Source organism: Paramormyrops kingsleyae, chromosome 1, assembly GCF_048594095.1.
Source record: "Paramormyrops kingsleyae isolate MSU_618 chromosome 1, PKINGS_0.4, whole genome shotgun sequence".
NCBI lineage: Eukaryota > Metazoa > Chordata > Actinopteri > Osteoglossiformes > Mormyridae > Paramormyrops > Paramormyrops kingsleyae.
In genome coordinates this window covers 40,254,775-40,326,863 of record NC_132797.1, presented here as the reverse complement: position 1 = coordinate 40,326,863, position 72,089 = coordinate 40,254,775, and the positions used below count along the sequence as shown (strand labels likewise).

Sequence of the window (72,089 nt, the reverse complement as noted above, 5' to 3'; positions counted from 1 at the left end):
ACTTTCTGCAAATGCCTGGGGTATGATGGCATGATTATTTTAAGGCTTCTGAAAAGCAGCCACTAGCTGATGCTTTCAGCAAAAACTTACATATATGAAGAACCAAATGACCCACCTGATGTGGACAGTACATCTGAAACATGTTCCGGATAAATACCTTTATGATTTTTTATTTTTTTTAATCTATATGGTTAAAGGATGATGCAGAGTGTAGCCACTAATCTTGAAATTCTTCAAACGTTATTAAAAATCTAAAGCAGGAATTTGGCAGCATTTAAGTCATTAGTGGGGTCCCTGATCTGTCAATGTGCACAGTGTGTGCTGGTTTTCACTCTACTGGAATAGGATCTAAATTCACCTGGTCCTACATGTGTAGACCAGCTGAGATTACTGCTCTGTAAATCAGAAAGTGACCCTCTACAGAAGAGAGCTTCATTCCACTAATTTAAATTTTGTGCCCCAGTTTAAATGCCACATGTACCCTGCCTGCAGTGATACTGTCACACTACGGCGTGCAGGCGAACGGGGAAGCAGGCAAGCGGAGCCGTGAAGTCCAATAAACGTGGTTTTATTGGTCACAGACGGGCAGACAAGGACAAGACCAGGCACTACGCAGGACAACATCAATGATAGAACTGGGGAAACTAACCGAGACGTGGACTAAATACACAAGACAAGCTGAGGGTAACGAGCAACAGGTGAGAACAATCAGGCAGAAACAGGAGGTAACGAGGTGGGCGTGGCACACACGAGGATCGGACGGAGCTGGACGTGACAGAACCCCCCCCAAAGGCGCGCACTCTGGCCGCGCCCGAGGGGAGGTGATGGACGAGAGGAGGGAACCGGACCTGAAAGACAAAAGGCAAGACTCTAACGGGGAACCGAAACAGAACAGAAGCACTGAACAGGAACAGGGAACAGAAGAAAGACAAAACCTGACAAAGAACCGGAAACGCCGACAGACAGACCAGAAAGGGAGACACAGAAGGCACAAAGAATGGAGGAACCACAGGGGGAGGAGTGAACACAGGAGACACCAAGGAAGGAGGAACAAAGACAGGAGGGACAAAGGGAAAGGGAGGAGGAACAAGGGGAGCCCGAGGGAGCCCAGGTGGGCGACGGGCAGCGGCCGGAGGGGCCGCAGGTGGGAGGGAGGCCGGAGTCGGAGGGAACCCCTCAGGGGCCGAGGGGACGGGACGAGGGAGAGCCGGAGGGGACAAGGAGGGAGCAGGAGGGATCACTGGCGGAGGCAGGCAGGAGGGGGAAGCTGGATCAGGCGGAGGGGAAGCCGGAGCCGGCGAAGGCGCCGTCTGACGCCCCGCCGAAGTAGGGGGGCCCGGAGGCAGCTGACACGGAGCCGGAGCAGAGGCCGAGGACCGGCACCGAGGAACCGGGGGAGGGCCCGGAGGCGACCGTCCGAGCCGATGGAGCAGGCCCCGCAGGCAGCCACCGAGCCACAGCCAGGGGCCGAACGGGCGAGCCAGGGGGCAGGTCGGGCGGGATCCGGGCCCGACGCCTGTGTCCCCTTCCCTTACGGGACACTGAAAGGCGGGGTCCTGGGGGGTGTCGGCCTCGCCGGGGTAAGGGCGAGGGAGTCATCAGGGAGGCCCCAGAGGGGTCCCACTCAAGCTCCTCCTCCTCCTCCGAGGAGAAAGGAGTGGGGGTCCGATTGTCCGGGACCTCCTTGGGGACTTGGGCCAGTGCTGGGAGGACAGGAGTCAGGGCCTCTAGCGAGGCAGCCAGCGAGAACATAGGTGGGGTGGCGGCAGGTGGTGCCGCCCCAACCACGGATGAGCAGGGCTGGACAGGCAGGACAGACGAGCAGGGCTGAACGGGCAGGACAGAAGAGCCAGGCTGGACGGCCAGGACAGAAGAGCCGGGCTGGACGGCCAGGACAGAAGAGCCAGGCTGGACGGGCAGAGCGGCAGCCTCAGGCAGGGCCGTGGGCAGAGAGACTGCCTCAGGCAGGGCCACGAGCGTGTGGCCAGCAGGGGGTGCCTCGGCAGGTGCCTCGGGCGTGCGGCCAGCAGTGGGTGCCTTGGCAGGCACCTCCAATGGTGCTGCGGGCAATGCAATGGCAGTAGCAGCCGGTGCTGCTGGTGGGTCCGGAACAGGCGGGTCCAGAATAGGCAGGTCCGGAACAGGCGGGTCCGGAACAGGCACGTCCGGAACAGGCGTGTCCGGAACAGGCACGTCCGGAGCGGGTAAGCCTCGGACTGCCCCTTTAGGGACCCAGGGAATGGCGTCCCGGATGGCGCTGATCCCCTTGCTGTGCAGGCGCTCCGGCCGGTATTGATACGTCCTCCAATGGAGGCGGCTTCTCCGGGTGTAAGCTCACCAGGTGGGCAGCGGCGGTGTCGTCCCAGGCGGGTGGTGAGCTCTCGTGCCCACTGGTAAACTCCCAGGTGGGGAGCAGAGAGCAGGCTCCCAGGAAGAGAGTCGGGGTCTCTTCCTGCTGCACTTTGTTCTTCTTCATTTGCCACTTCTTCTTGCTGCCTTTTGCAGCGGGAGGCGGATCCGCCGCGAACACGTCGCCTAGGCTCTGGGCGACGCGTTCTTCTCTCCGCTCAGCCAGACGCTTACTCAAGCGGCGTAGGCATTTGCGTACCCGCTTGAGCGGGTACTGCTGTCCGGGCGGCCAGTTCCAGGGCGAGGGAATCCTCCTGCACCTCGGGTTGGGAACGCCAGTACATGGCTTCTTGCAGCAGACCGAGCCTCTGGTGCTCGGTCTGCCACGCTGTGCTTTCGTCGAGTTACCCCGGCAGGCAGGCAAGCGGAGCCGTGAAGTCCAATAAACGTGGTTTTATTGGTCACAGACGGGCAGACAAGGACAAGACCAGGCACTACGCAGGACAACATCAATGATAGAACTGGGGAAACTAATCGAGACGTGGACTAAATACACAAGACAAACAAGCAACAGGTGAGAACAATCAGGCAGAAACAGGAGGTAACGAGGTGGGCGTGGCACACACGAGGATCGGACGGAGCTGGATGTGACAGATATGTATCTCTCTGTAAATTACTACCACATTTATAAATACAAAAACAGTAAACCTATGCAGGCTTTCTTCAGAAGGATACACAGAAGGATGTACTTTCCTGCTCATTGTTTTGTCTCCCCTATGTCCTTCAAAGTAATCTTACCAGCCTGTCGTCTTTTTCACTCTAAGCTCCCAAGATGTGGAATAAGTTGCCAAAAATCATAAGCACTGCAACATCCTGTCTTTAGGTGCAAACTCAATGTCTCCCTCTGCATTGCATTACCTTAGTCTGAACAAGTCTGAACTGCCTCCCTGCCAAATACAATACAACATCTGTTGATGTGTCAAGGGCATTTAATGGTAATAGAGACTCACAATACTACTGTATTGAATGTTTATGAACTTAATATGATTAGTGTTATTTTGTTTCATGCATTTACTTAAGTTTTACTTTTTAGTAATGTGAAATTCTTGACACATATGAACTTGCCCTGGGAGAAGGAATCAGATAAGTAAAAAAAATAATACTTTGAGTTCACGGGGGCAGTTTTACGTGTGTGGAGCTTGCATGTTCTCCCTGTGTCATCATGGGGTTTCCTCTTGGGTTAGAACAATTACTTGAATAATTTGATTAATAAAAATCCTCACAGAAAACTCTGCCTCAATTATTCACTTTACAATCCACTGAAATATTATGCATAGACTGCAGCAGTGCAGGGATTATATTAACTGGAGAAGGGTGTTGATATGTGGAAAAAAGGAGGAAAACAATTGTAATGTTTGTTATTACCATATAATGTTCATTACTGATTAATTTTTAAGCTGTTAAGGTACACTATTTTCCAAAAGTATTGGGACACCTGCCTTTACACACGCATGAATTTTAATGACATCCCATTCTTAATACATAGTCTTTAATATCGAGTTGGCCCACCCTTTGCAGATATAACAGCTTCAACTCTTCTGGGAAGGCTGTCCACAGGTTTAGGAGTGTGTTTATGGGAATTTTTGACCATTCTTCCAGGAGAGCATTTGTGAGGTCAGGCACTGATGTTGGACAAGAAGACCTGACTTGCAATCTCCACTCTAATTCATCCCAAGGGTGTTCTATCGGGTTGAGATCATGGCTCCGTGAAGGCCAGTCAGGTTCCTCCACACCAGACTTGCTCATCCATGTCCTTTTGCACCTTACTTTGTGCACTGGTGTGTAGTCATTTTGGATCAAGAAGGGGCCATCCCCAAACTTTTCCCACAAAGTTGGAAGCATGAAATTGTCCAAAACGGCTTTGAATGCTGCAGCATTAAGAGTTCCTTTCACTGAAACTAAGGGGCCAAACCCTGAAAAACAACCCTATACCATAATCCCCCCTCCATCAAACTTGGCACAATGCAGTCAGGCAAGTACCTTTCTCCTGGCGACGGCCATACCCAAATCCAGACAGAGAAGCACGATTTTTCACTCCACAAAACACGTCTCCACTGCTCTAGAGTCCATAGCTCCAGTGGCGGTGTGCTTTATACCACTGCATTTGACGTTTTGCATTGCACTTAGTGATGTAAGGCTTGGTTGCAGCTGCTCGGTCATGGAAACCCATTCCATGAAGTTCCCTATGCTTTGTTCTTGAGCTAATCTGAAGGCCACACGAAGTTTGGAGGTTTGTAGCTATTGACTCTGCAGACAGTTGGCGACTTCTGCACACCTCAGCTTGCGTTGTCCCCCCGCTCTGTGATTTTACGTAATCTACCACTTTTTGTTCCCAATTTCTTCCACTTTGTTGTAATACTACTAACAGTTGACCATGGAATATTTAGTAATGAGGAAATTTCACGAATGGAGTTATTGCACAGGTGGCATCCTATCATGGTACCAATCTCGGAATTCACTGAGCTCCTGAGAGTGACCCATTCTTTTGCAAATGTTTGTAGAAGTAGTCTGCATGCCTTGGTGCTTGACTTTATACACTGTGATGGGTTGGAGGTGATTGGAACACCTGAATTCAATGATTTGGAGGGGTGTCCCAATACTTTTGGCATTATAGTGTATGTTACGATGCAAATACTTACATGCTGCTTATGAATGTTCTATGAATGCATGATGAATGCATTATGAAGATACACTGAATGTTCTATGTATACATTGTAAAGGTATTATTAAAATGCACTTAATATAAAGAGTTACTGAAAACAGCAAAAACCATTAACAGTTTGGAAGCATTTCAATTTCAAATATTGTAAAACTGAATATGCAATATGTGAGTTCTCAAGATGAAAAGTTCCCAAACTTTCAAAAGTTGCTGCCGTTTTCTACCACTCAGTTCTTCCTTTTGCTCCATTCGAGTGTTTTATCAACAATCAAGTTACTAACCTCTGTTTAAAAGGTGGCTGGGAGAAGCTGGTAGCACTAATTATACCCATGATAGAAAACTGAATTTTGTGTTGTCACAAAGCTGCTGTAAATTGCAGAGTATAATGACGTTACAATTTGAGTGTTCATTGAAAGGTTCAAAACTACTCATTCAGCAAAATTCTGATTCTGTCCACCAGGGGCGCCGCTAGAGATTTTGGGCCCCATGAAAGCATATCACAACAACAACAACAAATTTATTTTTGTATAGCGCATTATCACAACATTACATTGTCCCAAAGCGCTTTACAGCATCCCCACCCAAAGCCCCCAGTTCCTAATATCATATTAGGCCCCCCAGTCCAAACCAATCCAGTTATTTTCCTAATTTTTTAGGGCCCCTGTCACTCAGGGGCCCTTGGAATCGTCCTAGCTTTCCTCCCCCTTACGGCGCCCCTGCTGTCCACTAGCATTAGCATAAGAAAAATATTAATATCATAAAATACTGCTGAATACAGTCCTTCCATAAACTGGGGGACTTAACTGTTAGTAGCTAATCATGCTAGTGCCAACAGAATTTTGTGCTAACTACAAATGGGGACAATGTGTACTGCTATATTTTTAAATATATTTTGACTATGTGACTTGGTACCTTCTAGACTGCCGTGTGGGCAGCAAAGATCTATAATACATTTTGGATTTTTGTCTCAGTGATATTTTATGTGAAAGTTTTAATACTACTTTCGAAAGTAATTATATGGTTTAGCTGACCTGATTTTAACCTTACCGCAGTCAATTTCTCTGTTCAAAGAGACTAAATAAATAATAAAATGTATTCTCTTTTTCAGTAAACCAGTCTCTTATGGACAGCTTTATGAAGATGGCTCAGCTTTATGACACCAAAATATGTTTTTTTTTTTTTAGCATTTAAACACAAAATGAACCGGATAAAACAAGAAGAGCATATACAGTACTAAACACATCTAAGCACATTTCTCACAACAGTAATTTGTAAAGTAAGAAAATAAATGTATCCAAACAATGTGTCCTGCCCCGATCGTCCGCTCTTTCCGGTTGCCACGCCCCCTCGTTAACCCCGTGTGGAACCCCTGTGTGATCAGCTGTTTCTGGTTGTTGTCATTAGCCCTCTGTATTTAGTCCGCGTTTCAGTTTGTTTCCCCAGTCCGGTGATTGTATTGTCCGTCTGCGTTTTGCCTACCTTACCTGTAATTAAACCCTGTATTCCCCGATACCCTGACGTCTGCACCTTTGTCTCCGTTCCGTCCCCGCTGCAGGCACGACAATATTATTATAATTAAATGTATTAATGGTTTATTATTAATGATATTAAAATAATTTATAAGAAATCTTTATTTTTAAATGTATTTTATTATATAATAATTACTGTTACTGTCTATCATTGTCTAAATGTATTTTTACTGTCTAAATATATGTATTCAGCTAGTGTAAACATGCACGAAACATCACAGCGAATGTGAGGCTGAGACTGAAGCGTTACCCTTTGTTTCCGCTGAGAGACGTGCCGCCTGACTCATTTCCCCGCACGTACAAGTTATCTTAGGTCGGCGTTCACGGTTTGACTTCTGAGATTCAGATCGAGTTCTAGGTAATTTTTTTTTCGAACTGGTTGGTTCGACTTTTAAGAAATTCGAGTTCTAATGAGTTCGAGAACTGAGGTACCACTGTATATCCAATCAATATGGCAGTTGATGCACTGGGATGCACGATAACGATGACTGTTAGCGTCCTATGAAGACTCTAAAGATATATCTTATGAAAGGTATTTCTCTTCCTACGTCTGTTTCTCAAACAATCTCTTAAGAGATTGCTTAAGGGAGAGCTGCTTAAGTTTAGGTAGAACGTATGAACAGCCTAGCATTAAGGTTTTGGAAACACACCCCTGAACAGGAGTGGACTGCATTTAATTTTTTTTGATGGAATTTGTGGAATAAAATTTTGGTTTTCATAATATGAAAAAAGCTATTTTTTTTTATTCAAGCACCTGGTTGGCATAAGTCTTTTCATTAATACTCACACTTGAACAAAATACTCATTTTTTCTAATTACTTGATTAATTGTAAGAATAAATTGACAGAATGTTGGACTATAACAACAATCTATAGCTGCAGCTCTAGTTCCCTCTGGGTTTTTTGGTTTCCTCCCACAGTCCAAAAACATCCTAATTATAACCACATTTATAAATACGAAAACAAACAGCCTATCCAGGCTTTCTTCAGACGAAAGGAAGCCAAAAACTGTCTGTAGTTGTGAATGAGCAGTGTGCCCTGTGGTGGGTTGGCACCCCATCCTGGGTTATTCCCTGCCTTATGCCCGTTGTTTCTGCCCTACCTAGGGCAAGCGAGCATAGAAAATGGATTCGTAGATGGACCAGATAAGAGTTATATATATTGACAGCTTCTACGTTTAGCATATTTTGTGGACAATAAGCTTTGAAAAGGAGGGGCAGCATGCAGAAGTTCTTGACCGGAACTGAGTGTGTCCATTAACAAACTGCACGGCAATCAATAGAGTGGATAAAAAGCTATTATGCATCAGGATAATGTTGCATCATTGCAAGGTAGTGCAAGGGACTCCAGCGAGATTCCCTCTTGACATTAATGACTAGTTAATGCACAGTTTCTGGCATGTTCTCTCAGCCATGGCAATATTGTGACCTGTACAGCACAGCTGGCTTCAGCTGCTGATGTGATTATGACATGGGGTTCCTGAGGTGGGATTTCTGACACTATGCATGAGGCAGGCAGGCTCAGATAACACAGCTGGATCTCTGGTGATGGAAAAACGCACACACAGACACACTGACACACACACACACACACACACACTGACACACACACGCAGACACACAGAGACACTGACACACACACACACACACACTGACACACACACACACTGACACACACACACACTGACACACAGAGACACACACACACACTGACACACACACACACACACATTTACTAGTGTGCCTATCATTTCATGTCTGACTTACACTATAATATTGTACTATTTGTCAAATGGAAACTTTGTTAAGTGGAGTATAACTACTCGTTATTCTGTTTTGGGTTTGGTGTATTACTCGTAAAGACACAAAGCTTAGTGGGGGGGCGGGATAATACATTCCTATTTGCATTAAAGTGTAGTTCCAGGAAAGCATTAGCGTACAGTAAGGATTCTTCACCTTCATGCACCATATGCAGAAGTGCATTAAGGGTATGGATTCCCTGGCAGATTCAGGGGGCCCAGCACATTACAAGGCCTTTGAATGTGCATATCCCACGACAATATGGTATTTTGTACTTCAGGACTGCGAAGTAGACAGACATTTTTTTCATTTAATGACTTAAATCAACTGAGTGTCCTAGGAAAATACAAGATAAGTAAAAGAAGAGGAACCAAACCCTGGGGCAGAAACCTCAGACTATCTGCTAGAGGATGAACTATTTGAAATATGTCTTTGTTTTAGCACCAAACGAGTTACCATTTTAAGTAATTAGAAACAATCAGGTCACCTCTGTTGCGTAGCTCCTGTTTGATGATAGCCAGCCTGTAATAAAAGCTTTCTGATGCCACACTGACGCCCCCGGTGCTCTTGACTCTGTAATGCGGCCTCATTAAGATGCTTCAGCACCTTGCAGGTGCCGGTCCCACCCAGAAGAGTGTGATACCGGCAGGCACTGCAGCACATTAATTGGATGGAACTCTGGCATTCTGAAGAAGGCAAGTTGCCTGGGTGGGAGTCAATGGTGCTGAAGCTGCTTGCATGGTTTAATATTTGAGCATGTACGCAATGCTTAAATATAATGCAAGAAACACACAATGTGCAGACCTATTCTACAGTATGCATGTTTGTTTATATACACACGCACACACACACACACACACACACACATATAAGGGCTGTAAAAGCTTACGTGTGCAATAAAATTATAAAATAATATGTTATAATATTTAAATCGTGTTAACGCACACTCGCTCAGCCTATTGTACAGTATAGCCCCATTTGGGCTTAGGACCAGTGTGCAAAATACAGGGGGTCTGACACCCCCGATTAACCCATGAGACCCCCTGAAAGCTTCAAAAGCAAAATTTTAAGGGGGTCTCAAGATCGGTATTGTGCAACAATTGGGAGATGGGGACCCCCCCCCCAACCCCCCCCGAATAATGATGGGTATTTCACACACTGGTTAGGACAATGCATTTATTTATCTCCACATTGTTCACTTGCTCCTGTCATGTTTTTTTGTCATTTGTTTTTTTCTGCCGCTATTGCCGTAGCCACTTCCATGCGTGAGAGTTGTCGTTTTATTCCACTGATTTACGAAGCTTGATAAACTCAAAAAAAGAGGAAAAACAACGAATCCTTTAATGACTGAATGAAGGTTCTTTGCCTTTTATCATTCATTACATGACTAATTACAAATGCATCTTTTAAATGGTTGATTCCACTTTTGGGAACAGCAAGCACGTAAAACTCACATTGGAGTCTTTAAAATTTCATCTTTAAAGGTATTCATAAGTAGATTCAAATAACATGCATACAAACACAGAAACATTCTTAACTCTTTTACCTCTTCTTTACATCATTTTAAAAAATGTAAACAGAAAATCTAAAATCCATATATAGATTATGAAATGTCATTAAGAATGATTCTGCAGATGTGTCTTATCTACAAATGCAAACTTGTAGTATATAATGCTGCCTGACTGCATTTAAAAATTAACTGCAATTATTGTTCAACTTCTTGATCTTTAAGTAGTGAAGGAATGCATTAGTGACTCTATGCTATCAATGTAATGTAACCTCTATAGTTTATTTTCCCCATCTATATTTATTTTCCTGTTTTTCCCACCTATATATGCTATGATTGGTAAAGTAAAATTTGAGAGTGAAACTGTCAGTCAGCATTTTAGCTTCAAACAACAAACCAATGATGTAGCAAGTCATTGTGTTTACATGTGGGAGGTGCTCCAATTACAAAATGAGTGTGTTCTATTTCCACTGATTTGACAGAGCTCGACATCAAACATACATATACAAACTTTTGTGAATAAATATTATGAAAAAATCAAGTAACTATCTTCCTAATAAATAGAATTGTTTTGTTGTTAATTCTAGTAGAACACCAGCCAATTTTGGAGTGTTTGTCTATTCCTTTATTTATAGGCTTATAATAAATTAATTATAAGAGAAATATTTTCCCCCCAGAAGGGTAGTACGTGGATCATTGCGGAAACGAATATGCGCTAATGTGAATAATATTGATGTCTCATGGATTATTAGGCATGTGTTTTGGTGGAAAATGTTTAAAATATATGCGCACAGGATTACTCTGGAATAGTTTATTACTTTATCACACAACGTTGTAACTTAGACAACCCGGCTGGAGAAAGTTCTCTCGATTCCAATGATATGTGATTCATGTATGTACGTTATTCCTATCCTAAGTCACAAGCCTGAGATTAATGGGTGTGAAAATCAACACATTTTACGTTTGTCGGGTTCTAAGGCTTAAGGTATCTGACCAGCAATATTTATTTTTTAAATAGGTTAAAATCGCTATTTTCATCAAAGTATAACATGATTGAATATGCAATCAATCCCATGAGTAATTTTTCAGTTTATGCGATTAATCGCAATTAATAAGAATTAATTGGCTGACAGGCCATAATATATGTGTGTGTGTGTGTAAAGCAGTTGACATTACCTTAACTTTATAGGTATATTAAAATTGTCATTTGGTGCTCTGATTTGATTATTTTTACAGGATTTTCCCCAAGTAGGTCGTCAAAAATCATTAATACAAAATACAGTAGATAGCAGACAGTCTTAAATCTTTCAACTTTATTGCATGTAACCCACACTAAAGAATACACACACACACACATAAGCAACATAGGACTGGGAACCAATTCAAAAAAGTTATTAACTTAATTTCTGTTATTAATCACCCCTAATATTAAAACTTATGATCATAAATATTTATACGTTGAACCCGAAATTAACATAGGGTTAGCACAAAGGGAAGTACATGAGTCATGAGTCAAATTCATTACCATAACATATTAAATTTACTCTAATTTTTAATATTAGTTTGAAGACAGACTCAAATTATACAACTTCATTATCTAAACTCTAAATTTTGCCTCTGGTAGAATTAATAACTTTTGTTATGTTACCATTTATTTCTATAATAAACAAAAGTATTCCATCAAATAAACTAAGATGAGAAAAAACAGACAGAACAAAAAACTGAGCAAAAATATACATCTTGCTATACAATTTCATTGTTTAGTGCAGGTTACAAGTGAGGGTGAAATCTGCCAGCCCAGCATTGCGGGTTATGTACAGGTACATGATACAATATTTTTCATTGCAAAATACGTAAAAATATGTTTTTTCATTGTCCCATTGTTCTTTGAGAGGTATAATAAGTATGATTTTCATTGGTCCGTCATCCCTTCACGTATCAGATTTTTTTATTGTTCTATGGTTTCTTGAGAATTTGGCTAAAATGACTGAACAACTCCTCGTATGATCTCACAAAATCTCTCCGTAATACCTTTCATTCAAGAGTACTGTATAATGTACAATGTACTTTATTAATACTGTATGTAATGTTGGTAATGTCTCACTAATTCATCACTTAAACCTTACCATATGTATGTACATAAAAATCACAATATTTAGGGGGTCTGTGGATGGTTATACGAGTACTGTTTCTTGGCTATATACTGTATGCACAGCCTGGTGGCCAATCTTCACTGATTGCACATTCCATCAGTAAGAGCAGAGTCTAAAGGTTGCATTAGCAGAGTAGCAATTGTACATTAAATTGCAATCCACACTACATAAAGGAAGACATATAAAAGTTCCAAAGTGGACAAATTGTTATTGTGCGTCTCGCTGACACATCTGTAACCAGGACAGCAAGTCTTTATGGTATCCAGGGTAACATCAGCATACCACCATGAAGGATGGACCGCATTCAACAGGAGCAACTGTCTAAAAGGGGTGCCCAGGTACTAACCTGGATTGTATCCAAAAAACATAAAACCACAGCTGCCCAGCTCACTGCAGAATTAAATGCACACCTCAACTCTCCTGTTTTCACTCCTCAGAGTCAATATTCATGGTCTGGCTGCTATATCCAAACCTTTGGTGACTCGTGCCAAAGCCAAACATCGGTTTCAATGGTGCCAGCAGCACAAATCTTGGGCTTTGAACAATGTGAAACATGTATTGTTCTCTGATGAGTCCACCTTCACTGTCTTTCCCACATTTGGGACAGTTGCAGTGTGGAGAGGCCACAAAGAAACTTACCACCCAAATTGTTGCATACCCAGAGTGCAGCTAGATCAGTGATGGTTTCGGCTGCAGTATCATGGCATTCCCTAGGCCCACTACTTGCTCTAGATGGGCGTGTCACTGCCGAGGAATACCAAACCATTCTGGAGGACCATATTCAAATGTTCCATGCTTATGGTTCAAACATTGTACCCTGAAGGAGGTGCCGTGTATCTGCATAATAATGCACCAATACACACAGCAAGACTGGTGAAAAAGTGGTTTGATGAACATGAAAGAGAAGTTGAACATTTCACATGGCCTGCACAGTCACCGCTTCTGAATATTATTGAGCCACTTTGGGATGTTTTTGCGGAGCAGCATCAAATAGTGACCTGGCCATTGTTCAGCAACAGGAATAGCTGTATCTGTCATTCCCAAGGCAAATTTATGTTGTACTGGCTACAAAAGGAGGCCCTACACCATACAGATAAATTATCGTGGTCTAAAACCAGGTGTTACACTTTCATTGTCCAGCCTGTGTATATATCTAAAAAGGGTGCTAATGAAAAACCCATGTAACAGTTCTTAAAAACAGGATCTAATTTATCTTATCCCATGTACCAAATACTTGTGTATTTGGTTCCGTTGTCCAAGACAATTGTGGTGCCAATCGTCACTTCACTGTCTAAAGTCTAAGTGCCCCCCGAGTACTTCCGTAGATTATTTTCTTGGCAAATGTAGGTCTCAGTGTAAATAAGGTTGGACACCCCAGTTCTAAATTATAAATTCAGAACAGGACTGAGTGACCTTTGTCTTGTGTTCAGCAAGCAGCCTTCAAAGCTGAAGACTGTCTCTTTATCTGTCTACCGTCATGAAAAGTAGTACTGACAGCTGCCATGTGTGCTTCTAATCAAACTCCGCTTCTGCTATCGATACAGGCTTCTCTGCAACAGGAAAACACCCATGGCGGTCATCATTTGCCGGGATAAATCTTACCATACTTTGATCTGCAATTGGGTCCACTGGCTGAGAAGTGCTCCAGCAATGGGTTTTAATGGGCACTGCCTGAGCACAGTTCTTAGTGCTGTTGCCTCACTCTAGGACCATGGTTCAAATCTCTGATCTGGCTCTATGCATTTGGAGTTCCTGTGTCATCATGTCATCAGTCCATGATCATGCGAAGATAAATTAGGGTTGCCCAGGTGTCTGTAGGTATGAATGGTGTATGTGCCCTGTGATGGACTGGCGCCCCATGCTGGGTTATTCCCTGCTGTTGTTCATGGGATAGGCTATAGGAAATGGTTGGACGCTGCCTGTGACACAATGTGATTCATCCTGATATTTGTTTGTATGAAGAACATGCACTAAATAAGTTGCTCACTGTAACAAAAAGTCGAAGTATGATGATCTGACATTATTTGTTTAATTAATAACTAATAACTAATACAATGAATAACTGCAAAGTTTCAGTGATATGTCATATTTCCCAGTTAAAAAAAAATGAATGCAGGTTTTATTCTACTCTTCTCTCCTTGGCTTTCCACCTGCAACCTTCATAAGATCTGGTTCCTCAACTGCTGCACAGGTGGCCTGCGGTTCTGTGTATGTGTTCCAGCCAAGCAGGCATTTCCCAGCTCTCTTTGACATCTCTATCTTTCCCTGTCCTCCAGCAGTACACCCTGCTACCTCAATTAAGTCCAGTCTGCCCCCTGCTTACTGAGTTCTGTCTGTGCTTTTTTTAGCTTTGGCAATAACAATATAAGGCATTTCATGTTAATATGTTTTGTAAGTTGTGGTCTTCAAACAAGAACTCAAATTCCCACATGTGGCACTTTTACTCTCCTTACCCACTCACTTTGTTTTTAATTTAAGTAATTTGCCATCTTAAATTAACTATTAATAACCAAGTTATTTTGGGAGTCATTCTTTGTATGAAATAAAAACCTTAGAAATTTGATTTATGTTCATTATCCATTGTATCAGGGCAGTGTAAGTTAATAAGAAATTATTTATTCATAAACTCGTTAATATTTAACATCTTTATTAAATTCAGTTGTGATTCTGTATTCATTTGTATCAAGTATGATTAATTTTATTTGGACATAATACCTTATTTTATTCAATTTTTCCCTAAGAATGGAATTGAAATCCCGGGGTAAATATATCTTCATTCACTTTTAAACCACATAGCAAATATGGCAGCAAGAGTCACATTGTTTCCCACTCTAAAACTCAAATTCTCTCTCTGACACAGTGGTTTTGCATATTTGTACAATGTGACACTGCAAAGGACAGCTGATGTATTATTATCCTTTATTAACTGGGGTACAACATACTATTAAGTATTCCAATGTTCCAGCATAGAATGGTATAGGCATTGTAACATGAATATTTTTCAATATTATTTAGAAGATTATTAACTGAGTGGATGGATCTCATTTACAAGATAAACCCTGTGATTTCCCTGTTTCAGAGAGATTTTATGAGATCAAACGGGGAGTTGCTCAGTCATAGACTTGGTTGGGGGAGGGGGTGTCTACATTCTTATGAAACAACACAGGTAGGACTTCAAATGCTCTTGATGTTAGATCTGACTCAAGCTAAACAAGAAGAGATTAAATCATTGTCTTTGAACTCCAAAACTGAGGTTAAATTTTAGGGTGACCTAATGTATATTGATCAAAATGGACTCTCATAAGATGACATCAATATTAATATTTTCACGCACAGCCACCCCGTATCAGCTAATCCACGAAACATCCAAAGAAACTGGGAAATGAAACATAATTCAAGTGGACTCTAAGGTGGTTCTCTGCAAGGACAGTATTGTAAGATACATAAAGACCGGATATTAGTATGAGGATATATTTAGATAAATCGCCACAATACCCATGTCTCTGATGTACTGCTTATTATTATCACCATACACACTCGCACAGTCACACGCGCACAGTCACAAGCGCACAGTCACACGCACACAAATAAACAAAACATAGTTCTTTCCAGAAGTTCATGTTTATATACCTGTGTTCTGTGCTTCTGCACTGACCAGGATAAATGTTTGTAATATGGATGGAAAGATGTTTTTTTTTAATAATTTTCTGAACTTAACCACATGAAAGAGTAAGAAAATACGACAGATGTCTGCTCATTTCAGCCTGCTGACAGCTGGCCGTTAGATTTTGGGTTAAGTGGTTGCATGTTAAAGACGTGTTACTGAACAGTCAGCATCATAAAACATGTCAATGTTTCTTGCTCTGGTCAATGCAGTCTTTCACACAAAAGGTCAATTGTCCCACCCACCATTCATCAGAACTGTGTGTCTCAAATACACCCTGGAGATGTGGGGCTGCACATTATCCTGCTGCCACAAGATCAGAAGCAGATGTTAACTGTTTGTGCAAACCTGAAATTCAACTATTATTAATAACATATAACACACAGGTGCTATACCTGATAAAGCCAATATTACATCCATCCATTTTCTGAAACTGCTTGTCCTATTCAGGTTCATGAAGGGATCCAGAGCCTATAGTCACAAGGCAGAGAACAACCCAGGATGGGGCACCAACCCATCACAGGGCACACTAACTCTCCAGTCACTCACACACACCCACCTGTGAGCAATATGCTAACCCCAATCACCCTCAGCACATTTTTGGACTTTGGGGGGAAACCAGAGCACCTGGAAAAAACCTCACAACAACACAGGGAGAACATGCAAACTGCACACGTATGGAATTCCCAGCAGAGACTCAAACCCTGGTCCCAGAGATGTGACACAACAGTGCTAATCACTGTCCCACCATGCCGGCCTCAGCATTTCATCTCCTTCTTAATGTTCAGCTAAATATTTCCTACAACATGTCATATCACCATTACAACATGACCTATAAATAAAATTGGAAGGAATATTAAAATATCATTCATAGATGACCTTCACCTTCTGATGCCAGTGACCGAACCAGAGGTTAATAATGTGGCTACTGTTATTACAGTCAATTGATTACACCATATCCATCTATTGTTTCATCTCTGCATTCATTTTTTATCATACAGTATATGTATGAATAATTACCAATAAGAAAATCTCAAATGATCTACATTATTTATAACATTTAACAAAATGCAAAGACAATATATTGTATATCCAGTCTGCTTAAAATAATTAGTTTTCCTTTTATAGCCTAGCATTGCATAGAAATAAATTAAATCTATAGAAGTTTACACAAATCACACTATATTAATAAGTACCTGCAAAATGATCCACTTTTCAATGTCAGCAACATTGAAAACTAGTTCTTCAGCTGTTTTTTTGCATACCTAAGCCCGTCACAATTTTTTACATAATCGCCTAATCACGATTATTTGAGCTGACTACGATTATTTTGCATAATTGCTAGAATTATTTCCATTTATGTGTATAAAAATAGCTGGATGAAACAGAAATGCCATAATCAGTTGGTTATTCTAATATGACAAACAACTAGAGAAATGTATGCTATTTTATCTTTTTTCTGATCCCACTGATCTGGAGTGATATAAAGATGGCTGAATAAAACTCAGAATACCCAATCATCATATTCCAGTTCAGAGTGAACCAATGCTATAAGTACTAAAATACCATGTCGCTAGATAACAGCAATTTCAACTGATCGAAATATAAGCCATAATTTCAAATACGGGATATGTAGGTAATAATATTGATCTAAAAACTGAAAACAGACGACTGGAGTTAAGACTTAAAATGGCAAGCAAAGAAAACTGTTTTTTTCAGTCAGCGAAATCATTAACACCAGGGAAATGTATCACAATTAACAAAGCAGCATTTGTTGCTTAGCCGGATAACTTTTCGGATTTAATGTACCCCCGTTTAAATTGACTTAATCTTCATTCACTTATATTTAATCCAGACTACCTTAATTCCTATAAATTATCCGGCTAAGAAAAAAATATAGCTTTATGATACAGGCCCCAGTTCTTGCTAAACAATAAAGCGAGCACTGTAGCTTGCTGTAAATGCGGACAGTTTGATTTGCAGTAATGGCAGGAAGAACAGATCGGTCAGTACCAGAAAATGCAATTCGGTATAGTGGGTATACAAATGTGCGACAACACTGTGCATGCGTAGGTTGCGGGTACAAGTGAGAAGGGTCCAGCTGCAGACGCCTGTAGAGTGGAGCTCCACTGGAAATATGTCACCTCCACAGGAAACACGTATTTCGGATGGAGCTCCACTCTACAGGCGTCTGCAGCTGGACCCTCTTGGTACAAGTCAGGCAAGTGGTGCGGATTTGGTAGTGGCCAAACCAACCGTTTATCCGGAGGCATTTAGCTTTTCATTTGTTATGCCTGTACAAATCTTGCGTACGAAGCTTATAAAGCAAACAGAAATGTATTTTTTATCTATATGTTCCAATTTTCAATGCAAATAAAAAAGCCGTTCTTCACAGGACACAATAGGGTTTCTAACCCTAGCATGGTGTTAGGAAATCTTTAGAATTTGTATAATATCAGCAAGAGCACTAGGACATTTACTATTAAACTGCTAATTTGCACGTTCCATGAGTCTTTGGTAGTTTACCAACGTTTATGGGTTTTGAAATGTTGAATGAAATTCGAAAGTTGTCAGTATATGTAAGATATTTTCTCATATGTTTTAAGGACTACCGTCCTTTTTTACTTCATACATGTTAAAATTTATCGTTAACCAAAGTTTATCGTTTTTGTTATTGATAACCATCCTCAGTACATGAAATGCGTTCACCAATAAATCACTTGTTGCCAGTGTTGCAGTCTCTGCCATTTTTGAGAAGAAACCTCCTGGCATTTTGAGGCTCAGAAAAGAGAATTCGGAAGTACAATTGACAGGGGAATAATCAAGGTACTGTAGAAACTAATATTAATTGCCATTATAGAATGTGTGACTATTCAAGTAGGCCTAATTTACAGTATGTCTAAATTAAGTCTCAAGTCAGTATATCTAACTCGAGTCTTTTTCATTAATTGTAAAGCAAGTTTCAAGTCAAATCATGTGATTCGAGTCCTTCCTGTATTGCTTACTTATAATCAAGACTTGTTATTTAATAATATTTAAAAACGTCACCACCAGTGCAGATACACAAGGAAAAGTTGGACGACATGTGGAGTGGACAATTATCTAGCCTGATTCTTTGCTAACATTACTGGTATAGTGGAGAGTCACGGGGCCCCAAGTCATTCACCATATGCGTTTGCTGCGTTGATACGAAATGCGCACCTTCCATGATGCTATCAGTCGCCTGTGAGTACCGGCAATACAGTAATAAATGTCCAAAGTGGTCAAATGAATACACACAAATGCATTAAGCATATGTGACATATTAGGGGTCTACAGGTCCTAAAGAATAACTGCGTCCCAGGAATACTTAAGGGACATGTCTTTCTGATGTGATGGGGGGGATGCAGCAATCCATTGGATGCAGGCTGAAATTTCATTCAGTGCCGTCCAATAGAGGCTGGAGACGGAGAAGGGGAGCGAAGGGGAGATCGGCTGCTACAGCCTTGCTTTCGCTCCCCTTATTCTCCTTTTGCGCTGCTCTCTCTCTCTCTCTCTCTCTCTCTCTATGTGTGTGTGTGTGTGTGTGTGTGTGAAGGCAATCTGATTTCCTACAGTTTACAGTTCCTCTGCAGTGAATCTAATGAATTCTCTCATTGTATATAGGTCATTTATAGCAGGAAAATGTATCTTTTCTTCTTCACAATAAGTGCGGGGCTGTAAATGCACGTATTTGGACTTAAAAATTACCAGTGGATATTTACAGGACAGTGCGCGGAGTTGTAGATTTTCCTTCTGATTTTCATTTTGCCCGTCATTCAAGTCCAGTATACTGAAAGCCGTTTCAGATGTTTCAGATATAGCAGAGGTAGGTAAAGTCGTTTTATTTTACCCTTTGTCAGTCTAGTCTTTTGGCAGTCTTCTGAAAAAAAGTGACTCACTGAGTCGTGGTTATTATTCATCGTAATCGTTTACTTTTTAATTTTTTATTATTTTTAAATACCGGTTTGGTCTTACGTGTGCTGCAGACATTTTGCGGTGAGAATATATTTCCCAGAGGAATTCATTGTGCTGAAAGTATGCGTGCAACCTGTTTTCAGTAACATGGATAATATATAGAAAAGAAAAAGAATGTTTTTTGTCTAATAATTATAGGAAGAAAATGAAAATTGTTCGGTCAAATTCGCATCTCACTGATGCGTAGTATGTCACCAATTCAGAGAAATTATTTTACTTAATAATCTGCGCATTGTGGATCATGTTTGATAGTATTAAATCACGTCTTTGTGTTCATTTTCCATAAAGAGGTAACATACTATGAAAAACGCATGTCTTTTAAGGGTTTTAAAATGGGTCCAAATAAAGCCAGGAAGCACCTTTGTTTTAAGTAAATAAGGTGCATGTAGAGATTACTGGCCGGGGAGATATATTTTTCTTAAATGTTAGCTGTGTTGGTAACAGTTGTGGAAGCAGCAGCGTGAATAATAATAATAATGATGATGATGATGATAATAACACATTTAGCCTAAACATTAAGTTATTGCACTGATAGAACTAATGAATTCTATCCTTTCCCCCTCGGGATCTTGAAGGGCAGTATGGTTTTTAAAACTGGGGGTCACTATTTCTTCTTAAGGTCCGTATTGAGGTCTTAATTTAAATTAGTTTAGCGGAAATAGGGGAAACCTACGCAACGTGACCGCTGCCAGCGATCTGGCCAATATTTAGCGATCACACGGGTATTTAGAAACAACCTTTGCAGTACAGCTGTAGGAGCAGTGCCGAACACGTCGAGCGTCGACCTTTTCCTTTAGCACTTACACATATATCTTGATCATCAAAAGCTAAACAAGATATGAATCTTTGATTCTTAACAAATGCTACACTGGCTGTTTCACAGCCAGAGATCTGCGCCTTACTTTTAGCGTACTGTGGGTTTAAGCGAATGCTCAAAGTCTCCAGTTATACACCACAAGTGAGTTCAAGAGCGGGCCACAAGGTGGTGGTGTGGACAACTATTATATTCAAAAGCTTTAGATTTCAAAGAATTCAGCTGTGTAACATCATCCCCAAGCTTTCATTTAAGGAATGTGTTTTGTCGAAATATAACACATTTTTGCTTGTCCTTGTTAAATATGCTGAAATATATATTATCTTTCTCATAGTAACACACATTTTCATAACTTTCACAAATGAAAGATCAGCTTATTTTCCTTTTTCTTAAATGTCAATGCTGTCTAGATAGCACAGTTTAATGGATTAACAGTTCTGTTGCACCTTCTTTCAACACACTCCCACATTACTATTGGCAGGACATGCTGTGGAACCACCGGTAAGTGTCAGGATATCAGGTGTTAGGTAATGATTTTGTTCTTCTATTATATGCAATGTTCTTTATTATTATTATTATTAATAATAATAATAATAATTATTATTATTATTATAAATACTGGCTTTCCATCCAGAGTGCACTCCAGCCATGTGCCCTTGCTGCCTGGGATAGGCAACCCCCCCTCTCCATGACCCTGACCAGTATATGGAGTTAGAAGATGGGTGGGTTGGTTATTAATAAGTAACTAAAATGAACCTGAATTCAACAAAACAGCTTAAATGCTGTTGCATTTACTCTTGCATGTGTGTTGCAATTCACGTGGAAGGACAGCTGAATTATGTGTCAAAGCAATTACCGCATTGTATGCCGAGTCATGCATTAATCATGGATGGCACTGTGTTGTGGCACTGTGTTGTGGCACTGTGTTGTGGCACTGTGTTGTGGCACTGTGTTGTGGCACTGTGTTGTGGCACTGTGTTGTGGCACTGTGGTGCTGCTTGGCCCCGGAGATGCTTCTTCTGCTTCCTGCCACACTAAAGACAGTGTGTGTCCTTTCAGGTTGACTGTCCACACTGACAAAATTAAGGTGTTCATGACATACAGAAAGTACAGCAGCCAGGGCAGGACACAGCCACTGGCAGCGAAACTGTTCCATTAGGGTCATTCATCTGTCTGGAAACAGTTTCATCTGTCCATCAGTCTTCTAACTGCTTGTCCTGGTGACAGGTGTCCTGGAAGTGGGGGGTGGACTATCCCAGGCAGTACAGGACACAAGCTGGGGTGCTGGGCTACACCCTGGTTGGGATGCCTGTTTATCTCAGAAATAAACACATAAACATAGGTCATAAGACTTTCCCAAAGCATCATATCATCCAAACAGCAGAGATATGTTAAGAATTTTTATCTATGGTAGGAAAGACTGCTTAGTGATTATTTTCAATGCAATTTAACTAACCCATTAGGTTATTATTGAATAAATATTAGTTATTAGGGCTAATGTGTGTTTAATAAGGACCTGGCCTTGTGATGTTCAATACCCAGTAGAACAGTCATTGTTTATTGGTTTAAGCTAACACATTTGTAATTGCAAATTGCACCAACAAGTATACAATTGCAAGCTGTGTCACTTACGTCCAAGGAATCCAGTTAATCCTTCTTCTGAATTACAAAAAGAAAAACTAGTTCCTTTCCTTCTGAACAATATTGTCACATGGCTGTTGTTCCGTCTAAATAATTACCATACTGTTCTCCACTGAACCTTATTGACATAAGATGTTAAATAAATTGAGATTCTATAAGCAATATAAAGTATTTTATTTTACTCCATCACAGATATTTAAGTGGAACCATGAAGGAACGTGACCTATAAATTTCAATATTCTACAAATATATAGTTTATAAGATCTATCTATCTATCTATCTGTCTATCTGTCTGTCTGTCTATATTTCTGTCCATGCATCCATCCATTCATCCATCCATGCATCCATCCATCCATCCGTCCTCAACAGTCAGTCAGATATTCCCCCACTGGGAACACAGATCAATAAGTTTGCCTAGCAGATGGTCCAGCCTATTTGTAAGTGCACCGTATGCATTTCCCAGGTGGTTATGAGGTTCAGTTCTCATGTCAGTGTTGCCTCTTCTGATGCCTCTGCCCCCTGTCCAATCTCAGGTTCGCTTCATTACAGACAGAGCATGTTGGACATGGCATATGCTTTCAGCATGATCTTCAGAGGCTTCAGATCCCCATGTGTCAGGTTTTTTATCATCAACTTCAGATTTGCAGATTTAGCATCATGTCGGCATATAGGGTTTCAGAGATCCCCTGAACCAGAAATTTAATTGTAATTAAAATGCAAATAGAAAATCGCAGTGTCATTAAAATGTACATGAATTATCGTCTGTAATCATAGCAGTACTGATAATGCTCTTTGGCTCCCTGAATGCCTTTCTAGCCTTTTTATTGAAGATGCACTCCAGCTAGAAGGCCTTATCTTAACCGCTATGATAAGTGAGAGCAAAGAGAGCTAGCTGCTTACATAACCAAGGGACGGATACTGTAATAATCACAAACTAGCATATTTAGGGAAATTTAACTGAGGGACTAAATACCTACAGGACTTTCACCAGATAAGTGGTATGAAATAATAACCCTATATACTATTTTGAATCAGTTTTTCATCACAGATTTTGTCTATTTACAGCAAGTCAAACATCCATTGATATATTTCTGTGTACTAATGTAATTCCAATAGTAGTCAGTAGTTGAAATAAATAATTTAGTGAACAAGAATGATGCCCCCAGTCCAGCTTCCTGGTACTGGATGCCAGCCTGCGGGTCAGTAGTGGTTAAGTCAGCTGTTAAATTTGCACAGGACAGGACAGTCTAGTTTGAGCAAGTCAGAAATTCAACAGACATATTGAGCATTTGCTTAGGTTTGCTTGGAAGCGAATGAATCGGCTTTTCAGAATTAGCTAAGTCTGAAATCCTGCTGACCACCCAAGACTTCACTGGGGCATTCAAGGGAATAAAGTATTATCCCTGGAAATTAAATTACCTGTAGGAGATTTAAGTGTGTATGTGTTGACATTATTGTATATGGGCACTCTCAGCCTGGGGGATTACTGTTCATTAGGCAGGCCAGAAGCCTTGTCATAATGATCCAGTGATAAAGAAAAGCATTATAAATCAGGTGCTATGATTTGTTAACAAAACTTCCTCTTTTAACACAAATGCAGATTATAACAATATTTTCAAAATACAGTCAAAGTACTGTTTGCAGAAATCATGCATGCTAATGATGATGTCATGTAGTTGTACAGCTGACCCAACCATTGCCTGTTTATTAAGAGTGATTCTGGTTAAGTTGATTTCTCAGTCGTACTAAGGCAAAGGTCACAAGCTTATGTCCTTGGTCTATCTGTTGGGATCCCTGTGTTCAGGAACACGAGACTATGTACCGCCACATAGACTGTTCTGATGGTTTAGGGGAGACTATGAGCCCACGGCTGCATAGTGGGAACAGCCACACTCACTTTACACCCTTGCATATGCCTCAGTTCCTCCCCATGAAACCTTGAAACTAGATTTATATCATTGTATGGGAAGCAGGAGATTCACATAATGAAATAAAATGGTCTGAAAATTCCCTACCAACAAATTAAGTGTAAAAATGCAGAATCATGGGGAATATTGAATGTGCATTGTGTTCATTTTACATACCTGTAAGACTGCTAATGACCTGAATTTGAATGTCACCCTCCAGCTGAGCTGTAAAGCTCAGCATGATGAGAAGTGGTACAGAGGGCCAGACTGATAAAAAGATCAGCACACAGGTGAGGGTCCCCTTAATAGCTCAGCTGATAGTCTCAGTAATGGACGAGAGCAATATTGGATCACCATTGAACGATTCCCCTTGATGAATATGGGGATTTGGTGCAAACCCAAAGCAAACAGAGGCTCTCAGACACTCAATCCTCAAAACTGCACGTACTGTTATAGAGCACCAGTGTCTAAAGCCACGGTAACCACCTTTTACCCCATTTCCAATTTACCCCAATTTAATCTGGAATCTATGGCAAAGGGGAGCTGAGCGAGGCTGTCTTTAGGATACCTATTCCAGAATAAACAGGAATGATGACTTGGGCTTTGATTAGTAACCCACATGTATACACACCCACATATTTTTATTTTATTATTTTTATTCATTTATTTGTTTGTTTTAATCCATAGAGGAATGTGACAAGTAGCAGTGTGCAGGGTGTTTACTGAGAGCTGTGGGAACACATCAGTTCACTCTGGTTGTCTGTGTTGCTAATTATGGTCATTGACACAGACAATACACGTTCAGTGCCCCCTCCCGCATGACACAATGTGATTTAGGAAAACAAAAAAAAGGACTCAGAGAAGGAGTTATGTAGTTTAACAGGCATTGCACACCGGCCTTCCTGGTATGACTTCTAGGTTTATAGGATAGGCTGTTGGAAGAAGGACAGATAGATGAGCAGGAAATGTATTACTTATAAACATGAATATATGTAGATGTAGCAAAACTGACATTAGTTTCAAAGTGAAAGTTAGGTGAGATGAAGATGTTTGGTAGAAAAAGGCATTATTAACATTGACATCTCATTAATTAAAGAAATGCTTTTATCTAGGGCAATAGCACAGGAAAGCGTAACGTATATTATTTACTGTAATGTACTATTACTGTTACATATATACAAGAGAACGTTAAACCAGTTAGATTGTCTGTATTCCTGCACAACTTTGAACTAAAATGTCTGATCTGATCTTCATTTGAGTTCTAAAATAATATACAGAGAATCTGATAAATACTATAATGTTAGTAAAATGTAATAACAGCAATATTAACTAATATAGGTGTATTTGCTAGTGGGTGAGATACTATAAAGTTTGGTAGCATTGTTGCTGTCTCTCATTAGAACAATAAATTACAAAGTCCAATGTCTGTAAAATGCCAGAACTATCATGAAATTACTCAGATTGTAACTCACAAGTTGGTATGTGTCCAGTGTCTGAAAGCTACTGAATAATTTTGTTGCCAAGGAATTATAAACATGTGCAGAATAAGCTTCTATTAAATGTCAGCACATCACAGTCCACATCCAGCCCCTCAATTCATTCCCCCTTTCCTACAAGTCTGGGTGGAAATGCGTGTAATTTTCAACTGGAACTTCTGAGCACTGCCAGACCCTGTTCATTGTTGATAATGCAGCACATAGACACCGGTTCACATAGACACCGGAGGGGGAAAATATGACATGCACACTTATGACGCTCCAGAGTCACACTTATTTCACACATCTAAACTGTGTGGAAATTCAGCAACATCAGTATGTGGCTGTTGCCTGAACTGTCAGATAAAGGGTATTTCATTAATACTGGATACATTAGAATGGATTTGTATTCACTGCTCAGTCAAAATGGTAACAAAGCAATACCTTCACAAGTCCATTTTTACATAAATCAGGATGACTGTGTCAACACCACTCTCAGCAGGAAAAGTCACGTGAAGAGGAAGATGTGTCTGTTCAACTGGCTACGATGCTTTACCATTTACCCTGTCACGTTTATCCTCCATTTTCATCTTTCCCACTATTCTATCTATATAAAGTGCTGAATAACTGAAATTGCTTACGATAATATGGATGATCTGTTTGGCATCTTAGTAACTTAAACTGACTTGTCTTGCTTACAGGTTTTCCAGTCTGCCTGGAATCGGCTTTCAGATATTGGCTTTCCTCCTACTGACGAGACGAAAACAGTCCTAGCAAGATCAGCCTTTAGGGATGGGGAGCTCTGAGAGGGCCGATGTGATCCGAAGCAGATTTTTCCCGTCAGTCCAATACTAAAGCCTAAAGAAAGGTGATTGGACGGTGGAAGATAGAGATCCCGCCTTCGCCTCATGCAGCATTGGATCATGTCAAGGCCCCGGGGATGTGTATGGCTACCGTTCATCTTCACCCCCATCTGCACGATGCTGAATGTCAATCTGATTTTCTGGATTGCAGCCCTGGCTGTGAGGTTCACTGTTGTCAACTGTCACCAAGCACACTATACTACTGTCACAACGAACTATGGAAAGCTGCGTGGATTAAAAACCCCGTTGCCGAATGAAATCCTTGGGCCTGTGGAGCAGTACTTGGGGATCCCTTACGCAGCTCCACCTACAGGGGAAAGAAGGTTTCAGCCTCCTGAACCTCCCATTTCATGGCGTGAGATCCGCAATGCCACCCAGTTTGCGCCTGTCTGTCCCCAGTACCTGGAAGATAGGTTTTTGCTGAACGATATGCTACCTGTCTGGTTCACAGCCAGTTTGGATACAGTGGTAACCTATGTTCAGGACCAAAATGAAGACTGCCTTTACCTAAACATCTATGTGCCCACGGAGGATGGTAGGTGACTGTTTGCCAGATAGTCAATGTCATTTTGAGATTGCATGTCATTGGTTCTTAATTAGTGCATCTAATAGATATACTGATTAATTATACTAAATATTTGTGAGCTTCCTTAGCCATTTGATGCACATATCAGGAAATGGTGAGCTGGATCTTGATCTGTGAGTTTTTGGCAAATACTGAAAACATTTGTAATCTGCTAAGCATGTACATCACTGGGCCTTGCATGCCGGCCTTTTTTATCTATGCAACATAGGATGACTGGCTTCCCCATGGTGGTGCTTAGGAAGTGCAGCTGAGATGTGAATATGAGAAACATTCAGCATATGCAATCTAAGCAAAGCAAGGTTTGAACATTTCATAAATTGCAAAAAGATTATCACCATGTACTTTCAGAAAATGACAAGGCTTTGTGTTGTGGCAAAGGAGATGCCGATTGTAAGCACTGCAACATGTTATCATTATCTGGACTACATAGTGTCAGGGATCACAGGTGCTGATTTATCTCTCTGTCAGCTGGTGCCCTAAATAATTGACTCCCCCACCCTCTCCCCACCCCAACAACACACACAGGCCACAGCCTATACATTTTACCACATACAAATGTAACCACTAGGAACTAGAAAAAAAAAGTGAGAGGAAGTTTGGATATCAGAGACTTGGTCAACGTTGCATCCCACAAAATGGCACATTACCGCATAAACAGCACATAATTACATAAATGGAACAGAATTATTTTTTAAATAACGCGTCCTCTCTTGTAATATTTATAACACAGGGTTGTCAACTTTGGTGAGCTGGCTGGCGTGAGATTTTTAATTTGAGACAAGTCTGCACACGCATTTACATATATGTAAGAATTTTATTATCGTCTAAATAGTCTGTAGGGTTTGCAAAGCACCCCAATGCTTTTGATGTAGCTAATTTAAAGTTTATAATTAAATATAGATTTGCTGTAAGATTTCTTGTGTGAGAGTGAGAATCTCATAGTGTGTCATGCCAGATGCGTGAGAGTTGGCAACCCTGCATTTATACATACAATTCAGCAGAGATAAAATCGACGTACAGTTAACGCACCATCACAAAGAACATGGATTGAAATCCATGCCCCGGTACCTAGGGAAGGTAGCCAATCACATTAAAGCGTTCGATCCTTCCTGTGGGTGCCTGGCCTTCTCTATGGGTGCCCGGCCTTCTCTGTGGGTGCCTGGCCTTCTCTGTGGGTCCCTGGCCTTCTCTGTGGGTGCCTGGCCTTCTCTGTGGGTGCCTGGCCTTCTCTGTGGGTGCCCGGCCTTCTCTGTGGGTGCCTGGCCTTCTCTGTGGGTCCCTGGCCTTCTCTGTGGGTAGTCTAGCCCTGCAGCACCCATGGGATCGGCTCCTAAATCAGGCATGTAAATTGACCTTGAAAAAGGCAATGGTACCTGTCTATTCTTTTTTAAAATTCAAAAAGTTTGGAAATTAATTGTCTAGAGGACAAGTACTGCTCTTCTCTTAGTGAGGACGGCCGTTAAGTGGCTCTCTATGGATGGTTTTCAGACGCATCCTTTGAACTAAGGCCTCCTGAAGGAATTATATCTCTGGGCTCCTCAGGGAATCCCTCTGCAGCAGGTGGAATCCATTGAAAGGTTAAGGGAGGTCTGCTCTACTCTGCAGTTCCCCATCTGTACCCAGAGTAACCCTCCAATGGAGAGTTCTGTTGCTTTTTAAAATTGTGCCAACGACTACAGCTACAACATAAAGACTATACAATGTTATAATCATTATTATAATTATAATAATTATAAATGCATACATAGGTTAAAGGGAATTGAACAATATGTATAGCTCCACACTCTCTACAATATGGTTTAAAAGTGTAACACAGTAGAAATATATTTAATTATTATGATATGCATGATATACTTTGAATAGAATTTGATCTCTGGACAAAAAGCAAGATTAAAATCAAGTGCCCAGGAAAACCTCTTGCTCTGAATCCCCAACAATGTATACTTCGGACAAATCACCTTGAAAAACACTGAATTGTGATTAAATCTCTTTCCCATGTCAAGCTGGTCAAAACAGCCCCCTTGTTGATTGGGCCATTGGAAATAAGAGGATGTTGGTTTGTTTGAATGAAAGATATTTACCAGGAAGTAAATTTACTGGCTTTTATAAGCCACTCATCAAAATGACCAAGGCGTGAAGGCTTTATCTATCTTTTCAGTCAAAGGATGTAATTATAATGCATAACATGATAATTCTTTTAATTGTAATGTACTAATCACTCCTTCAGTTTGAAAGACAGACTTTTAAAACCAGTTATTGTCAGCTTAAATTTCCAGTGATCTGTTAGTATCTGCCCATTAATGTTAAGTGAGAAGGACTCCCTTTTTGATGAAATGAAGAAAGTAATTGAAGAAAGTGCTCACAATACAATACACGTTCCATAAATATCTTATCCCTGTTCACTTCAGGGGATTATATAATGCTGTGTACAGATCTTATTATACATTTGTGATGTTAAGGGTAGCTTTACATTACAGTGGGTCAGCAGGACTGTTACACGTAATTGGCTGAAATAAAGTAATGTGGCCAGTAATAAACAATTAGTGAATAATGAGTGATGCTATTCCAGTGACATGAGGGATACCACATTCCAAGAGGACAGCAGAAAGGCTTAGGTCTTTTCTATCTTAATTATGGCAGCACTATGACTTCACACCTCTAAAATCATATACAGTATTTAGGTGAGTCAGTGACTCTGGATTTGCCCGTAGTCTGTGCACATGCATGTGTGCCCTCTCATGACATCCCATGAGGGCATGCTATGTGTACTAAGCATTCTGGGATTGGATGGCCATGGCCCTGAACTGGATAAGAGGTTAGAGAAGCTGCATGGAATCAAACCCCTCACCTTCTGCATATTGAATTCAGGGAGGTAGAGATTTGTCTACTGGGAGAGGGTGGGTGGGAGTGAGGGCTGGTGGTAAAATTTGATGACCATCTGGGCTTCCGGTGGTTAAATTTGGTGATGGGGAGCAGGGGGGGGGGGTGTTGCTGGCAATAAAATTTTACCATTGATGTGGCATGACAGACTTATGGAACATTGCACATCCATCCAGACTCTGAGCTCTTTGCAGCCCCTCCCTACAGATTTGAACTTTACACTAATTCTGTCATCTAGCAGCATTTTTTCAGTTTATTGCTGTTCGCACCATTATTGCCACTGTTACCAGTAGGCTACTCATTATCTATCCCTGATATTTATTAATTTATTTACCCCTACAGACCACTTATGAGCTCTGCTGCTTCCATAATTGCTCATTTTGAATGTTGCATCAACGTTGCATGTCAGTTTTGTTTTCCTGTCTATCTATGAACTTTACATATAAATGTCGCGCCGCAGTCTGGGGAACATAATTTCGCATCACCGTATGCAGGGTACTCAATATGGTGGGTGTGACACTGAAGCCTCACTTAACTTGAGTCATGTGCAGGTTTCATGGGGGCTGCTGCTTGTGGGAAGCGATCTTGTGAGCTGGGATGTATGTGCAATGGACACAGGAGTGGGTCCTGGACAGATGGAGGGAAAAAAAAAAAAAAAAAAAAAAAAAATATATATATATATATATATATATATATATATATATATATATATAAATAACAGTAGCACTTTGCCTTTAGAATAATAATAATGTATTTTGAAGCAATATCATGTTATGTTGTTTATATTAAATTGCATCAGTACTCTGCCATTAACCTGTACCCTCTGAGCGGTCTGCACAGACACAATGACATTCAGCTATCTGCCTGATTACTTTACCTTTAATTGTTCTGATCCGTGACCTGCCGAACAGTGATGTGTGCCATACATTGTTTATTTCCAAATATTTCACCTTTAATACTTCCTGCATATTTTCAGGTGTATGTAGGCCTACTTAATTTCCTGGAATGGAAGCACCTGGATGAACAGCAACACTACAAGCATAGATGCAAAAGAATAACAGATTTGGACTTAAATCTTTTTCTTTACATGGATTAGACTCATCAATGAAGTCTCCCTGAAGATTTCATGCTGAGACTAGCATCTTATCTCCCGTTGGATTAGTGTGTATTAGCATGATATTAGCACAAAGTGTGTTGAAATTTCATGCCAAGAATTAGCTTAATTGAAAAACAATTCCAACACTTAACTAAGAACAATGTATCTATTGATGAGATAGCATGTATGGAAAATGAGATATCTGTTTTGGAATATAATATTTAATTTGACTGATTAAATAAATGTTAACTGTAAATAGTTCACTCTGTATCCTATGGAGCAAACAACAAAGATTTCAAAATGTACAGTGTTACACACAGGGCTTTAAATGGAAAACAAGCAAAATCTCAGAGGCCTGGTTGTATTTAAACTTTCTAGTATGAAAAGGTGCTTCTAAAAGCAATTATAGTATTTTAAGGATTGAAATGTTATGCCTTCTTCATGTCATTTGCAGAGATTTTAAATGTACACATGGATTATTTTTTGTACTGTTCTAATAGCTAGATGCAGTCCATTACACAGAGATCTGCAGATCAGATTCAGAGGGTGATTTCCCAGACAAAAACAGATTTTTTGTAATTATAATACAGAATTTAAAAATTATTTAACAATTACTAACCAAATTGAAGTCTTTCAATGAAATAAACTGAGGTGTGATTATTCTATAGTGTAAATTGTAACCTTAATCTGTATCGCACACTTGAGGTTATGCACTATTCAGGTCACCCCCGTTTGAAAGTAATATGCATGCAGGAAAAGACCTTTAAGGAGGCTCTGTCTCTGCTCTGCACTATAAAAAGATCCCCAAACGCTCATTACAGGCTGGGACTTGACAAGCCGTTTGCCATTAAGTGAAATGGAGAACCGTAGTAAAAGTCCGCAATTGCCTCCATAAGGATGACAGCTATCAATGCTTTTTGATTAATAGTATGAAATGGATGCTGATCGACAGTGAAAAAAACAGGATTTAAGTTTAACCATACCTTTTCTCAGTTATCACTTGCAGTGTTGTAATGTAATTACTGGAATAGTAGGACGAATGGTTAATTGGTGGGATTCTTGGACTCCACTGAGGAACGTGCAGGATGGCTCTGGGAGAGCAGATACTGCTTCCAAAAGCACTAAAGGTGCTGAATGTGACTATGGGGATAAAGATACCCACTTTAATATGAGACGAGGACTTGCAAATGACCTTCATGTGCAGCTGAAGTTTCTGAAACAAACAGCAAAACATTTCATTATTCTAAGTAGGTCTGTGTAGATGTGATGCGCTGATATTTGATAGCCATCAGATGGTTTTGTTGTTCCACATTACACTTCATCTGGCATGTTAAAGGTAGGTAATCTTTACCCTTTTTTTTACATCTGTTTCCTCCCTCTACTTTTCTTCTGCTCTAAACCATAGTAACCAACCCAAAGAGTTAAGGTGATGATGTAAGAAGTAACGATGGTGGCCAGGATGAAGGCATTTTTGAAAGAACTTTAAAATTAAAAATGCTTCATATTGGTGGATGAGCTTCTTTTTTTCCAAGTGGTATTTTTTTGTTTTTATTCTTCTGTTTTCCACTTCCACACTCAGTGGACCCTTCAGATTATATATTTAAAATTTTTATTTGGAGAACGTAGGAATGCAATCATTTCCTTTTGAGATGTTGACTTTAATTATGTGTAAGCAAAGAAAGAAAATGCTCGCCCCTCATACTGAATGAAATTCCCTTGCTGTGAAGGTTAGCTTCGTATAAGCGACTGCATGCATTCCAATCCATCCCGTTTAATAGGCGCTTATTAACTTACTACCTCAGTAGCTGCTTACTGAAATTTGAACCCTGACCATTATCTTCAGAAAAGAAACACCTCTGTTTACCTCTACATAGATATTCCATATTCTATGTTGACCTGAACAGCAGCTACTTTGCGTGCATATAACGTACTGTATGCTACAAAATTATTGCTATTACCAGAGAGCTACTTATCTTCTAACGTATATAAGAAAGCTAGTGGAAAATGTACTGCTCTGTCGCGCTATAACAATATTAAATTAAATTTTGCAAATATTTTTGCATCATATCGATATACCGAAGCTTAATGTTTCATACACGGTACAGCTGGATATAGCTTGAGGCATTGTATGGGAAGAGCAGAGTATAGTCATATATACTCACCAGATAGCTGAGTACTTCCTGATAGTGGCCGATAAAGCTCATTCCTCGTAGCTGGAATAAAAGTGAACTTCTTCAAATGCCTTAAGCATATTACAAACCGTGGCGCCTCACATACCCATAATTATGCAAGATACCTCTGATTCAAGAGCAGCTAATCATGCCCCCTGACTGTTTGAACATCTGCAGAATTGCTAGGCCCCCTCTAGGTTAAATCTAACCAATAGAATATTCTATATTAACCCGGTTGCTGCGGCAACAGTCCTTTGTATTTAATTTCCTTCCCTTTTCATCCAATCAAAGGTTTAAGAGACACTTCACTGCAGCATGTCCGCCTTCAGAGATTTTTACATGTTATTGCAGCAGTATATTCCTGCTGATGAGAGGGACTGCTGACTTGGCATGTTCAGAAGAGCCATTTAGATCTTTCTGGATTGCCTGGTTTCATTTGGTGTGTGTGTATCAGTTGTGGTGTGTGTCCTTCCAACTGATATGTGATTGAATTAGAGAGGAAATTCAGCTACCCCGCTATTTCGTGTCCCGTGTTTGGAGACATGCGAATGCATCATCATTCTGCCCACAGCGGAAAAGATGAATGCTACAGAACAGTCTGCCACAAAGCGATGGCCCTCAGTTTTGGAGAGCATGAAAGTCATATTTTTCCTGATTAAAGTATCATGTTGTGACAGGTAAGAAATACCATAAGAAATGTGTTATTTGTGTTGTTCTTAGCTCATGGGGCAAAATAGCATATTGCTGTTTTATTCTGCTTTACCAGAGAAAATACAGGAAGCTCACATGAATATTCCAAAAGCAGATTCCTCATGTGTATAACAGTTTTGTTTGCCACGTGACAGACTGGCATCACTTCCTGGGTGTCCCCTGCCTTGTACAATGTGACAGACTGGCATCCTGTCCTGGGTGTCCCCTGCCCTACACCCTGTGACAGACTGGCATCCTGTCCTGGGTGTCCTCTGCTCTATATGCTCTGACAGACTGGCATCCTGTCCTGGGTGTCCTCTGCTCTATATGCTCTGACAGACTGGCATCCTGTCCTGGGTGTCCCCTGCCTTGTACAATGTGACAGACTGGCATCCCACCCAGCGTGACCTCTGCCCTGCACCCTGTGACAGACTGGCATCCTGTCCTGGGTGTCCCCTGCCCTACACCCTGTGACAGACTGGCATCCTGTCCTGGGTGTCCCCTGCCCTACACCCTGTGACAGACTGGCATCCTGTCCTGGGTGTCCTCTGCTCTATATGCTCTGACAGACTGGCATCCTGTCCTGGGTGTCCCCTGCCCTGCACCCTGTGACAGACTGGCATCCTGTCCTGGGTGTCCCCTGCCCTACACCCTGTGACAGACTGGCATCCTATCCTGCGTGTCCTCTGCCCTGCACCCTGTGACAGACTGGCATCCTGTCCAGGGTGTCCCCTGCCCTACACCCTGTGACAGACTGGCATCCTGCCCTGGGTGTCCTCTGCTCTATATGCTCTGACAGACTGGCATCCTGTCCTGGGTGTCCTCTACTCTATATGCTGTGACAGACTGGCATCCTGTCCTGGGTGCCCCCTGCCCTGCACCCTGTGACAGACTGGCATCCTGTCCTGGGTGTCCCCTGCCCTGCACCCTGTGACAGACTGGCATCCTGTCCTGGGTGTCCCCTGCCCTGCACCCTGTGACAGACTGGCATCCTGTCCTGGGTGTCCCCTGCCCTACACCCTGTGACAGACTGGCATCCTGTCCTGGGTGTCCCCTGCCCTACACCCTGTGACAGACTGGCATCCTGTCCTGGGTGTCCCCTGCCCCATTCTCCAGGCTTACTGTAACCCTATGCTGCCTTAGCAGTACGGATAACAGATGGAATTCAGAAATGTCACATGACCTAAATGAATATGTGTAGTTAATTGATACATTGTTGTATTATCCAGAAAGACGGAGGTGATTTTCAGGTACTCAGTTCTTTCTCAGCATAGCTCTTCCTCTGGGTTTGTCTGAATGTGTGTCTTCCAGGACACACCTCTCTGTACTTGATAAGTGATCATGGATGGATGGATGGACGGACACACTGGTTGTCATGATTTTAAGACCCAAAGCTAATTTTGCGAGAACAATTTTAAATTGGCTTTATGCTGTTCATACACTTTCTGACTACAATGCCACTAGCTAAGCTATAGACTATAATCAGTTCTTGACTGCGGGGGGCGTAATGGGAGAGAAGGAAACAGTTACATAACTGTTTGGGTAAACACATTTGTGCATAGACATAAACATGACGGCTGGATGAAATGCTTTTAGCTAATCCAGTTAAGATGGCCCGAGATTGAGTCCAGGGCTCAGGTAGGACCCTCCCCCTGACCCCCACCCCCCAAGCCTGCACCTCATAACGATCTCAGGCACTTTTTCTCAGGCCTCTTGCCCCCAAGACCGCCATGGTGATTAATCACTTGTCACCGAGGCTTTTGCTGAGAGCGTTAATGGCTGTCTGGCAGCCGGCAGGACTGTGCATCCTGGGCCGAGCGGCGTTGGTTGCCGCAGGGTGACCGCGAATGAACCTGGGCCAGCCGTCACATGGGCCGCACTGTAATCTGTGCGCGGTCAGGCCTCGACAGGTTCACTATTACACGGTGTCCTGAACAGGCCATGGCAGTTAACCTCTGCCACTATGTGCTTACTGCGTCGGGAGCAGTCCGCACCCGGAATAACTAAAGCACACACAAGGAAGCATGCAAACTCATAAAGGGATGAAGGGATAGATAGAATAATGAATGAATAACCTGCAATCCTGTACTGGGTAAGGGGTAGGATGGTGGATAGATACTGTAAACAAACAAAGAAACACGCAGTTGTGTCGTTATCACATTCATGAAATTTTATCATTAATGGCAATAATAATAATAATATATTGCCACACACCCTTGTCAAGCACCTTGGGATGACTCTGCTGTGAACTATATCAAAATAAACAGAATTCAATAAATTGAATTAATATTATTGTTGGTTTAAATGAAGACAATTATTTTTTGTTATTTTAACGCATTAGAAAACATGCATTCTTAATCAAATGTTATTTAAATTTCACTTTAATATACTGTACACATATGTCCAAAGCAGTGGTTTTCAACCGGGGGGCCACAGTCCACTCAGGGGGGACCGAGGATGGGGGTGGGATACAATTTATTTGAAAAGCATAGAAAAAATACAATATTGCTAAATCTAGGGCTGGGTGGCTGTATTATTTTTTCAAAACGAGATACAGGAAGATAAAAACAGTTTGTATAAATATATTGATATTGTCATACTTAAATTAAATTGCATTAAAAATCGAATTTATTAATAATATGAGTATTCCTTCCTAGTTGTAAACAGCACAAGAGTTTTGATTGTGACATTACACAGAATCCCAGAATTCACAGCTACAATTAGATTGTTCAGTTAGCGTCTCAGGGAGAAGCTGGTGGCAAGCATTACAGGATTTGTTAAAACACTGTAATTTGCAATATTTGTTTTATTTTGCTGAAGTCTGATACTTTAAAATTAGGGCATTTCAGTTATTAAGTGCATGTTTAATAGCTGTCAGGCTTTTGACTTTAGAACCATTTGCCAAATAGGTGTTTGATTTTGCTTTTTGTTCATAAACATTCACCTTTGAAAATCATGAACTGAGAAAATATTGGACATATTGGAGTGAAACCATGTTTGAGTCATGTTCAGAAGAAAATACATTGTTTGGCAGTGTAACCAAATTAAAACATGTTTTATGGCAATGTTTGTCATCACTGCAGAATGCATCCGAGAGAAACAATATCATAACATGTGTAGGGGGGCCCAAACAGGTTTCGCTGGACAAAACCACTGTACTAAAACCAAAAACAAGTTTGAGAACCACTGGAATGTGGCTGCATTTACCAGCAAAGCCTGTCGAGCTAAAAATTCCCGCTGTCTTCCAAATGACAAATTAGTAAGGGAGTCGTTTAGTGGATTAAAGATGAAATGGGGGTCTGGGAACAATAAGAGCCTGAAGGTAAACAAACAAACAAGTGCAGCCGTCACAAGAAAGATCACACGCTTGTGAGAGAGGGTAAACAAGCGTTTTGCTGAGCGCTCATTCCCCTCCGCATCCATTTGCTTTGCAAGTGCTCAGCGCTGCAGATCCTCTGTCATGCTAATATTCCACTCATAATCTTCAAGCACCACATACACGTGGACTAATCGGCAAGCTTAATAGGGGTTCCTTACAATGCTGATGATTCGAAAAATGGTCCGCAATCGACTTAATTGTGTCTCTTCCCATTAATTAGCACTTGACACTGATGAATACATCCTGATAAATGTATTTTAAGGTCATGTACTTGTGAAGCCCCACCCCCCCACTTCAGTTTAAAGGGGTCTTAAGACTCAATGGAAAATTAAGTTTGACTGGACAGCAGAACAAATATTTAAAAGTGGAATTCTGTACCAAATATGCATGCCCATTCAATCTGCTGTGGGTGTTACAGTGTTTAAATAACTGCAGATAAACATTTTGATGAACAAAATATGGTGCCTATATAAAGGAAGGTGTTTACTTTTTCAGAGGATCTCCTCAGATGATAAGCATCAGATTTTGTTGGTAACAGTCATGCAAAGTAATGCAGAATCATACCCAGGGAGGCATCCAACTTTCAGTTTTCCTTTTTTATGCAAATGTCATCCAAGAAGAACCCAGACATCAGACAAAATTGGTGTGTAACAGGAAGATAAAGAAAAAGACTGCTACCCAGATATGGCTTCAGTTAAAAGAGCAGCGGAGGATTTTTCACTGATCTTGTGTTTTTATTTACAGATATACATGATGAGAATGGCCTAAAGCCCGTTATGGTCTACATTCATGGAGGATCCTACATGGAAGGAACGGGGAACATGATCGACGGAAGCATCCTAGCAAGCTACGGCAATGTCATCGTGGTCACCATAAACTACAGACTGGGCGTACTGGGTGAGCGTGCTGCCTTTGGTGTACTTCAGTATGTGATCAGCTATGCTGCTGGTCACGCTCTTTCAGTGATGATGGTTATTATGGTTCTGGGTGGAATTCAGCCCCTCTGCTGTGAATCATCATTCATATTTGCTCCAATTGCAGTGGCAGTGCCTCAGTACTCCTAGGGGTGCTAAGTAACATCCGCTTGCAGTCCGGCTTCCAGACTGCTGCGGCCTCTTTGGCATAAAGCCAAGCAGCTGTCAAAGTGCTAAGCAACAAAATAATTATATCTTTAATAACAGTGATTTATGATGCAGGACAGAAATGCTTCTTTTCAAAATGTGGCTTTAGTCTCCATGTTATTGGATGAATCTACCATACAGATCACGCAAAAAAAAGAGAATTTTTATCGTGTTGTGATTGAACGGGTTTGAAAAACATATTTGTTTTTATTTATTCAAATCAAGTTGCAATGACACAGAATTCCCTTTGATAAACCAGGAAATTTAGTTTGGATACCCAACAGATTTCAAAAACATAACTAAATATGAAGGAATTATTATAATATAGTCATGTAGGTCCTCTGATATGGTCTTACAACTGTAGTTTAAAAAAAATAGATGGAAAATGTGTCAGGTTTCAAAACTTTTGTTGAAAAAATTATCTGGTTTTCATTTTGTAGTGACAAATGCACTGAAACAGTAAATATGACAGATGACATTTTCATAATCAGACATTATTACTTTTACTACTACTTTTATTGCAAGATATTGGTATATTAACTACATGTTTGTCATACTTACTGATCATATACCATATGGAAAATGAATAAAAATCTATTTTAATTATTAACATTATAAACATTTTGATAATAAATCCATAACACTGAGCGACACATTTAAGGGTCTTTCTCACTTGAACAGTATAAATAATAAATAAACAGGATAATATTACGATACATTACACCATTAGGACATGTTCAAATTATTATTTTCTGTTTCAAAACCAGCAAATTTGGAATTTTGGGATTAATTATAGTTATAATTATGTAAATTAGGTGAGATGTGATTTTCTTACAAGGGCTGTAAGCAACTCTTGGGGAACTTTAACCAATAGGTAATGAAGCATGGCTTCCACCTTTAGTATGTTGTGCTTTTGGAATGGTTCTGGTTCATGCTTCATGCCCCCTGGTGGTGGCCCTGTGCCCACACACTGGAGTCTGCTGTGGGCCTAAGACAGCTGGCGCCAAAGGCAAGTCCTGTAGTCAAAAAAGCAGATGGTTTTACTGGGACAGGGACCATAGTTCCTCACCTCTGGACATGCTTAGGTGTTTCAATTATTGGCCTTTTATTTGAAAAATATCAGAATTTTACATTTTCAAGACCTCAATTCATAGGAAATGTTAAACAAGCTGATTTTATTGATGTAAAAAAGGCCCAGAAAATATAGCAAATCATCACTGAATGTTTATCAGAAGGGATTTATCCGAATCCTTAGATTTTTTTGTTTACCGAAAGACACGTTTCTATATCTCAGAAGGTTTTGTAAAGCTTGTTTTACTGTTACCTGTTTGCCAAGTTTATTAAGCATCTTCATGACAAACTGTGGCCAAACCATGGTAATGTCAGGGGAGGTTTTTTTTTCTTTGAGCCACATTATTCAGGTGAATAGTCAGCACAGGCAAACAGACACCCTGCGCTTTGGTCCATCCCCTTCAGCTTGTGGCAGACCTTCAATGCTTGCTTGACTGCCCACATCAGAGTATGATTGGGACTAACAAGATAGCACTCAGGAGCAACTGCTATGGGGCAGAAGGTGATAGTCCACTGAGTTCCGTTTAATATCGCATTTGGAGCTAATTAACAGTGAGTGGCCCAACCTCTATCCAATGGACAATGGACAAAAACTCATCTATAATAAGGACTCTTCTGCCTGCCTGCCTGCCTGCCTGCCTGCCTATCTATCTATCTATCTATCTATCTATCTATGCATCTATGCATCTATCCATCCATCCATCCATCCATCTAATCTAGTCATAATGTGGTCAGGACACCAGACCTACTGTATATGTATTAGTCTCAAACAGTAACAAAGTACTCTGTTAATAAACAATAGCCGACACTTACTTACTTAGCATGTCCATTGCACAGTTTTGGATACAATTATACTTGAAATGTGTCTACTTATGAACACCACTAAGGTTGTATTGAATTAAGAAAAGGTTAGTGTGCAAAATGCCAACATGTCAAAACAACTGCGTGTTTTGGTTTCTTTGCTTTTTAACTATGGTACTTCCAAGTCAATCTCATAAAGCAAAGCACCATAATGGCTAATACCATGGCACCATAATTGAGATGAGGAAAAAAGCTTAGTGAGTATGTTTGAATATTTTTGATATTTGGACAAATACTTAACTCATGAAATGTATGTGTAGGCAGAAATCTTCAGTGCAACAATACCAGTAGAACAAAATCCACAAGAAACTTGGCCTGAGAGAACTTAACCTATTATCCTAATCTGTGTACATAACCAGAAATTATTTCACCCTCCAGATTTTACATCACATCAGAAATGACTAATTTTAACTAGAAGAACTCAATAAGAAAACAGGTTGTTTTTGTTTTCTTAAGTAACCCTCTTTTTGTTTCAAATGTGATTAAGGTACTTAATACCTTTGAAATATGGTGAGTTGTTGTGACTCCTTGGAGCTGAGAAGCGTGGTGCCAATGCAGGCTTACTGGACTGATTTAATGTGCTTGCTCATGCTGTCTGGTCCATGCTGCAGCTCCCCTAAGCAGCTCCCAGAACTGGACCTCGGGGTTCCTTAGATTTGCGGTTCCTCTTAATGCAGGACAGCATGAAAACCTTTAAGTTTGAGGTTCAGCATACAGTATTTGAACAATATTCCTGCAGTAGTCCTACAGCTTGACAAATAATTGAATGTTCCCTACATTCAGCCATGGTCTGTCAAAGGCACTTAAAAATATTATCAATTGTGGCTTTTTTGTTTGTCTTTAGTACCACTAAAACCAAATATTTACTATTGATGTTTAAAGACAGCTTCTATTATTTCATCCATTAGTGTGGCCACAAAATGAGATCCATGGTTATTATATTAGTGGGCTGATTAGAATGGTTCTCTTCCTCACCTCAAAGCAGATATGTTATCTAGTGGTGATGTAAATGTTTTTATCAGGAAATACTCCGAAACACTCTTATCAGACATTTAAGTGCTCAGATGCAAGTGTTATGGACGTGAAAAATCAAAAGGACACAGCTTTCAAGAGCTGTTGCTAAGAGATTATCTAATCATTTTAACTCCCCAACTAGGACTGCTAAATTTAAGTGAAGGACTAGAGCCAAAATGAGACTATTTATAGCAGCACAAGTCACAAAATACTCAGGTGACCCATGGTTGTTAAGCAGAGCAAATAATAATAATAATAATAATAATAATAATAATACACATATAGAACAAATACTGCAAACAAATACTACCCTTTTTCTATATTTTGTCCCCTGATCATATCACAGTAACAAAGTCACGACATGCAGCAGTATACCAAGTGTGACAGACATATGGCAGTGCCTTTGCTTAAGATGGTCTCGTGTCATTAAGTCACCCCTTGGAATTTTCCCTTGTTTACATTTCTTCTAATTAATTACAAAGCACAGCAGCATAACGCCACCCTTATGGCCATGGAAAATATTAATTACATATATATTTTTTAATATGTTATGCAAGACGCATGACCATAAAAAATAACAATTATGAGGACAACAATAACATAGTTAGCAGCTGGATTTTCTTCTTTTGCCTTATTTTTATTTTTTTTGCACAAAATTCCTATCTGGACTCGGTCAGTAGGAACAGCATAGTAGGAGCAGTAATACCTGGTTTTCCTCCCAGATCAGTGTCTCATTAGAGAAAAGCAACATTGTGTTTATGATGCTCCATGATAAATTGCAGAATGTAAGTCAGATATGAAGGCAGCTGATTTCAATTAACCTTTATCAGAGACCTGGCCTGTGTGAGGTGACTGTTGCTCCATGGGTGAAGGTCACAGAGACCTCATTTTGTCTCGCTGCTTGTTGTTGGCTGTTTAATTTATCAGTGAGCTCAAGCACGGAGCTCTCCGTACAGCCTTAATGTGACTCAGGGACTTTTGTTCATGTCTGTCTCTGCAGCGGGGGCTGTAACTTCTCTATATTCTCATGAAGGTTTTGAGTAAATGAAATGAAAATGAATGAAATGATATGCGTACCATGGCCCTTTGTGGGAATAAAGCTGCCCTGCTAGGACAGATGCCAAGGATACCCATACATCTATCCATCCATCCAGCCATCTATCCATCCGTCCATACATCTATCCATCCATCCATACATCTATCCATCCGTCCAGCCATCTATCCATCCATCCAGCCATCTATCCATCCATCCATCCATCCATCTATCCATCCATCCAGCCATCTATCCATCCATCCAGCCATCTATCCATCCATCCATACATCTATCCATCCATCCAGCCATCTATCCATCCATCCAGCCATCTATCCATCCATCCAGCCATCTATCCATCCATCCATACATCTATCCATCCATCCAGCCATCTATCCATCCATCCATACATCTATCCATCCATCCATACATCTATCCATCCATTCAGCCATCTATCCATCCATCCATCCATCCATCTTCCAGCCACTTTTCATGGTCAAGGTTGCTAAGAAAAATAATAGTTTGAATCATTAAAACACCTTTATAATTAATTACATTTATTTGAAAACATGAAACAGGTTTTCTCTAATCGGCAAATTATTTCTAACTTAAGAAGTTCCAAACACCTCTCACCTTAGCACTGTCAATTATTATGGTGTTAACAGTAATTTATGTGGATTTGCTAGTCTGTTGACTGATTCTGGGGTAAATAAATAATGCCAAGAGAATCCAATGGGAACTATGTCTAAGTGTGGAAGCAAGAGCAGAGAATCTGGTAGTGCTGGGAACACTCAATGAGGACAGTGAGCCAGCGAGCGTAAGTGTTAGGATGAGGTTGGTTTTGTGTTTAATAAGAACTGACCTTGTGCTTTTCGACTAAACCCCGTGATGGTATCCACAAATAGCGGGATATCCTGCCTTACTTAAAGGCCTTGGAAGTTCGAGGAATCTCCTCTATGCTAAGAGAGAGAGCACCTGACTCTTGGAGAAGACTCTGGAATCCCGGCATGCCGTCCGCTACACTGCTATTATACGCTGCCGCGTAGATCATTATGTAACCACATTAATGTCAGTAGGTCAATGCTGTGTAGAGGCACAGTGAGGAACGTGCAGCTGACATGCTTTTCAGGGTTTTGTGGCTTAAATCCTAGAATGGATTAATGCATCTGAATAACCTTAAAAATGTTTTTTTTTTGTTTGATTTCAATATTTATGTATACATTCAAGTATATACATGTACATATTGTGTATATGCACATATACATTACTTTTTCACACTTAAGTTAAGTCACTTCCAGATAGCATTAACACCCAATATTTTGACACATTTGTTTTCCTGTTGCTGTACGTGTCATACATCAGTGGTTATTTTCAAATCCTTGCCATGACATTGCTTGGCTGTTTTATATTGACACTTGAGGAAATTTTAGTTCAACATAATGATATAGAAATCTGACATGTCACCAATACAATGTCAATATTTAGAGCAAAAAAAAATATCAAGTACTGATGGTATTTTTGTCACACGGATGCCAATGTAGAATAATACCATGTTAACAGAAATCTTTAGTTGGAAGGATTGGTTTATCGGCTTATAAAGATGGCTGACCCTGGATGGGGTGCTGTATTAGATATTTCTCAGTTTCTTTGAGACTTATTATTAAGCATAGACAAGAGAATAAATTAAGAACTTAATTAGCATTCAAATACTAATTTGAACCTTCCTGGGTGGATTCAAGTGTCCTTGACAAGATGAGTGAAACTGCAGCTGTCCACATCCCCTGCTGTGACTAACTTGGGTTTCTAACTATGAACTTGGGTTTCTAACTATGAACTTGGGTTTCTAACTATGAACTTGGGTTTCTAACTATGAACTTTGGTTTCTAACTATGAACTTGGGTTTCTAACTATGAACTTGGGTTTCTAACTATGAACTTGGGTTTCTAACTATGAACTTTGGTTTCTAACTATGAACTTGGGTTTCTAACTATGAACTTGGGTTTCTAACTATGAACTTGGGTTTCTAACTATGAAGTCACTATGAGGAGACAGTTTGAAGAGTGGCCATTTGTGGCAGACAGAGGCCAAATGCAATGGATCACATAAAGAGCAGGGTTAGTGTTGAGCCCACAGGATTCCTGTTCAGGAAAGAATGTCATCCATCAGTGTACACACCCAATGGGCCATGAGATGGAGCGAAGAGGGGAAAACTGGGTTGCGCTTGTATGTAAATATGGTGATGTTTTAATGGAAACCATAATGGACGGAGCAGTCCTACGTGAAGTTCACAGATGCTTTAAAAAAGCCTCGTATGCTATAAACATTTTATGCTTCAGACCTATAATTCTGTGGAAAAACACAAACAATTATGATGTTATAATAAACAGGAACAAAAGACCAAAAAATATTGGGACAGTAGTATGTGAAAAATAATTCATGGACACAAAGTGAAGAGCAGTATAGCCAAATATGCTGTGTGTATCTACGTGACAATGTTTACCAGCGAAGCTCAGGCTGGCCCTCTCTGACAGTGTTCTATGTCAGGCTGCTCTCTCACACACAAATGGGCTTCGTATTCTACTGCAGCATGCTCTTGTGGGCTTTGCTTATGAAGTCCAAAAACATAATAAAAATCCCACGTTCAGTGTTCTCCTACTTGCTGCCTGATCACTACCTTTTTATAACTATCCTGCATTCGTATCAAAGAGGATCCGTGAGGAATTATCACTCAATAAATGAAAGGAATAAAATTGTGCTATAGCTGGAACTCCAGAATAAAAAGACAAAAACCTCATAAAATTACTTTGTCTCCTGTGTGTAAAGGATATATAGAGTATCAGAGTGAGCCGGATGCAGCTTTTCAGACAAGTAGCCTGTCTTCATCTTTAACGTAAATCCTGTTCTTTCCTTCCAAGAACGTCTGTCCTAAGCAGAGACTCTAACATCCCTGTGAAATAAAGCTAGTGATGGACATTTTTATTTTGTTATTTAAAGCCATTTTAAGCGTATCTATATCAAATAACTGAATGCACCCTTTTCCTTAACTAATTTAATGAAAGTAAGTTACGTGTTCATTGTAACATTTCCAAATCAGTATTTTCAGTATTTTTAGCAGAGCTAAATATTGTTCTTTCCTATTGGGGGATGATATGGTAATTGCTAGTCAGTTGCTGGGAAAGTGCTTAATAGTTTGTTCATTCTTAGGCAGTGATTTGCTTAGGGTTGGTTGGACATTTCAATGTTCTTCTGCCCACTCATTCAATAAGTAGCATATATGTGCTGATCTTTAAATTACTCAGCTGTGAGTTGCAGAAGCTGAATTCAAGTGAACTGAATAAAACTAACTTAACTTTAAAAAGTCATTGGAAAACTATAATAGTTACGGTATGTCATTCAGTGAATACCCCCCCCCCCAATGTCTGTGTCTGTCTGTGTCTGTCTCTCTCTCTCGTTCTCTCAATTCAGTCTCCTAAGAGGGGTTCTGTAATTTTCTGCAGAATTGACCGCTTGGGAAGACATGCTTTTAATCACTGGCTAAAACTCATAAGCCTGCTCTGAAGCAGGTAAAGATAGACGGTCTTTATCTGCAGTTATAAATACCTCTAGGGGGGCATTTTACAAAAATGGATAACAACTCATTCAACTGACTTTGATGGAGTAATTTTACCTTAGGAGTCTGCGAGGTCATGTGACTAATATGACTCATTGGAGCCCAGCAGAAGGGAAACTCATGAAAGTCCATTACTTATGATTTGTAGGCTTATTGATATATGTTTTGTCTTCATATGTATTTTTTCATTATGAAGCTTAACACTAAAGTGATTGAACCTCTCAATTCCACCAGTGTAACTAAGCTGTAACATGACCCTGTCATTTAAATTAATGTATCCAATTGTCTCATCAATGCATAACAATCAAATTGTACCCAGACTGCACTCTCAGCAAAGGCAGAACTACTGAAAGCAGTCACTTCCATCCCTATAGGTCTGGGCTGTCATTGCATATAGGCATGTGTGAGTTCTGATGTTCTGAGCTGCTACCTATTATTTCTGAAAAATAAACAAAAGTGGGTCTTGGGTTCTATGGGAAGGAATGACGGACATGACTTAACAGGTATTGGAGTGAGTCGTTAAATCTAAACAGGACATCCTTTTGGTGCATTTCTGCTTCCCTACAGAGAAGTGGATGTGAATTTCAGAAGTAATTTAAGATGAGAAACCTTCCAGCTAATTTAAAGCTTTTATTGACTGTATCTTAAGGAACAGAAGCAACCTATTTCCTGCAAAAAAATAAAAGCAAGTTTCTTTCTCAGTGGAAAGATTTCTCTCACATCTTTTCAGGATAGCAGAGCTACCTTGACAGGCATGTTAAAACAGTTTGCAGCTAGCCATGCTCGTCGTTATAAACAAAAAAGTCAAACATGTAGAGTTAAACTCGTATGGATGTGTTGTTTTGCCGGTATCTGCTCTCCCACAGTAGGCTATCAAATGTGATTGGAAATAAATGCCGGAGGGAAAGCTAACTTGGAGACAATGGGAAGTGAGCAGAAAGTGTACGGCTACTGTATATGTGTGCATATGTATAGGCTGGGCTTTAGCTGTCATGGGGCAGACATGGATGCCATCCCCCCCAGACACTTACGAAACCTGTGAAAATATCCCCCCCCCCCCCCCCCCTAAATTGTTCTGCATTGGTTCACTCACATGAAGGTAAATATACCAGCTATATTAGGGGAACTGCAACCGCCAATTTTATTGTGAGTTGCTCCCACCCCACCCGGGAAATTTTATAATGAGGACCCCCCCCCCCGCAGACATTTGATGTCTGGACCACTGTGTATAACACACAAAACAAGACTTTAGGTTCTATATTGAACAACCCTAGTGCATACCATATTCCATCGCCTCAACCCTTAAAACACACATTAAAACGAGAATAGCTCCTCGTGGGTAGACATTCAGATCAATTTGTCAGTATATTCCCCTTTCAATCAGCCACAGACTTCAGACTCAATGATTCTCCATCACTTCCAAGAATGAGAAAATGCCTGATATGTTTTAACCTTGGAATTACGTTCTTGCTAAGATCCTTCTCTTATTCACGCTGTGAATCACTTAGCACTTTGCACTCTAGCCAAGCCCTGGTCTGAGAAGTCATTTGAAGCCCAGAAGCGACCACCAGGGTGGCAATGGCTAAATTACTGACTTTTTTTAACCTGTTTTCTGTAATTCGCGGAGGCTGGAGGCAAGGTCTTCAATGGTGCAATATGAAAACAAATGATTTGCATTATGCATTAATTAAAAGAAGCAAATAAGGTTAAAGTATTTTGTATTGCATAACAATGCCTGGGTGCTACATAGCTTAGCAACACTGCGTATACAGTATTACTATTTCAGAGGTAATTAATAAATCATTTTGTTGGGCTCTCAGGCAGCCGTCAGATATTTATACATAACAGAAAACAGTTTTTGTTTCTGTCTTTTGCATCCTGGGGCAACTTTTAATTTGGCAATATATTACACACTGTTAAAACTGAATTGTTACAATTTCTATTTTTAGCAGAAATAATGTCATGCAATTACAATGGATAACGGAAGCAGAGAACGCTTCCCCCCCTCCTTGCATCACGCTGCCATCTGAGTGTGACTAATCACTTGGGTGTCATTTTCCTACGATTTATAAAAAAACAGAAATTGTTATGTGTTTGTTTCAGCATCTGCATGCCAATGTGCAATGCCTGAAATCTGCAATGTTAAGTTTTCACCTTGAAAATCAAACTGTAGTTTCATTGAAAATTCATTGTTATGTACATTTGCAGCAATATGCATGATAAACTAACTCTGACAGAGAATAGGGTGACTGTTCTTTATGACACTGCCAATATTTTGTAGTCCTGTAACAACATGTCCGTGACAACTTCTCAGCTTCTCGATATCCGGCATTACCAATGATGATGCAAAGGGTCCCACCTTTGCACATTAGCCAAAAAGTAATAAGCAATTTTGTGAAATGAACCAGACATCAGAGGTTTATATTTGTGTAGTACTATGCCGCCCGCCATCATCCCCATTCATGCCCGCTTAGACTGTTTCAAGTTGCTTCCCTCTTTTCCACTCGCATCTGAGTGCCCAGTGAAAGGAGGCATCTGACCTGCAGCCGGGGGCCTACATGTCTCTACATGTCCGCCATGCAGGGAACCGCAAACGGCTGTCCAGCTGTCTCCTGTGCACTCGCATGACGAACCGGATCCACCAGCCATAAGAGCCGCGGGCCACATTCTTCATCATCCTCCTAAATCTGAGCAGTTCTGTCAGGTTCCAGGAAGCACCTAGTACTTTCCAATGGCAAATACTGTGACTGTTTAAATAGCTACACTGTCCCTCATGCACACTACAGGTATTTATGTTTATTTATACCTATTGTTATGATTACTGTTCAATGCCTAATGTCATGTCTCTTCATTCCTACAGTATGTCCCCATTATACCTACGTCCTTTTTACATATACCTCCTGTTCACAGTCTGAAGATGAGTATAATTGATTAATAATTAGTAATTGTGTATGTGACAAAACTTAGGGACTCTCTCTCTCTCTCTCTCTCTCATATATACACACACACACACACACATAGAAAAGCAAAATTACAGGTCAATACACTGCATTATGTTCCCCTGCAAAGTGTATTAGTGATTACACATCAATGGGCCACTACCAGTCAAAAGTTTTTGCACACACTAAGATATTCTGCATTTGCATATTACTCACTTAATATTCACAAAAAATATGCTCAATTTTCATTGCTAACAAAAAAAATTACAGTATGTTCACCATTTGAGTGCCTTTATTAGCAAGAAAATGTCATATCTTTGATCCTTTAGGATTTACAACAGCAGAGAAAATTTGAGGCATTTTTTCTACAAGGGACATTACATACTGCTCTGTTTCATGGGATGAAGAAATTAACTAGTGCATTTGACTATGTCATCACCACACAACCAGTTAATAGGATGTCAGACATACACTGTTACATACTCTTTCTATGTTATAAAGGAAAATTGTTTTATTTGACTTACATTCTCATTTTTAGTCGTTCACTCACCTTTTCAATGTTTAACAAGAATAAAAAAAATCTACAGCTTATCAAAAAAGTGCAAAACATCTGTGGTGTATAAAAACTTGACTGGTAGTGTATATAGAGATACAGTGTAGATTTCATAAAAGAAAACTTTACAGAGGTATAATGTATGTGCTGTTAAGAGTTCTGAATAATAATAGAATAACAGTGATTAGAGATACAGTATATGGACAAAAGTATTGGGACACCTGGCCATTGCACCTACAGAAGACATCCCATTGTAAATCCATAGGCATCAATATAACAGATGCCGCTCTTCTGGGAAGGCTTTCCACAAGAATTTGGAGTGTCTGTGGGAATTTTTGCCCATTCATCCAGAAGAGTCTTTGTGAGGTCAGGCACTGATGTTGGACGTGAAGACCTGACTCTTAGTCTCTGTTCTAGTTCATCCCAAAGGTGTTTGATGGAACAAAGTCACCCAGCCTTGTCTTTATGGAGCTTGCTTTGTGCAGTGGGGCACAGTCAGGCTGGAACAGAAGAGGGCCTTCCCCAAACTTCCTACGAAGTGGGAAGCATAGAATGGCCCAAACTGTCTTGGTATGCTGAAGAGTTCCCTTCAGTGGAACCAAGGGGCCATGCCCAACATTTGAAAAACAACCCCATACCACAGACTTGTCCATCAGACTGCCAGACAGCGAAGCATGATTTGTCACTCCGCAGAACATGTTTCCACTGCTCCAGAGTCCAGTGGCGGCATGCTTTACACTTAGCCATGGAAGCTCGTTCCTTAAAGCTGCTGGCACACAGTTTTTGTTCTGGGGTTAATGCCAGAGAAAGTTTGGAACTCTGCAGTTATTGAGTCAACAGAGCGTTGGTGAATTTTATGCATTATGTGCCTCAGCACTTGGCGACCCCGCTCTGTTACTTGACATGGTCTGCCATTTCGTGGCTGAGTTTCTCTTGCTCCTAAACACTTCCACATTTCAATAATATCACTTACAGTTGATCTATCTAACAGGGAAGAAATTTCGCAAACTGACTTATTGCAAAGGTAGCATCCTATGACAGTACCACGGTTGAATTTACTGAGCTCTTCAGAACAACCCATTCTTTCACAAATGTTTGTAAATCTGAAAATGAACTTAATGATTAAGAGGTGTGATCCAATACTTTGGTCCATTTAGTATATATTCCAAGGGGTGATGGTGGTGCAGGAGGTAGTGCTACCGTTCGGCAACCGGAGGGTTGCAGGTTTGAGCCCTGAACCCCAAATTGCTCCCGGTGAGCAGGGTGGTGCCCTGCATGGCAGCCTTCACCACCGGTGTGTGTATGAATGGGTGATCATGAGGCATAACTGTAAAGCACTTTGAGTGCTCAAAAGAGTAACAAAAATGTGCTTTGTAAATGCAATCCATTTACCATTCTAATTCTTCTACAAGTCAATTTGTTTTCTTTTTTTTTGCCAGAACCATTTTTCAGAAGAATGTTCTGGAAAAAAATTATTTCTTGCTACAGTCAGAAAGAGATTCCTAACAGTGCCGCCAAATTATGTTACAAATCTGAAGAATGACTTCACGGTTTGGAGCTGCTTATTCTATCTTTTGACCTGGGCAAGTCACCATCATGAAGAAAACCCTACCGAAATATTCAGAAGTCTTGAGTGTGTCTTGAAGTTGTACCAAAAATGATGTCTATAATATATTAACATCCATTAATCTCTCTGCCAGACCATATATCCAATACAGGGTCACAGTGTGATTCTAAATAAGACAATTTATTCAGAGGAAGAAATTTCATTTCAGAATGCTTAGGTCAAAGTTCCCAACCTAATAGAAATGTTGTGGAAAGATCTGAAGTAATAATTATATATGTGCATTTAGGTTGTCTAAGTTATCACATGCTGGAGCTATAGTATGAACATATTCATATGGATTATGAATTAATCTAATGAGATTAAATTAAAAAAATCAGATAAAAGACTTATGCAGTTTCTAGCCGCAGTTGAATTAAATTGAAAAGGATTCATGGCTCCTTTGTGAGAATTGAACCAGTCAAGGGAAATCTTACTATTGCAAGCCAGGATTTCCATACAAGACTAATGTGCCAAGACCGTCAGCTCTCACAGAAAGGCCTTGCAGTGAACAAAGCCCTCCTTTAACCTTTATATTTCCATTTTTTCTGTCTTCGATATTCAGCACTTATTTTGTATTGTGAAGGGGCACCTGCTTTTAAAATCTTTCAGTCTTTATGTTTTATTTCATTATTGAATCTCCTGTCATTTTGAAAGATTTAAATGGTTACCACAGCAACAGCCTGTGCAATTTCAAATGACCTTTTTATCTTATCCTTTGGTTTATTATATATGTTCTGTATTAATTCACAGAAATTGCTTTGAAATTGTATTTAAGTTGTATTTAATAAGTAATGAATGACCTTGAGAATAACATTGAAACTTTAACTGGAAAAAAAAATGTCTTATTTGAAGAAGCCATTTATTTTATTACCTAACAATAAAAATATAAAATAATATACATAAAGCATATTATGTGTAAGCAGATACTATCTTGGAATTATCTCCACCTGTTTTCCTCAGTATGCCAGAAGGGCTTTTCCCTTGCAAAAATAATTTGCTTAAAATCTCCTCAATCACGATTGCATGGATTTATATATTTCACGCTGAGTGAAAATTACAAGTAATCTGTTACAGACATTAAACAAGCCGAGATATTTTCACCTCCCTGTTTGTGGCTTTAGTCATACGTGGCTCATTTCAAAGGTCAGGAGGTGCAGAGTCCTTCTGCTTCCCGCTAGTCCTGTCAAAACGCCTTTGATTTATGGAGATATCTTTCACACTAAAATTGGTGCCACCGTGGGGTACAGATATTGCCCTAAAATTATCCTCCTAAAAAGAGATAATGAATTCATCTTCTTAGTCTAATGTTGAATCACCCTTTTTCTATCAAAACCACATATATGTACCTTAGGCAAAGAAAATTATGAAGTTGCAGATAAAAGGAATAAATCAACTTTGAACACATAACCGATCCAATAATACCGTAGTGAAATATCTTTTGACTTCTAGAGAATCTAAAGATTCAAACAATATATATTTACAATTTAAGCACTCTGGAATACACATCGCTTTATTCCCATACAACCAAATGTTATGTATATCTGTAGCTGAATGTATAGTAGTGTTATTAATGAGAGTACCAATTGACTGAATGGTGTGAAATTCCAAATGTGGTTATTGTGGAGATCTCTGTAGAGGTCTCATGCAGGCGATGGCCTCTGGCAGTATTAGTGGTGTAATAATGTACACAATATACGTTTTGCTTTGTAGATCATAAATTTTTGGTGATTTGCCACGAAACCATATATTTGCTGTTAGCTAAAGGAAATCTCCTGAGTTCCATTTGAATACAAGACAGCATAAATAGTGCTAGCTGAGGTTAAGGGGCATATTTTGTGTTTTATGCTCTCCTCTTGTGCATGACGAAAAGAGGATTTTAATTTTTCTGGAAACAATCATGTAAACTCATTACTTAACTGCAAATCTTACTAGCTATGGTTTAGGCATTATCTAGCCACCCCCCCCCCCTTAATTTTGTACATATTTGGACTACGTGTTATATATTTATTATGTTTCTTAAAAGCTGTTTGCCCATTTATCCAGAAGAGTCTTTGTGAGGTCAGGCACTGATGTTGGATGTGAAGGCATTATCACCCATTCTACTGTATATGAAATCAAATGTACCATAAATTAAATAATAATAATATTAACTTTTCACCCCAATCCCTGGTATTTTAAGCACCACTCATTGCAATGCTTATAAAACAATTCCCATTTAGCTGCTGTGACTACAGTGATAATGTTTAATTTCCATTCAAATACAATGATAAGACACCATGATAAACTGTGTATCGCCCTGTTGAAAAGCTCATTAATGAATTTATGCTCTTTTAGAAAACAAGAGGCATTACTTTTAGAAATGCACTGCTGTGGATTGTGTATGTAAATATACTCATTATGATGCTATATTTCTATATTTCCCCTTTATAGTTTTCCTTTTTTATGTTAACTAGACCTTTTGTTGAAGTCATTAAACATTGTGATTGGATGGCTGATTGGTTTTTAAGGACACATGGGTGGATGGGATAACAATACAGTTACTTTTCTAAAAAAGTGGGGTATTGTTGCATGTGTTCATTTGAAAACATGTAAAGATTTTAAAGATATGCTGGCTTTGGTTTTTCAAATGTGCAGTATAAAAGTTTGCATTGATTATTATCAGAGGTAAACCTAATTTTTCTATGTAAAATTTTACCCATCAAAATGACAGCTATTGCAGGGGCCAATATGTTAATATACAAAAGCCAAAGTGTTTAGCATAATAAGAACAAAGTTATTAAGCTTTCTTTTAATTTTGCCAGGTCTTTACCAGAACATGAATGTCTATGTAATTTACTTATTAATTTGTTTTATAGGATTTTTAAGCACAGGAGATCAAGCTGCAAAAGGAAACTATGGATTACTCGATCAAATTCAAGCGCTGAGGTGGATCAAGGAAAATATCCAGGCTTTCAAAGGGGATCCGAAGAGGGTTACGATTTTTGGATCTGGTGCTGGAGCGTCTTGTGTTAGCCTGCTGACACTGTCTCACTACTCAGAAGGTAGGTATGCTACGTCACTTTGATGCATCTCTGATAACATCTGTATACCTCATCACCAATAAATGCACACAGAGATGAAGCCACAAGAAATGTAAAATGTCTTTAACTAATGTACCACAACAAGCAGTCAGGTTACTCTGATTTTTCTAACTATGTGTGAGTGTGTGTCCTGCGATGAACTGGCTACCTGTATCCTACCAAAAGCCTTGAGCTTCTTGGAACTGGCCCACAATCCTATACTAGAAAACCAATAGCAGTAAATGGATGAAGATACTTGTTTGTAAACACAACATGAAACATAAGTGTCTTAAAGTGCTATGTGTCATATTTACAGAAGACACAAAGCATACATTAACATGGAATCATTCTGTCTTCATAAAAAAATTGGTTTGGTAAAACAATTTTTCAAGAGAAAAGGAATTTGACTTGCTGGCTTTTTAAGATCTATTATGTCACAGACACAAAGGATTGTGGTAGGAAGTGTGAACTGTGTTTTAGTATAAAGAGTCACCAAAAAAGTGTGTCAGAATTCATCACAACAGACATTGAACACTCTGTTCGAAGAAATAAAATCAGAATCCGTATGTTAGTTTATCGAAGCATGAAATGATGTTACAGTCCCTGGATTTTCAGCTGCATGAATAGAGTGTGGTCACAGATAGAAGAGGGTACATTGAAATTATGTTACACCCATTTAGGATTTTTTTTTATCAAGAGCCACTTATGTGAATGTAAAGGTCATACGATTGTATCCCAGGCAGCATGCTCAATGTTACCTGCCCCAACCGCGCCCTCCACACGCTGCATGCGATAAAACGTGCATCAGACTATACTGCCACTGTCACATTAACTTAATGCAGCAAGCTTCTATTAATACAATATGGTACTTTCATCACATCGCAGGTTTTATTGTGTCGGAGCCTCGTTTTCACCTTAGCTGCTGCTGTGTAGTGTTCTGGAAAACAATTTTGCCCTCTGTAAGCTCGTTATGTGGCTATATTGCAGATTTGCCTCTCAGTTTTACAATCGCTTACCGAAAGGTGCATAAAGTCCACTAATTGCACAGAAGCGTCTTTTTGAGCACGGATTGCGAGTGCACACTTTCCAGAGAACTACATGGTGATACTGCAGTAGCTCCAACCGAAACCTGAATTAACAGCTTTGGGATGAAACAGAGGGCCGAATTAGGGCAAGACCAAGGCAGGGGTAAAGCTTCAAAGGAGGAATGGAGGACAGTGTGACCGGAAATTATTGGAAAGGTTTCTTGATGCGCTGAAACAGTTTTTAAAGTTGCAGCGTGAGGCACCCTGTTTCTTTGAGTAATAACCCACAGAAACCCCATCTCCTGTAACAGGATAGTGTTTTGCTGTATTTGGCTGCGACAGAAGGTTCATTCCTGTGGGCAAAATGAATGATTACACAGTAGCCTACATGATAAATGACTCTTGCTTTCATGATGTCCTTTTGTCAGATCTGACACTACAAAGTATGTCTATCACAGGATCTCACGAGTATTATAATTTATTTGTTTCATTGTTAGAGCTCTATATTCTTAAGGGATACATTAAAGGTAATGTATTACCATGAACACAAGAGAGATGATCTTCAAAGCCGAAGTGCACAGCATGGCCCATATCCGAAGAATACTTTGCTAACATGCTCTCTGTTTAGAAAAGAACAGCTTATTTATTTTTTGTTATGATATTCTCCATATTATCCCTCAGTTCCAGAGTTGGATAGTTCAGGTCCAGAAAGTAAAAATCCAGACCAAGATTTTGTTTCAACCAACCAGTTGAGTAGCCTGTGACTGTGACTCTTTATGCTCAACTGGTTGGTTGAAACAAATTTTCATTTGGATTTTTACTCTCTGGACCTGAACTATCCACCTCAGCTCATACTATTGGATGTCTTATAGTAAAACGCTTCTGTTTGCACTTGTGAGAATTCAACACAAAATACTTGAACAAAATAATGAAGGAAATTGTTAGGATTATGGTTTTAACAGTCACTTTGTCTCTCAGATCTTTTCCAGAAAGCTATCATCCAGAGCGGAACGGCTCTGTCCAGCTGGGCAGTGAACTACCAGCCCGCCAAATACACCCGGATGTTGGCAGAGAAGGTTGGCTGCAACATGCTTGACACCATAGCCTTGGTGGAGTGCCTACAGAGCAAGAACTACAAAGAGCTTATAGAGCAGTACATCACTCCTGCGAAGTACCACATCGCCTTTGGGCCCGTCATTGATGGAGATGTCATCCCAGATGATCCACAGATCCTGATGGAGCAGGGAGAGTTCCTGAATTACGACATTATGCTGGGGGTCAATCAGGGCGAGGGATTTAAATTTGTGGACGGAATTGTGGACAGTGAGGATGGAGTGTCGGCCAATGACTTTGATTTTGCAGTGTCCGATTTTGTCGATCACCTCTACGGTTATCCGGAGGGGAAGGACACGCTTCGGGAAACAATCAAATTCATGTACACAGACTGGGCAGACAAAGAAAACCCCGAGACACGCAGGAAGACACTGGTTGCACTATTCACCGATCACCAGTGGGTGGCACCAGCAGTGGCCACTGCGGATCTGCACGCTCAGTATGGCTCACCTACATACTTCTATGCCTTCTATCACCACTGTCAAAGCGACATGAAGCCCAGCTGGGCCGACTCGGCACATGGCGACGAGGTCCCATACGTCTTCGGGATCCCGATGATCGGGCCCACTGACCTCTTCAACTGCAACTTCTCTAAGAACGACGTCATGCTCAGTGCTGTGGTCATGACTTACTGGACCAACTTTGCCAAAACAGGGTAGGTTTAATTATAACTAACAAACCAATAAAGAAAGAGTTTGGTGTCTGTGATTTGTAGATTACCTTCAGAAAATACAGAATCCCCACTCAATATTTCTTTTTCAAATTAAATCTCAAGGTCATATTAAGATACATGTCAGTTGGATTTATTTTCCTACATTAGTAAACTGCTCATGACATAAAGATAAAAAATAATATACAGTATGTCGTGGGCCACGTTTTAATAATTTGTACTCATGATGTATTAAATCATGAGCACATTTTACTAATTTGTTCCCTTGTTTTAGTTACATCGTGGTCATACTTTATTAATTCGATCCCGCGATATATTAAAACGGGGGCATGTTTTACTACATAGCCAGCTTATTGCCTAATGTACCACTTTCATTTAGGCCACTAAACATCGGTATCTACTGGTATGGACAAAGATAGATAACTGAGTTTTATTTTAAGGTTGGAATAGAGTTGCCATCTATCACATATTATACATATTTTTCATACTGAAAAATGAAATGCTGCGGGGGTCCTGTCTTTATCCATTACGGGATACGATTTGTCCTATATTAGACCCCCACCCAGATCAGCATATTTTATCGTGAGGGAAGTGCCGTGTTTCTTCACCTTCGAAGTGGTAACCCTAGGTTTAAATGACCTACAGACACATTCTTAAAAAGAACTGGTATTAGTGAGGGGCAATTATGTTGAATATTGAGAGCTAGGGCGTTTTACCGAACTAATTCGTTCTCTAGTTTTAGTTAAATCATGGCCACGTTTTATTAATTCGTTCCTTCTTGTTAGTTAAATTGTGGCCACGTTTCATTAATTCATTCCTAGGATATTTTAAAACGTGGCCACGATATATTGTTATGCCATGAACGGGACTCCATAGTAAATCTATAAATGCAATAATATTAATGATTTAATGATGACAAATCACCATGTTTGGAAACAAATTGAAACTTTAGTTGTTTTGCAGCCAGGAAGTTATGCCCAAGCTTGTGCCACACCGGTTGCATAGACATGTGTGTTGTATTTATACACAAAACAACATTAACATCAAATGAAAAGCAATAGTCTTATTGTGTCACAAGAAAATTTTTTAGCATTAAGCTTGACAACATCTTTGCTCTTCATTCCTGCTTCACAAGAAAGTAAAGCCCTCTTGTGCATGGAAGGCATGGTTTGTGAGCCCCCTGTTGTTGGAAATGAGACATGAACACTCTCAGCTGGATGTTCATCTGTTTCATCAGCTTCTCTCTTTGGCTCTGTCCTTGGGTTATCTCTGGCAAGAGCCAGTAAGCCCTGAAGAACGCAATTATCACTTTTGTCTGAAGGGTGGTTGGCCCCTGTTCCTCACATAAGCTTTGGTTTGATAAGCATTTAGCCTAACCTGGAATTATTTCATGCCATGTACCAGACTCCAGCTTTATACTAGTACTTATATTAAGTTTATGTTCTTCTTTGGGAAATGAGTTGATCTACATCCTCTAATTGTGCATGGAATATATGAATGTGTAAATTCAATGGCTGTGGCTGTCATAGGTCTTGTTCTGACATTTTAAGGCATCCTAAGTTCATCACCGATGGCAGTTGGAAGGGTCTAATGATGCAGGACAATGACAGAACAGTATGGCAGCTGACAAACCAATTTGCTCCCAGCATTTTTGAGTGAAGAGGGCAATGTTACTGCACTTCAAACTATAGCTCAGGTGTAAACAGGACATATGAAACACATTCTTCTAATGCCTCATTAAGACAATCCTTCTAGTAAATTTACTTTACTTTTTTTACAATGCACACTCATCTACAGAATTTCCTTGGTAAGAAGTCCAAAAAGAACGCAAGGCGAATTCCTTAGGATTACACACAGTTTAATGGTGATAAGACCATGATATATGACATAAAGCTCATTAATTGCTCTATAATCTCATTCTCCTGTGTGCTAAATAAATATAGAAGACAGGCAAGGAATTATGTAAAAAGTAGCTAAATTAACAGGAGCAGATGACTGACAGTAGATTTTTAAAAAGGAAATTTGCCTGAACTGGAAGATGGTGCAATTTTTTTAGAGATTCAACAGAATAGAGAATAAGTGCATGAAAGACAGAGATGACACTTTATAGATAAATTCACGATTTCCTGCCAACACAGAACTCTAGCTGAGTTCAGATTAGGGCAGAAATGTGCATATCAAGTGCACCCCAATTCACACATGGAGCACATTAAACAGTCTACTTAAAAACAGCAAACGTCACAGAGGAAAGCAGCCTTCCAAGTGAAGCCAATTATTTCTTAAAGTGTTCCTCTTTTTAAAGACTGCTGATTTGATTGCCAATTGTTGTGAGATCTCTCCAAACAGCCCATTTGTTGTTGCGGGAACATCGATGTGTGCATTAGGGGTCTGCATTCTTACAGCACGGTCTGTGCTAAATCTCCAAGCCTTCTCTACGTCTCAAAGAAATCTATCTGTGTCATCCAATGGTGGGGGTCACCCAGTAATACTGCAGTGTGTTGCAATCAAAAGAGGAGTGCTTTATTTCACTATGCCTTACCCCAGCAGAGTGTAGTCAGCATCGCCATAGATGTATAAAAGACATTTAATCTTTTATAGCCATGCTTCCATTGGACAAATCAATGTGATTTCTATAGCGCTCCCATCAAGTGTGAGGTTATTTATAGAACCTACGTCCTCCACTGTGTTAAACTTTCAGACGAGCTACTTCTGCCTCGCCACGACTACCAAAACTAACTCAAAGTTAAAGGCTGTCACCCTCTTTTTCATTGACTCTTCAAAATATCAGCAATAATATGAAGTGACTGCATAATGGTCCTTTTTACCCATTAAACTATCCTTTATGTTTCCTTGCATGGATTTCATCTTTACGGTATGATTAGTCAGAGAGATGTTTTTCTTCAGGAAATAGCAGCGCTTTGATGCACACATCTGCATGCGAACAGTGGAACCATAAAACTCACATTCATTGCTTTCCCCTTACACTCATTTTGACTTACGTGAGTAATTTGAAATTACATATATGACATATACAAATGATTGGGTTTTATTTCTAAAGATTGTTATCACTTTATTTCAGAGATCCAAACCAGCCAGTGCCCCAGGACACCAAGTTCATCCATACAAAACCAAACCGATTTGAAGAGGTGGCCTGGTCCAAATACAACCCGAAGGACCAGCTGTACCTGCACATCGGCTTGAAGCCGCGGGTCAGGGATCACTACCGAGCCACTAAGGTCGCCTTTTGGTTAGAACTCGTGCCTCACTTGCACAACATAAACGAGCTGTTTCCATATATTTCAACGACAACTAAGATCCCCCCCCAGGACACGACCCCTTTCCCATACACCAAGCGCCTGTCTGGAAAAACCTGGCCATCCACCACCCGCCACCCTGCCATCCCACCCGCTAACACCAAGCAGGTGACCGACCAACGGAAAACAGGGGAACCCGACGAGCCGCTGGTCATCACGGAGAACAAGCGTGACTACTCAACGGAGCTGAGCGTCACCATCGCGGTGGGGGCCTCTCTGCTCTTCCTGAACATCCTGGCGTTCGCCGCCCTCTACTACAAGAAGGACAAGCGGCGGCACGAGTCCAACCGGCGGCCCAGCCCGCAGCGGAATACGGCCAACGACATCGCTCACATCCAGAACGAGGAGATCACGCCCATGCAGATGAAACAGCTGGAGCATGACCACGAGTGCGAGTCTCTCCAGGTGCACGACACGCTCCGCCTAACGTGCCCACCGGACTACGCGCTGACGATGCGCCGCTCCCCAGACGACATCCCTCTCATGACGCCCAACACCATAAACGTCTTCTCCAACACTTTGGCCGGAATGCAGTCCTTGCACACCTTCACTAGCTACGGCGGAAGCCAGAACAGTACAAACCTTCCCCACGGACACTCCACCACGCGGGTATAGCTCTTTGCAGAGGGAGAGTGGAACTGCTCACAAATCACAAGATATTATTTTGTTATATACAGTAGCCTTCATAGAATATATTGGCTGCAAACTGAAAAATATTGAAAGGATCACTATAAGTCAGATGTAATTAAACTTTACTACAGTGACACTGTCTTCAGACTGGAACATCTGTTGGATCAAACCAAGGAAGAAAGACATCAGAAATTGACCTTCGATCCTTCAACACACTGGTATAGAGTTAAAATAAAGTATTTCTGTGCGTAGCAAGTGATATCAAGGATAACTCGAAGATTTGTACTGTATGTGCCATACGTTGTATAGTACGCTAGTAACAACCTACAAGGGTTTTCATGTTAGTCCAGTTTTCAGACTGAAAGCTCAAGAACTTCTGCGCTGTGCCGTGAGATGGTGGAGACCAAGGCAAAAACTCCCCGGTCTGAATTGTATTTATGAAACTTTGTAAAAAATGACATGTAAATAATTGTGAGTAAAACAAATACATAACAAAACAGACAAACATACAGAAAACTTTTATTGTTGTTTTGAGTTTAAATATAGCTTTTAGGGACCTTTTCTCTGAGTTGTGATGTATGTAAATATAATGGTCATATGGTTTTTAAAATTCAAGCAGTGTAACTCTCTTCAATGGAAAAAAAAAAGAAATCATCAGACAATGTTTATTTGAAAGCATATGCCACATTACTCAACTCATTTTTTAGTGTTACCTATCATTTCTGCTGTATCTCGTTGCATGTTTGAGTATCGCTTACCAAACTTTTTTTAATCTTGTGATGCATTGCATAGTTTTATTACCATTTTCTTGTTTTCTAGCAACCTAAACACTGCTTCAGCTGAAGAAGTGACCAGCACTGTATAATTTTGACAATGGCAGTGGATTTTGATCAACATAAGTTGGAAATGTGTGTAAAGATATATGTTATATATTTAAAATTGTCCATTGCTAGCAATATGTAAAGCATCGTGCCAGGCTTCTAATATTTTGAGTTAAAAGAATGAGAATGATTCTAAAAAAAAGCGGTAATATCATTTATAAAAATACAGTTTAACACAGATTATCCTAATTATGCATTCAATTTGAAGACAAGCAGAAAACTGTCTCTTAAAACAAATGACTAATTTTTAGATGTGAGCAAAGGTGCCCATCATAGCCTTTGGTCCTTCAAATTTAAATAAATGCAGGGTTTTAATGAAAGGTATCAAAATATATATTGTTTGTCTACTATTGTTTGCAGTTTTGCCTTAAACAATAGATGGTATTTCTGGCTGAACACCTGTATAAAGTTTTTCTGCAGCATTTTTAATAAAATATCACAATATTTTCTAACATGTACTTGTATCACCTCTGTATGTTTTATTGTATTTGTTTAAGGCATCATATCCAATGAAAATAATGGTCTCTGGACGTCCAGATTTAATGTCCAACACCAGATTCATGTGTAGCCTTGAAAGGCTTATATGGCTATATAGAGATATGGAATTATATATCTATTTGTGTGTGTGTGTGTGTGTGTGTGTGTGTGTGTGTTTTGGTTATGTACAAATTACATTGTGGGGACCAAATGTCCTCAAAATAAGATAAGAACCTGTTATTTGGAAATTGGATATTTTTTGCCGTCAACAAGGATAACCTCAATTTTATAAAAATCTGTGACTGCAATCAAAAAACTATAATAGCCAAAAGTCTCGTATTTGGGTTGGTTACTTATGGTTAAGGTTAGGGATGGGTAAGGGTTAAGGGTGTCATGACTGGGATTAGGGTTTTCCCCATAGAAATAAATGGATGGTCCCCATTTAGATAGGAAGACCAACTTGTGTGTGTGTGTATGTGTGTGTGTGTGTGTGTGTGTGTGTGTGTGTGTGTAAATGTGTTCCCTGGTGTCACTGGCATGTGGATCCCTTTTGTGAAGAAACAGATGAATTCACATATTCTGTAAATGTTCCACGATTCCATGGCTTATTTTTGTATATCAGGTTCTTCCCTCATTATATTACCCAATAATATTACTGAGCCCATGAGATAATTGTGCGCTGGTTTCCCTTAGGCATCTATAACAAGCTGCCCATCAGAAATCTCATAAAACTGAACTCAAGATCCAGCCAAACTCCGGCATGCAGGGGTTAGCAAATGTATGGCACGACCAAAAGAATAACAGCGGTGAATGTGAGACGAACAGACAACCCAGAAAAGCAGCTATGAAGTGTAACTGGAAATGGAGGACACAGGCAAGTGAAGTCTCCTTAGAGCCTGGAAAGCATGCCATTATGGTAATCTGTCTCACCACGTACAAGGGGGTGGGAAGGGGGGGGTGTAGGGGGTGATGATAAGATGATGAGTCCTGGGAGAAATGGATGACAGCTGCTTCAGCTTCTCTCTTGGGGATGCTTTCATATTCGGGTTCTTGCCATGCAGATATGTGAGGTGTTCAGCCGGGAGGAGCGGGTGATTTACGTCATTCGGACTTTAAATAATCCCGGGCCTGGATCTACTCTACCTGCTCTAAAGAGCGCCTTCAGCCATGCCTGTATGTGCATTTATCAAAACCGAAAGGACTATAGTTAAAGATATCCAGGTAGCATGTGCTAAGAATACTTATGAATGCAGGTTTCACAAAGCTTTGATTTTGTTACGGGAGTGGCTGACGGAGAAGCACCAGTCACCCCGAAGACATGCAAACGGCCCCTGAACACGTCATCATATCAATGTATAAACCATCCAGATATGGCCGAGACACACAAACTCGTGCCTATTCATGTTGCTTTGTACATTAGCTACTCTGAACCTCTATGTGCTGATTAATCTGCTTCTTATTCACAGTTTTAAGAGACACATTACCTTCCGTACATATGTAGCCATGCACTGAATGAGTGTCTAAGTGCCGCAGATCCTTCTTTTGACATATTAGCCAATAACGGGTAGTCATGCCATTATGACTCAATTTTGTATTGTTACCATTTCCACGATTTCCTGTAAAATATCCCATATGCTGCAGTAAGAACACAACAGGTTTTTCTTCTCATGCGAGTGATATTTTCCATCAGTTCTAGTTCTTTCAATATGATGTTATTTATGCGTGGCCAGGAACTGTTTTTCATAATCCATAACATACTGTCCCTTACTGAACATTTGCTTGTCTCATCAGTGTAATTAACTTTTTGGTGATACAGCATAATCAAGGAGAAATTCTACATTTTAGCATACTTTCAAATGGACCGTGGTGCTTTTTAGGTTTGAAAATATTCTGTCCATTATAGTTATAAAATTGGACATATTTATCATACAGAATCCAGATATTACTTTGGAATATTCATTCACTATTTAGTTACAAAGAGTCAATTTAAGGTAAATAGGCAGTACGGCCAAGCAGCTAGCAGTACAAACTACCTGATTTTATATGTATTCTGAGGAAATGCACCCATGTTTTAAAAATCCATGGTACGAACATTCAGTGAACGGGTGTCAGTTCTGAAATAACCATGACACAATTTTGCCAGGAATGCAGCTGTTTATTTCACAGCTTGACAGTCAGTCCATTTTCCCATGTTGACAAAAGGCAGCAATATTTTATTATTTACTATTTTCATGTCACACTGACTTATTTATATTTTCTTTAAAATTTGTTATGATAAGCCCATAATACGCATACGTGCATGGCAGCTTACCAGTATTTTTGACACAACTGGCAGCCTAATATACTATATCCTTTTAACGTAAGCTATTTTAATGTCATATTGCTGTTCATTTATCTCCTATGACGTTGTTCTCAGACGTAGGAAATGTGTGGGTGGGTTTGGGAAGAGGTGGCCTTAAACAGCAGGACATGTTGAGCATAACATCGAATCAGTCTCTTAAATAAAAGGATGAGAAAAATAAGAGGAAACGGAAGACGGGTATATTATACAAAATAGTGAATAGTGATGCTACTTGTCATGGACGACTCCTCAAAATGCACAGGTGTCCTTCTGCCTCCCTGTCTTCTCTTCTCTTAGCCCAGCTGGCCCCTTTAAACCCTTTCAGTTGAATCCACCAGTAAATCAAAGCCAGCTTGGCGTCATTGATAATCACAGCTCTGCTTTCCTTGCTGAAACCAATTTTGCCTCCTTTAAAAAGTGTTTCCCTATGCAGTCCCTGCAATTAAGAAAAGATGTTTCACCGCCGTATATTGAGTTTCCACCAACATTTTAATAGATAAGAAATGTATTTCCCCATTAGCTCACTTGATGCTTTTTTGGAGAGATTAATTTATGGTTTTCACTTCCTATGATCAAAACCATTATAAATTCTTAATTTATGAGGGCTGTTACCCAAATTACTCATGCGAGAAAATTGAATTATTCACTTGGCAACTTGATTATGTTGATCATGTGTATTCTTTCAGTGGGGAAATTTAAGCATTTTTTATGCATTAGGGGATTTAAGTCCCATTTAGAAAGAGTCTATACATCAAATTAGGAACATACATAACAGTGACACTATCGTGTCCTACGGTGAGCAAAGGCGGAAGGAACCCCAGAATGCAACCATGAATGGAGAAAACCCCCTGAAGGGGACTTTATTTATATTTTGGGGGCAATGACAAGGAACAATGACTGAACTGGGGGAGACAGGACAGGGAATCATATATGTACCAGACTAATGAGGGCCTGATACGATTCAGATGTCGACGTTAAGATTGGGGATCACGAATAGGACACAGCTGGGAAGCAACAGGAGGGTTCTGGAAGACCAGCAGTGACCCCTGTCGGTCATACCAGGGGATGGACTGAACTGGTTGTGACAGACACATGCTAAAAATAGCCACCCACTCAAATTTTCCTGGTGATTGTACAATTTGCTTCATTTCTTAGGGTTGGATCAAACCAATAGGAAGGACAAAGGTCTTCATTTCTCTGGCCTGGATTTAATAGGCTGTTGCTCAGCCACTCAGGAAGAACAAATTTACAAATGGCACAACAGCTGATTGAGTATTGACAGCTCAGACGACATCACTGTTAGAGTGAGTGCTTCCCGTGACAGGGACTACAGCACGTATGGTTCATGAAGATACATGTGGCAGAAGCCATGTCATCAAACAACACATAAAACAGAAAACTATAATGCTTATAGCATTAGTAGTACAGCTGGGAATGGATGTTTCAACTTCGTATCCAGAAGAACTGCAAAGCAATAAAAAAGAAAAACTATTTCTTGGAAAATTGGGCAGTTGCTGCTGTGTTAAAGGAATTTTGCCATGGAAATGTTACTGCATTGAGTGTTATCCTCTTTTTGACCACGTTAAGGAGTTTTTCAATAGCCGAAAAATATAGTTATATACACTGTTGTCACAAAGAGGTAAGCAAATCGATTCCCAACTTCGTTCTCAGGTATAGGGGGTTTGCATGTTCTCCTCATAAGGCTGGCTGGCATCTCTCACTTGCCAAAATCAGGAGCTTTCCCATTGAAGTTCAGGAACCTGGGTCCTGCAGCATCACAACCAGAAACGTATGTTCCTGGCTAGTATCTTATGTCGCTTTCCCATCATACAACAGAAACTGTGACCTTTATGCTAAATAAGCTTGGGAGACACAAAAAGCTCATAAGTCAAACTTCACAAGTAATTTCATAGGAAACTACATCACCAGCCGAAAACAATGGAGGATGAACACGTTTTGTTTGTTACTGGGGGGGATCGATGGCATGGTCCGAAAATATAGGACAAAGCATTTTATTTACATTTCATTTATAAGACCTGTAACATATTTATAATTCATTATGAAATCTGGCCAGCAGATTTGTTTCCCCCAGTATAAAAAAATTATGTAACATTACTCCACTTTTAAGTGCATGCAAATTTCACAGCACCAGCGATAAAAGAGAGAAGTACAGACGCTCCTCTACTTACGAATGAGATACGTTCCGAACGGCCGTTCGTAACGTGAAATGTTCGTAAGTCATTATTCAACATCATTTTAATGGTATACGCAAGTACAAAGATCTAGGATGCTGGGAGTTCGCACGCTACGCTGCTGCGTGACGGGAGTAGCGGGCAGAAGTCGTACTAGGTGGAAAAAAATGATGTTACGGACAGGAAACGGGAGCCCAATGAACACAATTTGGACTTACAGTCCTCTTCATTCCTACTGTATGTCTGAAAGTTCCTAAGTTGAAAGTTTGTAAGTAGAGAAGCCTCTGTATATCAGTTATTGACAGAACTTTCCAATGCAGAAATATGGAGATGAAAGCAAAAAAGGTATTCATTAAGGCATTTAGTAATATATGACATATATCACTAAATGCCTTAATGATAATAATATAATACAAAAATGATAATGCTCAAAATCTCTTTTCCTCACACTTCTGTGTAAGAAGTTATTGTTAGAGCTGGTACTTGTGGTCAACCAATCAACAAGTTATCGCTATAAGCCCCGCCCAGTAGTTCTTAATCGAGCAAAAAGTACCTACTCTGGAGTAGTACCTAAAAATGGTAGGAATTACAATGGATGTGGAACTTCCCGATTCCTGAAAAAGTTTCTGGTTCCTGAAAAAGGTTCCTGTGGTGGGCAATTCCTTATTATGTGTGAGTATGTGCCCAGAAATGAACTTGCATCTCTATCCCTGGTGTACCGTAGCCTTGTGCCTTGTGATGGACTGGGATCCCGTCCAGGGTGTCCGGACCTCGTCTCCTGTGCTCCAGGCCCTCTTGGGACCCTGTGCAGTAAGATTACTGTAGTTCCACCATGTTGTATATCATCTCACACAATCACACTCCTCCCTGGCTGCCTCATCAAGGATATGAACTTTTCCATGATGGGATCCGCCATATCCTTTTTTGTGAATTTAATGCACATTCTCGGGCTGATGCTCCATCCCCCTGACACGGCAGAAAGGCTGCTACCCCTTGTCAGATTCCGTTCCAGTGCTTTGTGCTTTTAGCTTTCCTCCATCATGAAGACCACTCGTTTACATCATATTTCTGGCTCGTTTCTGATGGTCAGACCAGCACAAACAAGGAAGGTGTTAAGTCTGATTTTTTACTTCTAGAGTATAGTTCCAGTACACTTATCCAGTAAACCCGAGTTTGAAAAGACAGTGTGAGAAGAGTTGAGGGAATTGAGTTCTGTTCTTTGTGGCAATGTGCCTCATCAACTGTTTACAGTTATTGTAAGTGCCTGACTAAATTTTAGAAGACATGTATCTTTTATATCTTAAACATATATATTAACAGGTGATATCCAATAGCTTATATGCATGTCTGTTCATATTATCTATTAATTTCATTAAAGCATTGCAAATAAAAACAGAGAAGTATCTAATTTTCTAAAACACTTTTATCCATCAGTGTCTCTAAGGTAAGTGAAATCATGCCATCTAATTGTAATCAAAGCAACACAAAATATTTACCCATGCATCCATTTCAATAAGTGTCTGGCCAGGACAAGGTCAAAGTGAACCTGAAGGCCATTCCAGGAAGCAGAGGCTATGGGATACCCTTCACAGGTTCTTGTGGAGTTTAATCATGCATTGTGGGTGACTTACAGATGCTAGTTCACCTAACTGCACAGAGCCAGGCAATCAGTACTGGAGGGCCACCTAATTTAAGATCATTTTAAAATAAGCATGACAGCCTTTAACAATGGACAGCTTTATTAGTTCATACAAGACTCTCCTGGTGTTATCTGAATAGATTCTTTTATTCTACAGTGTCTTGTGTACCTTTTGATCATGTACCATCTTGCATTTGTTACTGGTCTCTCATTGGAAGCACAGTCTAGCAATACTCCTCCCTAAGTTAGCTCTGACAGATGCATGCTTATTACATCAAATCGCTTGTACTTGGGGAAAAATAGCATGCGCTAAATAATTAAGTGTAAATGTAAACCTGACATCCATGACCTGCAACGCACCAAATGCGCTGTGCTTTTCCTGTTTGAAATAAGGAGCCTCATCTCACCTGGAGAAAGCATCAGATGATGTCGGGAGACCAGAATAATGGATTCAATGCATGGACTAGTTCATGACTAGCACTCACTATGGTAAGAATTTGGTGAAAGAAAGCAGCAAAGCATCATGGTCATGTGTCCATTTTCTCCCTCTCTCCTCATTTCCCCTATTGTCATTTGTCTCTTCTGCATTCACCATGACAACACACATGCCCACACCACTCGAGACTGCCTTGTTTCATCCCAGAAATGCTATAGGCTCTTCAACTTCACCACAATTCAGACTGAAGAACTTAAAGCTTGGTTGAGAGGTGGTGGAGGAATTTGAAACCACAATCCCAATTATCCTAAGGATAAAAAGTAATTGTTTTTATTTCTTCTAAAGCCTTTACACATGTGGTTGTCTTGCCTTCCCTACAGGCCTCTACTCTTTTCATCAGTAATATTAAGCAACCAACCAAGCACAAAATAAGTCACGGGAGGCTTACTTGGGGTGAAGTAGAGGCTTACACCAATGCGGCTGGGGCTTTTGCCTGTCCTCTGTGTGTGGGGTTTGCATGTTCTCTTCCTGGTATGCTGGACTCCTCCAGGAGCCTAAGACATGTAGGCCAATTGGCATCTCTAAGTTCTCCAAAGTATGATTGAGCACCAATACTAAAGTCAGAAATCATGGCATGGGCCTGCAGAAATTCAGGTTGGCCAGGCCCATAATTCAGAAAGAAAAATATTTTTACCTCTCACCAGAAGCCTCTGGAAAATATCAAAATGTGTCACGGTAAAAACTTCATGTAAAAACACATTTGTTTGCCTTCATTCACATGATCTGAGGCAAAGCACCCCAACCTATGCTGGCCATCCATCCATCCATCCATCATGCCAACCATTTTGCTAATGGCCCCAGAGAGCTGAAGACAGTCCACTAAAGGAAATGGGAAACCAATGGGATTTCAGGGCTGCTGACTGGATGTGTGGATCCCAGTTGAGGTGCACAAGAAAGCAAAGGACTAGTGAACCTAGACCAGAAACCAGGAAACCTGAAACGGGGCTGAAACACAGAAACCTGAACACTCACAAAAAGTCTAAAGACCGGACAGCAGTTACACAGCACTCAGGCTAATCACAACGGTGAATCCAGCTAAAGGGCACCAGCTAACCAAGACCAGAAACAGAATAAGACAACCGTGAACAAGAACCATGGACTTCAAAATATGACTCAGACTGAAAACCAAAGCCAGTGATCATGCTGGCAACCGACAAACACCTGGAGGAAGCGGAACCAACCAAACCAAGTCGCACAAACGAGCCTCTGATCTGAACACTACTCTGAGCCCTAAGAGGAATGACTGTGCAGTGGTCATTGCTCACTGCTCTGTTTCAATAAGGTTGAGATCAATAGCCACTGCTGCAGAACAAGGTCACTTACTCAATTACCCGATTACCAATGTATGGAACCTCCCACTGGCCCAACAATGGAATGCAATTGGGCCGCTAAAGGTTCTTAATGCGTGCAGATCCTTCTGAACGCACCTGTCATGGATCCAGGTGGGTTTATCACATGGGCGTAGCATCATGCAGGCAGGTAACAGAAAGAGGGCGGGCGGGCGGCATACATCATCAACATCAAACAATGAACCATTGAGGGACTGGACTCAGACAGGGACTTAAATACTAAGGGGTAACGAGACTAACACACGGCAGGTGAGACTAATTAACAAGGGTTGGGAAAACAGGCCACAGATGAAACTGATAATTAAATTAAGGGACTGGGACGGGAAAACAAAGACACTGACAGAAACAAAGAAACAGGATCAAACATGGAGGAATAAGAAAGACAGGTAAAACACAAGCAAAGCACAGAGCAAGAAACCAAAACAGAAAACAAACCACAAAATCACCATAACTAGAAAATCTGATGAAACCAATTGAACAAAATACAAAAACAGAGGGAGCAGGATTTGAACACATGACAAAGGGATTTGCAGGTAGCCACATGCTCAACATGTTGAGCCATGCAGCTGATAGCAAGCAATGGAACACAAAGACTGGCAGGAGGGGCAGGATGGACAGAGACGCCTGCTGGCCAAATGGGGAAGGGACATGGAACAACAGGAGCTGACACTGACAGCACCTGGAAAATCACTTACCTTTTAAAGCAAAATCTAACCAAATCTGACTTCAAGTTAATTAAAGACTTAGAATCTTTTAGTCATGACATTTCTGTTATTCAGATTACTTCTTGGTTCTCCTTCCTAATGCTTAACTTGATTTGTTCCAGGTGGTGGAGTTGCACCGGATTCGCCTTGGCCAATAAGGCGATCCGCATATCTGCTACGTTTGTCTCGGTTCACAGGTTCAGCAATCGCAATGTCAGTCTTGTTGGCCAGTTGGGTCCAGTGACTCAAATACCACCTCCGAGGCTCAGCTGGAATTTACCATAGCTCAGCCTGGGCAGCCACACAAGGTCCCAGAGAGAACGGCTGCACAATAGTTTTGCAAGTCATGGAATTTCTTTGAAGATTATAGTAAATTGGCTCTCTGACTAAATGTTGTGATTGTTTACTTTTAGGGGCTGATTGTGATCTCTTTGTGTGTGGCCTGGTGAATTGCTGAGTTGTCAGTCTTCAGGCCATCAGCCAATTGAATTACTTTAGGTGGGGTGATTGAATTTCTTTGTTCAATCAGGTGATAAGATCTTCCACTCTGATGTAATTAGTCTAGTTTTCTATATTTCCCTTAAAATGTAATGAAATATTGCTTTGGAGCTGAGATTGCTGTACCTGTCGTACCTTGACCATTCAAATTGGGCTAGCCCTGTTTGGGGTGATGCTTCTGGTCTAGTATGTAAGTTTGTTATATCTTGGGGCAGTTTGGAATTTCCAGGGAAACTGGCTGCGGGGTTCTTATCGAACTGTTAGGGGTTCAGGTGTGACCTTTTGGATGTGGTGATCTGGTGATTTGGATCCAGTCCTGTAGAGCCAGAGTGACCTTCTCTGTTTGGTGAGAAGCGGTGCAGGCTACCGGTGCTCAGGTTTGTAGGGGCCTGCAGGCCCTGTGATTTTACACTAGTCAGGAACAGGTGTGACAAAAACAACCAGGATATACACTCACCTAAAGGATTATTAGGAACACCTGTTCAATTTCTCATTAATGCAATTATCTAATCAACCAATCTCATGTCAGTTGCTTCAATGCATTTAGGGGTGTGGTCCTGGTCAAGACAATCTCCTGAACTCCAAACTGAATGTCAGAATGGGAAAAAAGGTGATTTAAGCAATGTTGAGCGTGGCATGGTTGTTAGTGCCAGACGGGCCGCTCTGAGTATTTCACAAT

General features: G+C 40.4%; 1 protein-coding gene across 4 annotated transcripts; it reads left to right on the top strand.

Moving 5' to 3' along the window:
• The first annotated feature begins 19,183 nt into the window (after nucleotides 1–19,183).
• On the top strand, nucleotides 19,184–62,168 carry nlgn4xb (neuroligin 4 X-linked b). 4 transcript variants are annotated; one of them, XM_023817554.2, is made up of 7 exons: nucleotides 19,184–19,566; nucleotides 21,011–21,030; nucleotides 26,254–26,950; nucleotides 37,962–38,114; nucleotides 53,878–54,063; nucleotides 56,085–56,874; nucleotides 59,969–62,168. In XM_023817554.2, exons 3-7 carry the CDS (start codon nucleotides 26,461–26,463, stop codon nucleotides 60,816–60,818), a joined length of 2,469 nt encoding a protein of 822 aa, XP_023673322.1. In that variant the 5' UTR covers nucleotides 19,184–19,566; nucleotides 21,011–21,030; nucleotides 26,254–26,460; the 3' UTR covers nucleotides 60,819–62,168. The 4 variants fall into 4 exon arrangements, with proteins under 4 accessions (XP_023673322.1, XP_023673323.1, XP_023673321.1 ...); XM_023817555.2 differs by having other exon boundaries at nucleotides 21,011–21,056; XM_023817553.2 differs by lacking the exon at nucleotides 21,011–21,030.
• Nucleotides 62,169–72,089: the final 9,921 nt, after the last annotated feature.

Coding starts and splice junctions, on each gene's coding strand:
- nlgn4xb (XM_023817553.2), top strand. CDS start 26,461: ATGCAGCATTGGATCATGTCAAGGCCCCGGGGATGTGTATGGCTACCG. Junction 26,951..37,961: donor CTATGTGCCCACGGAGGATG/GTAGGTGACTGT, acceptor TTTTATTTACAG/ATATACATGATGAGAATGGC. Junction 38,115..53,877: donor CTACAGACTGGGCGTACTGG/GTGAGCGTGCTG, acceptor TTTGTTTTATAG/GATTTTTAAGCACAGGAGAT.